The following is a 72,089-nucleotide window of genomic DNA, read 5'->3' as shown; positions in this document are numbered from 1 at the left end:
TTGACCTTGCAGCCATTCCCAAGTATGAAGGTGTTATGTGGCAGAGAATGAGAGCTCAGTGCAGTTCCTTCAATGCATGAATCATTCTCAAATGTAGATGGTCCAAGATGGATAAAGTTTTCTTTCAGTGAAAAATTTCTTTTGTACTTACAGAATTTGATGTTCAGCTTGCTTGTGGTTTGCTTTGATTCATGGTATTTGGGCTTGCTTTGATTTACTTGTTCAATTTGTTCAAAAGATAAATAGGCCTTTATAAGGTCATATTAATCCAATCTAAAGAAGAAATTGAGGGTGTGATTTGAGGAACACCTTGTTGTTCCATTGCTCATGGAGACCTACTTTTTAGATGTGGGGGGTTTAACAGCTTCACCATCACTGCTCACATCCTCTCTCCCTCCTGCTTTCCCTGTTCTGATATAAGGTTCACAGGCCATATGTCCTGGTTTCGCTTCCTGCACAAACACACAGACTCACACTTGACATGTACGACACACACACAATTCACTCACACACTCGCACGCATGCATACATATCACCCACAGGTCTCCAGAATACTTCACCAGATGGTGCTGAGGAACACGATGGATTTTCACTCCGCAGACTGCTCACTCACTCTGACTTCCATGTTTTCTAGCACATTTGTGAGCTATTTCATAATAGCAGATTCAAATGAAAGGGTGAAATGGAAGAGGGAAGATTAATAACAAAGAAAACATTATGGAAATATACTTAAAATATTTATCTAAAAGTAAAATGTAAGAAATTTGCACTCAAGTTCTACAATGGCAGATTAATGGTTACTTTGGACATACAATATTTTATATGTTGTACAAAAATGTATTGTGCATTTCTTTTACACAGTGACAATAGATATAATGTAATGGCTCAATCCCACGACAATTAAAATAGGCAATCTTTTCAAGACTAGGAAGAAAGGATGGTTGCCTGGTAATTACACAAAATTCTTTGGGAACCAAATATAAATGAGGTTGAATGTGAAGGAGATAAACATCACAATTAAATTTATAAATGAATGTGTTAACTGGAAAACACACATTACTTTGTTTAGATTGTTCATCTTGGAAATGTCATTTGCATCTGCAAAGAGCGAGAAAACACCAGGAAAGAAAATTTGCACACTACTCAGAAATAATGTCACAGCGGAGTGCAGCTGCTGTTGTGTTTGTCTAATTAAATAATTTAACAGATTAAAAGAAATTCTGAACTGTTTAGATCACATTATTTGGTTGAGTATCTTCAATTTTTAGACACTTTGCTGCTTTTTATGCTGTAAGAAAACCTGCACAAGCTCAAGAAAAATTGGACGATGCATTGGATTCATATGAGCCTGTTTATATTAAGCAAAAGGTCTAAAATATCTATATATCTTCAAGAAATACATTAAAGAAAGAAAGAAAGAAAGAAAGAAAGAAAGAAAGAAAGAAAGAAAGAAAGAAAGAAAGAAAGAAAGAAAGAAAGAAAGAAAGAAAGACTTGAATATTTGTGTGATGTAAGATGGAATTCAACAAAATCATTGTGGGAATCTGCTCTTTCGCTCACTCTGCTTCCATTTACTGCTCAGGATCCATTTTTAAGCTGCCCTCTGCATTTCCAGCAATGTGTACTGTATTACTTATATCACATGTTTGTATGCATGGACAACCTCTCTGGTGTTCCTGCTACTACAGATAAGAGGGTTTTTTTAAGCATTTGAGCTGGAAATCAAAATAAAAGTGGGGAAAAGAGTGGGTTTAGCATTTTTATGTTATGCTATGTATATGAAAACATTGTATTTATAAGAACTGTGTAAAAGTACAGTATATTCACAGTAGACTGAAATGTTATATTTCCATATAAATATAGAAAGGAAAAAAATAAATAAAAAGCATTGCAGTATTGCAACACTGCTCAACGGCACCATTGGTGTCAACAAACAAAAAACTGTGCTTTAATATGCATTGATGGGCACAGGAATGAATCAGCTATCTGTTTATCATGGCCTAACACTAATTAAGTTTTTATTTTTTTTATACTTATGTAAGTTTATTAAATGTTGCCAGCTTTTGAAAGTCCAGCCTCAAATTATGTTTATTGTGCCGGTTCCTATCAAAGGATCAAATGAAAACCTGAATGTCCTTTTGAGACATTAGCGGTTTTCCTTTTGCACCGAAGATATTTAGTCTGTATTCTGGTTGAACTGATGATGAACAACATCTATCATTCAAATTCATAGCTTGCTTGGCAATTTTTCAGCACTTCCACTGCTCAACATTCACACAGGCTCTGCCATCTGGGCACTCCGTGAGCTCTCTACAATTCAGCTTGAGGGAAGCTTTTCTCTCCTCTAACAAGAAGCAGCTTTTCACAATTTAACAAGAAGCAATCTTTATATAAGTTGTGTCTCAAAGCCACTGTGTATGCACAACACAAAACGCCAGTGTCGGTGGCTGGTGCCACTGTCCAAGAGAAGATAAACATGTGATAGAAAAGCCCCTGCAGACGCTCTGCATCTCTGAACACAGCATTGTTCATTTAAACTGTATACAAAGGAAACGTATTGTAGCACAGCCAGATGGGTACATGTAAATGATGGTACTGTACGTTGGACTACAATCGTGGTACACATTCAACATGATTCTTAGGAATATATTGTACTTACTGAAGTAAAATATCACTTGCACCCTGAAAACACTTTTTCTCTTTTTTTCTGTCCTGCACGCATGGAAGTGCAAGAATCCCGAGTCTGAGATTCAGATGTGTATGAACATACACAGATGGCCTGAGGTTAAATCCCTTTTTAATACTGAATGGTAATGAAAATATGCTGTGTGTTGTAAAAGAGCTCACTTTAGGCGAGAAACCCACAAAGAATTTTCATTAACTTTCATCTCATAGTTTGTTTTGGTTTTAAGCCATAGTCACTGCAGGGGTCAGTCTCTTCGCTCAGCTTCCAGCTGCAGCATACAGCTATGTTCAGCAAACAAGCTGATTAACCCCACTGCGTGCTCAGCACTGAGCCTCAGACATGAAAAACCTGGTGACAACCTAATGAACACAGCAAAAAAAATAGCCGCTGAAGAGCCACATTTTTTGGAAATCACAGAGTAAGAACAAAGCTCAAAGGAGATAAATACAGCTGGACACAAATACTATAGCTGACGAATGTCAATGTGCTTTGTGTCTGCTGTGTGTGTAAATAGGGTACCGTTTCCTTAAAACAAACCTATCCTGCTTTTCCTCATTCTCTGCCATATGGTGTTACAACGATGGATTCTTGTATTAAACCTTTCCTACATTTCAAATAATGAAGTCATCCAAGTAATCCCTGTTAGCCCAAAGTTCAGACTTCAGATTTCGCTAAACTTCTAGCTTGAACATTTTGTTTGCAAGAGGCAGCCAATTAGAAACCAGCTCAGAGGGAGAAGAGCTGAAATAATCTGTTTCAGTGAGTGGGTTTACTGCAAAGCTGCACTAAAGGCCAGTTTAGGATTTTTTTTTTTTTAAGTTATTTAAAGCCAGTTCCTCAAGTTTCAGTTTTGTTGTATTTTTTGTATTTATATGTTTGTTATATTTCAGGACTGCAAGTCTGTAATCTTGTTCAGTTTTTTTCTCAAATGATGTAAGATTTTCTAAACTGTAATGATTGCGATGTTGTTTATTCTTAGAGTTCAAAGTAGGCAGTATGCAGGCACAGATGTAAAGTTTTCTCACAGAGTAGGCAGCAGACTGTAGCAGTTATAGAGGAATGTAGCAGTTATAAAGATGAAAAAATATATATCTGTGTGTCTTAAATTGCAGAGGCAAAGCAAGAGACGAGCAGGAGAGACATAGTTGTAGTAGAATAGTGAATTCACTGCACACCAGGACGGTTGATTGTGAGAGCACAGCATCCTCAGCACGTTTACATTTGTTTTGCAATTTTTAATTTGCTCAAGCTAGCTTCACAAACTGAAATAAACTCTATTTAGTTTCAAAAAAACATGAAGGGCACGTCTCAAAGTCTGGCTTACGCAAGCCCAGCTGCACAGTATCACTGTGTTTAAAATTACTTTTATGACGAATGACACAGATTTAAATGCATGTGAATTGATATTTATTGATTATTACAATGCAAAAACTTCTCTTGTATAGTGTTAATTCTCTCTACTAGTTAGTAAATTTGTTTAATTTAGTGCAGCCATTTTGCAACAAATGCAATTAAGAAAATATAATAATAAAAAATAAGAAGAAGAAGGAATAGTGATTTTTTTTGTTATAAATTAATATGGCTAGTTTTCTTATTAGAAAGTGTTATGATAAGATCAAATTCAGCTCAGCATCACAGTCAGAAAAGAAAAACATCACTTTGGAGAGAAACTAAAGGAATGACAAATTTTCTTTTCTGAACAGAAACTTTTTGGGGTGTTACTTGGATGTAAAAAAAAAAATCTTCTCTTTGAATTAATGCTGGGTGTAGGTGGTTGTGGGCCCGTGTTGCACCAAAACAGAGTTAACAGTGAGTTTTCTGCTTCTTTCCCATTCATTATTTCCCCTGCACCGGCATTGGAGGAAGAAAGGCTATGCTCTCTTTTTGTGTTCATTTTCCTTAGGTCATCAACAATGTCAATTCACAAGCTTTTAAATCTGTGTCAATCATCATATCTGCATAGATATTATGCTGCATTTACATAAAGGGTCCATAATAGCAAGAGGAAAAAAGTTAATGTCTGACTGGATAGCATTCCTGCAAAACACTATTTCCAGCACCTGCTACAGCATAGAGCCCACTTTAGGCAATAATTGCATATTGGTTGTGAAGGGGAAGGAAGTGGCACGCTGTGAATCACCACCTTTAAAGAGGTTGACAGAGCAATCTTCCCTGAAATGCATTGGAGGATCGCTAGAGCACGCTCAGAAAGGGAGAGAAGAGGAATACAGAGACAGATAGAAAGAAAATAGGTGAACAGCTTGTGAATGTTGTAGATTATTTGTGTTTTTCTCAAGGCATTAGAACCCTGTTCATATTGCACTTTCAAGTTACAGTTGCTGCTAATAATTTTACTAGCACATGAAAAACAAAACAAAAAACATGATGCACACTGTATTTGTGAATTTTGGGGGAGGGTTGCTGCAAAAATGGGATATGGGATTTATCCAACTCCATCGCTCAGAATGTGAAGATGTCAGAGTTTCAAAAAGAAAGCGTGCTGTCTCCAACTGTACAAAGCAGAAAAGTTCACCTTTAGAGCAAACAGAGTTTGGAGTTTCCACAGACAGCTGATCAGAACAGAAAGCTTTAGTTTAAAGCATCACAGACTTGCTGACTTCAACATGAACTTTGAGTGCACAATGTTTTGCCAATAACTATTTTTGTTGTTTCTGGTCTGAATGAAAATGAAGATGGAACTCTCACTTTAAACCATTCAAGCAGTCATTTATGAAATTTTACCACTTGAGGATGAGATGAGCTTGCTGGACACCTTGTTTCCATGGGCCTCCCCTGAAGTCAGAGTCTATAAATTATCTTTCACTGACACTTTCTCACTTTATTAAATTGATTGGAGAAGGGCGATTTTACCAGAAACTGTATGCAAAACACAAATGTTGTCTGAAAACTGGAGCCAGTGTAGAAGTATCATGTTTAACAGCCATCAGGAGGAGACACCTCTGGCTGCAAAAAGAAGTAGATTGTATGATTGTCTATGAGATACTTCCCACTCACTAAGGTCTCGGTCAAATGTCATTTTCAAAGTAATTACTGCACCTTTAGCTTGCAGTGATGCCACTGGGAACATATGGAAATGCATTTTTTCAGGAAACAACAAATTCATTTGATGAAAAACCTTCTAAATTTGGACCACAATCTTAAACAAAGCAAATTGTTTAACAACCAGCCAGCAAGCCGTAGTCTCTTTGATTGAACACTTTTAAGTCAGTATATACTCTAAGTCCACAGACTCAGAGAAAGCTTCTTCAAAATATTCTGATACGATGCAGCATAACCTTCTAAGCAACAAAACAAATACTCAAGGTTCTTCTTCCTCATGTTATTGGTCTATTCCAGACATTACTGTTTTTTTATGACTACTGTATATTACTTTATTGCAGCAGTGATGCTCAAACAGCTGCCATATCACTGTGTGACAAAGTGGGTGAGAAGACCATTTGTCTATATTCTTAGTTAACATTCTTGTTTTGATTTAACCATATTTTATATGTAGTCTGCAATAGGCAAACATCTACTATCCCGGGTTTGTTTATGTTTTGCACTTTTACAGATTATATAATATAGCATCTTGGTTTAAATCAATCCCTACAAGTTTGTTAAGTTAACATGTTCTTTATTTCAACTGTTAATTTGTATTGTTTAGAACTTACCTTACCTACCTGTCTCCCAGAAACAAAAGGAGGAAATGTAGTTTTACTTCCTGCTTTATAGCTTCTGGGTTCATCTGAGGTCACAGGAAGAGACCAAGTGCAGAAGGAGAAGAACTCTTATAATTTAATAAAGTTGAGTTTAGAGGGTTTATGAAGAAATAGATTTATTGTTGTAATATGTATTGATTACACCACAGAGTTTATGTTGCCAGTAAAGAGGAGTAGTAGAGGTTTGAATATAATCATGTTCATCTTACCAACCTACTGAATGAAATAGTCCAGAGGAGAAATTGTTTGGTTAAGGGGACTATTTAAGCTGAAGAACTCAGGTGTTTGAGGAAAAAAAGAGGTTCCGGTCAGTGGAGCTGTGTGCAGTTTGACTTTAATTTCCGTTGATTTAAGTTGAGTTATGTTTATTTGAACTGAGTTAATTTGGAGTTGCGTTTCTTTATTTCTTTGTAAATATTGTTTGGGTCACAAAATGGTGAATAAATCGCTTGCTACACTGGACAGCATCAGTCTCCTGCACTTCTTTGACCGCTTAAGTCAAGTCCTACCACACACTGAATCTTTAAAAGCAGACGTTAGATTCTGTGGTTAGCAGGGGGTTTCAGGAAAGCTATTTTAATGAGATGTTCAGTTAATAATTTAATTTTTTACTCGATGACCTCCTGGCAACACTTTCAAAACTCCCACAGCTTGTGGGTGGGTCACGACTTGAAAGAAAAAATCCTTAGCATTAACTTCAGCTCTGCGGGAAATGAGATGGGACTAATCTCATGTCTCCAGTTTACCTTAAATTACCTCCATATGGAAAACGGTAAAAGAGATTTTGTTTTTGTTTGTCTAAATGTTTTTTTAATTTCCTAGCGTGACTTGCACTCTCTGAAAATAATTGTAGAAGGGTAATTGTACCTGTAAGGATTCAGGAACTAGTCCCTCAGGTAACCCTCTAACGTATTGTGATTGTACTGTTTAGGGAGTGAAACTTATTTGTGGTTTGTAAAAAACTTTAAGCTCTCTGGTGATAATTTTGTAATGGAAAAAAATCAATCATGTTTTTAAATGTGTAAAATGAGGTTTGCATTTGATTTATTTTGTATATTATAATCACTAGTCATTCATACGTCTCAAGGGGGACTGACATTTATATAGCATATTTATAGCCACACTGATGACTCAAAGCTTTAGCTGTTTAACATTGCCAGCAGTGCCTAACTTACCAGTTACTCTAAAATGCAAATCTTTGGACTGTTTGAAAGAGGCCCCACAAAGTTTTGACTTTTTTGCTGTGAGTTAAGCGTGCTAACTGAGTAAATCTCAAAAAAAATGGTGCTAACATGTTCCTCCTGCTGCTCGGAAACATCTTATTGTTCCTCAAGGATGTACACATAATTACTTTGAGGTTCACTCGTAAGTCCTATGCGCTACGTTCATTTGCACTGCTCTTGGAACTAAAACTGAGTTTATTGTATTGTGACTTTAAAGGTGGAATTAGCATAACAATGAACCGTTTATGATAAAGTGAGGTGTATTGCCAATAGAAAACACATTATTCACAAAAAACTGCAGGGCAACCAGGAATGATCAAAGTGTTGTGAGAAAAAGATCAGAAGAAATCGTGAAAGAGAGACAGGCCGGGGGGATTTTTTTAACAGCAACTGCATTTGTGATTGATTTTCATTTCACGTTCCATCTCACACTCTCTTCTTGCAGGACTTTTGAAAGAGATTTTGGTTTACCCACAGTTTGATGACAGTCGTCACTGTCCCTGACTGTCACAGAACCAAGACCAGCTTCCATATAAAGAAGTCCTCGTTTCACCCAAGCTTTCTTTTCTATTTTCTTTTTCAAGCGGTGAGCATTTATGATGCATTTTATGGCTTCTATACACTTATTCATTTATGAGAAGTTTTACTGCAGCACCACTTTTAGCTTTATGCAAGTCAACTCTTTCTGCAAGGCACTGGTCATTAAGTCACCAAATTAGTCCATGTGGAAGAGAGAGAAGAAAAGTTCAGAGCCTCTGCTCAGAGTGCAGTGACCTTTGAACCTTGGCCATTGCACACTTGAGTGAGTGTGACTGTGTGTGACAGCGCGGGGTTAACCAGAGAATGCATGAAGTCTGCTGGTACCTTGGATAATTGAGCCATTTGTTGCAAGGTCACTGCAGAGCATATGCCCCTCCCACCAAAAAAAACAACCATGTGTTATTTGTAGCCATGACCAAAGCAACCAAGCCAGGGTTTGATGGCATGTGTACAAAAATGATTTGTTTAAGTTATTTTTCATCTTTGACACAGAGTAAAAAAATGTTTGGAACAACACAGATGTTTTATATTTGTAGTGAAAGATTTATTGTCAACTTAGAATTATCATTTGGCCTAACATGCATACCTTTGACCGCAGGCCCAGGACCGTCTGGCTGTGAGACAACAGTGCTAACCACTGTGACACCACGAATGCTTGTCATTCAATTTTAATAAATGAGGAAACAGTAAAACCTCAAAATTCAGGAGTAAAATTCCTATTTTACCTTACTCTGTTTTGTATTTGATGACATATAGACTCTCCACTGTTTTCTGGAAGAAAACCCACTATAGCTAGATATATATTTATTATAAGAAATATATATAGGAAATGTTACTTTTACAAATACACTTACCTACAGTTTGTTGTAGAAATCAAATAATCCCTTTTAATCTTATCAAAATGGGCACATTTGTAGTCACACAACCTTAAAAATGTGTTTTGTTTTGTTTTTTAGTGTCCTGTCCTTACATTGCAGGACTGATCTCTAGGCCTCTGTGACCGACATCCTAGTCACAGTTTTCATATTCCTGTGTCACACCCCTCTCCACTTTAGATTCATCTATTTAAAGATGTGTTCTGCAGTTATGTAAAAGATCAGACAAACAGGAAAGTGTAAAGAGGAAAGCCTAGAGAAGCTTTGCTGTAATTGTCTTTATGGCGTCTGCAAACATAAACTGCATTTTGAACAACCACTGTTAGGGTCATAAAATCCCACAGCGCAGCTCCTCTCTAAATACAGAAGGAAACTCTGAGTGAAAGTCAACAAATCCAAGGCAAACTTTGTTTAATTTCTTTAATTTCACAAAATCCTTTTTAATTAAGCTTTTTTTCCCCCAATTGACAGTCACAAACAAACAAACTGCGCTGTCTGTTTGCATTTACTTACAAAGGAATACAGTTTGCGCACAGATTTGGGAGTAAAGTGCCCATTGCACAAACCTGGCTCGTGTATTTGTCCGACTCGCAACTGCTCTCCAAGACTGCACCTAATGGCATTGAAGAAAGCTGCAGGAAACACCCAACAACGCGATTTTCTGTTAAAACTGTTCAGTTTTGCTGCTGTAGAGCCTCTGTGCTTCATTAGGTTTCCCCTTTTTGTAAACATCCTCAATCGCTGGAGCGAGTATTTCTCCGATATCTGCAACGTGGAGTTCCCTCACCAGCCAATCCACAGTGCCCCGCCCGTCCCAGGACCTGTCCCGCCAATCACCATCAAGGAAGTGGAAACAGCCGTTAAAAATATGAAGAATGGCAAAGCGACCGGACCAGACGACATACCAGCCGAAGTCTGGAAGCTGCTCGGGCGCCAAGGCGCCTTAGTCCTCGCCAGCCTGTTCAATAGCATCATCAGAGACGGGACCGTCCCAGCAGCCTGGTCAACCAGCATAACGGTGCCCATCTGGAAAGGGAAAGGCGATGTGGCTGAATGCTCCAACTACCGCCCGATCCGACTCCTAAGCCATACCATGAAGGTTTTCGAACGGATCATCGACGCCAGGATGTGAGAAATCGTCAACTTAACGCCCAACCAATGTGGCTTCATCAGGGGGCGTGGCACGACGGACGCCATCCATGCTGCCCGCCTGCTTTTGGAGAAGCACCGAGAGAAGTCCAAGACCATCCACATGGCCTTCCTCGACTTGGAAAAGGCGTTTGACCGTGTCCCACACGACCTCATCTGGCACTCCCTGTGATCACATGGAGTTCCTGAAGCCTGCGTCAACTGGACAAAGCTCCTCTACCGACAAGTCACCAGCGTGGTCAGAAGCCCAGTGGGAACATCGCCGCCCTTTAACATCAATGTGGGCGTCCACCAAGGCTCGGCACTCTCCCCGCTGCTCTTCATCCTTTGCATGGACACTGCGACGGCGGATCTCCAGTCACCCCATCCCTGGACACTTCTCTACGCCGACGATGTCTTCCTGGCCGATGAATCGCGAATAGAATTGCAATACCAAACGCAGCAGTGGAAGACTCGCCTAGCTGACTTCGGCCTGAGGCTCAACACCAACAAGACCGAATACTTAGAGGCTGGCCCCCAGACCGACGGCACGATCAGCGTCGATGGAGAAGATCTGGCGAAAGTACCTCATTTCAAATACCTCGGATCGATGATCAGCAATGACGGCGATATCCTACTAGATGTACGAGCCAGGATCAACGCAGCGTGGATGAAATGGCGCCAAGTCACCGGCGTCCTGTGTGACCGAAGAATCCCCAATCGCCTCAAGTCAAAGATCTACAAGAGTGTAGTGCGCCCCGTCGCCCTCTATGGATCCGAGTGCTGGCCAGCCACCGCAAAGCACGAACAAGCCCTTCACACGATGGAAATGCGGATGCTGCGATGGTGCCTAGGCCTGACACGATGGGACCACGTCATGAACACCGACGTTAGAAAGAGGATGGGAATCGCGCCAATCACAGATTAGATGCAAGAAGCGAGGCTGCGGTGGTACGGACATGTGGTACGGAGCGATGGGAACTCAGTAGTGAGAACAGCACTGCGGCTCAGCCCCCAAGGACGTCGACCTAGAGGCAGACCAAAGCGGAGATGGATGGACCGAATCAAGGACGACGTGAAGAAGATCGAAGCCGATCTGACCGACGCCCTTGACCGACCCAAGTGGAGACGACTTTGCAGAAAAGCGGACCCTGCAACCGAGCGGGAAAAACGCTAGGAGGAAGAAAAAGTAAACATGATGGTATTCTAACCACCACTGAAATAAATATCAAATATCAAAAGTAAGCGTTTGAAATTAACATTTTACATTTCCACCATTTTTTTTTTTACGCAGCCTCTTAATTTGAAGTCTTCTTTTGTGTTTCCTGGCATGACTGCAAAAAGAGGAAACAAATAGGCATTTCATTACTCAGGGCTGCATTGGATTCAGCTACTTGTTAACATAAACACTACAGCAATGACACTTCTGAGACCACATTGCTCCGAGCTCTCCTTAAGGAATGGGTAGACACTATGGAGTTTAATTTGAATGCCTCCTGTTCCATCTGCAGGGAGAAAACTGCCATTCTAGAGGAATGCAATCTCAAGCAGCATGACTCCACTAAATATGCAGTGAAGAAACGATGGAATGACTTCAATGTCTTCAGTATATTTGAGTCATTTATTCTATTTTCTACTCATATTTTGTACATAAAAAAAACATTTATTATTAAATGAATCATTTAATAACCGTCTTTAGCTCACCGAGTGCTCGGCGGTCATATTTAGAGCTAACGCCTCAGAATTCAGAACTGAGGAGGGGAAAAAAAGGATGGCTGTTGCTGTGGTAGTGGTTATGTAACAGAAGCACAACCAGATGATATTTTTAAACCCAGTCCTGTGCAGAGGTAGAGAAACAAACATCACACAGCTCACCCACCTCTATTGTCTCCTTCATCATATTTGTCATTAATGATGCACAAACTGTATGAGCTGTTTTACAGTGTTCGCAAGTCGATTTCCATGTCCCAGATTTCAGGAAATAACATGTAGGTACGTATTCCTGTTGTTTTGGAATAAATTAAGAATGAGGAGTTATGAATTTACAATGAAACGGAAACTGCAGTAATATCATCACCTCAGAGCAGCCAAGGTCCTTTTGGCAGGTTGGTGAAGACGGCGGTTAAATTAATTTATTCATTTTGATTAGCACCCTCCTTCTTTATATAATTAAATTGATTGGCTTCGTCATTTAGTTGTTTTGTTTAATTATTTGTTAGCATCATCCCAAATAGTCACAATAAGGCATAACAAACACAACATTAGAGATGACTTTATAAGGAAGCATTGCATGGTGCTCTTAGCTGCTATTATGCTAGCATGCTAACATGCTTCCAGTGGCAATGTCAGATTTCTTGTCTATTGTGGGATTTTTCAGGGCCTTTAATTCTTACAAAGTGGATCTGGTAATCAGAGCCAAACTGCTTGTGTTTCTAGGTCAACTGTGAAGCATTGTTGAAGAAGCTATGTTCAGATAGCAGCCATCATTCTGGAGAATTTGATGAAAATTATATACTAATATGGAAATATCTAAAAAAAAAAAAAAAAAAAAAAGTAACAAAAGAAAAAACTTCCGAATGCATTTTGTTTTTCTTATTTAAAATAACCCCTAAACTACAAACACTAAAGGTTTTTTTTGAATGCCTGTGACAAAATGGTATAAGGACTGATTTATGTACCTGACAACCTTAATAACTGTGTGAATTTGAGGTAATGCTGACAGTGACAAAGAAGGAAACAGCCTGCAGGCAAAGGGAAAAAACAAGGAAAAACCTTTTCTTTTATGCAGGGTACACAGAGCTGGGAAGTTTATTGTGCCACTTCTAAACACACACACACACAGACCCACACAGACACACACACACCCTTAGATAGTCTCTGGAGACATAAATATTTCAGAGAGTTGTTGTTAGTTTCAGTCTGCTGGGCTGGACAAGCCCGTAGCAAAGGAGCATAAACCAGAGTAGATGCACACGAGTTCATGACCCATATAGATGAAATAAAGTCAATAAAAGCAATCTGGCTTAATGGTTTTATGTTTTCTTGCATCAAAGGGAAGTCTTTTGGTGTAATGTTAAAATTTAGAAAATAAACACGAAAGCTTAATATATCAGGACAGGTTGGTTTCTTTGCGTGCCAACTTTTCCTTTTGCTATCTTCTGTGCTGAAGGTAGATTTTTCTCAGCTCTGCTTCAGTTTGACCTTTGACTCCAATTAAATCAATTAGCTTCATTAGCTTGGTGAAGATGCCAGATGTTCAGTCACAACAGCTTCAGTAATTATTCAGCTCAGTCTGTCCTTTACTTAAATACATTTTGCAGTAATTATTTTATCTTGGGGTTTTTTTCTTATAAAAGCATATCCTTCTCATTGTTGTATGGTGTGAATATAAACTGAGGTTAAAAAACTTTCCACAAAATGTCAAAAATTTAATGCGAAGAACAAGAAAGATTTTAAGATGAGCTTAATAAATGTAAGATGGATGTTTCTGCAATGCAATCTGCAAGCCCTAAAGCATTACAACTGGAAAAGATTCAAAAGATGACATTTTAATTTTGATCTCCTCTTCTTAGCAGACATACCGCAATTTCCACCTCAAAAAAATACCTAAGTATGCTACCAAGCTACTGACATATTTATCACCATATCCCTCTGATCTGAGGAACGCCGTGCTGTGAAACATAACATAATTTTCCGCTTTCAAATGTCATGCAGCTCAGTAGCCTTGAAACTGCTATGTGTGCTCTCTCGTTTTCTGAGGGGTCACTCATCTGAATCATGCAGTTTGCCTGTCAGCTGTTTGTGTATAAGCCTGAGGACAGTGAGCATGGACGACTTGTCCAATCTGACAGAGAAAAAAGAAAAACTATATTCACCCCAAAAAGCTTTGGGCTCTTCTTTTTGTAATGTACCATCTTCACCATGTTTCCAGCAACCAAAGCAAGACACAAAGAACATGTTGGATTTACTTAATTCAATAGTGGACAGTGGTGCACACAATTGTTTTGCTTTGGCAGGAAATTAATCAACTGAGTAAAATCAACACAACTTATTCATATTCAATAAACCTGTGCATTTCAATAAAACATGATTGAAACATGTTTAGATGAAGTAAGCTGAGGTCTTGGAATATTTTAGTCCTACACGAATGTGTCACTTTAGTCCAACACTATTCAATAACTTTTACCCCAAAACTACTTGGTCACTCAAATACTACATGTTGTCTACATATTACATAATGTTCAACAAGTCTAGAGTCTGGTTAACATAAAAATTGAATGGATTTACAACAACTTCCATCCTCATATTTTTATCTGGCTCGCAGGGGGGTTGGGGCATAACCAAGAAGTGATAGGGTAAGAAGCACGGTACACCCTGGACAGCTCACCAGTCTATCACATAGAGACAAACAACCATTTACACTTATGGGTAATTTAGACTCACCAATTAACCTAACTTTAATAACTGCATGACTTTTAACTGTAGAAGGAAACCAGAGTACTCAGGGGAACCCACTGCAAACTAGCCAGATTGTGGATTTGAACCCAGGACTTTGTTGCTGTGTGTGTGTAGTTGTCTGCCTCTTATAACTCCAGTGATTTTCCTACAGTTTGAAATCTCGTCTGATCGTGGGAATTTCATGAGTCCAGGCAACTAACCACTCTTACTAGATCCTATTATGTCATCTCAACAAGAACAAATTAAGTTGTTGAATTTCATACAATGTAACAACCACCCAATTTCTTTTTTTCAGTGTGAATCCATTATTTGAAAGCAAGAACGTAGTCTGATAAAAAAAAAAAACTTTTTTTGGAGGCTAAAAGCAGCAAAACTAAAAGAAAAAAGAGTTATTACATCTTATGCATTTTCTGGAAACAACAAACATCAACAGTATCAGATTTGGTGCTAATGCATAAGCATATTTCCAGTCTGTGTTTGCTATATCACTCAAGCTGCTAATTATCAACATCATTCAGACCTTACAAACGGATATCCATGTTAAGCTCTTCTGTACTAACATTACCTGTCGGTGTCAGATTTCTTGTCTATTGTGAGATTATTCAGGGCCTTTCAGGGAAACTCACCTTTTGGATTTGTTTCTTGCAAAGTGGATGTAGCAGCACACCTGTGCTGGTGGTTACTATTAATGTAATAACATTACATTTTTCAGTACTGCAGTAATGTACTGTATTAAAGTCAGTTATTTCATTACAGTCACAGTTATGCTCTTAGTTCTTACAATGGTTCTTCAGTTATCTCGACACTGTGCACATAGCTGCTTGTTTTCACTTTGTGTGCCAGGAAGAGGAAAATTGTGGCTTTGTACATCACTTCTGACGAGTGGAGATATGAACATTATTGATGGTTTTTTGTGCACAGACACACAGGAAGCCTAAATATGTTTTCCGATTCTGTTCATAATTTTTATGGATAGAATTTCTGGGCGTAGCCAAGTGACGGAGTGGAAGAGTCTAAGTATCTCTGGGTCTTGTTCATGAGTGAGGGGAGATCAACAGATGGATTGTTGCTGCTGCTGCAGTGATGCCGGACGTTGTAACAGTCCGTTGTGGTGAAGAGAGAGCTGAGCGTAAAACCACAGTTGTCGATTCACTGGTCGATCTATGTCCCTACCCTGAGCTATTGTCATGAGTTTTCGGTAGTGAACGAAAGAACGAGATCGTACAAGCAAAAGAAATGAGCTTTCTCCGAAGGGTGGTTGGCCTTTCCCTTATAGATAAGGTGAGGAGTTGTTCCATCCAGGACCAGCTCAGAGTAGAGCTGCTACTGCTCCACATTGCCAGTTGATGAGCCAGTTGAGGTTGTTTGGGCATCTCACAAGGATGCCTGCACAGTGCCTATAGGTAAGGTGTCCGGGAATGTCTCACTCATGGACAATCTGGAGGAGGTGGCTGGGGAGAGGGAGGTCTGGGCTTAAGCTGCTGTCTCCACGACACAGCCCTAGATAAACGGAAGGAAAGGGATGGAACAATAACAATAATAATAATAATAATAATAATAATAATAATAATAATAATAATAATAATAACAACACCTCAATTGGCCAGGTGGATGAGTTAAACAAACATCACATTCAGAGTTGTTATGAAGAGGGAAACTGTCTATAGAGAACAACCATTTTGTCACAGGGTTTATATATACTTTTTAATTACGCAGACTTGGTATTTTAACCCTTTCATGCATGAATTATGACAACCTAAATCTGGGTTTTTTCTCAAGTGTTTTTATTCATCTTTAGCATGAAAAAAAAACATTTGAACTTTTAAAACATGTACTTTTCAAAGAGTTTTTTTTACATGTCCACTTAGGTGGACAGCTGGCTGACCAGTGGGTGGCAGGGTATGGAGTGACACATCAGTGTCCCGTGTAGTGGTTTATGTGCAACACTGACACAAATACAAGAAAACAGCTTTTGAATAGTGTGTGAAAGGGTTGACAAGGAGTCTACGTGGACTGATTCACTTTTGGAGCCAACCCAAGTGTACAATAGAGGAACTGCAGGTATTTTCACATACGTGTCAGCTTCATTTTCCAGCTTTGAAGGATGTTCCTTGTCTTTGACCTGCAGAGGGAAGATGGTAACAGACTGATATCAAATGCTGTTTGCTAGATGCTGCATCAGGTAATTCAAGTGACTGAAGTAAACCTCTCAACCCAATTGTGATGTTGGTACAGCATTTGTAATAACATTATTTGACAAATAACACAGGTTACTGTGCAGTTTTTTATTCTGAAAGCTGCATTTTGAAGAGTATCATTTGGGGGTTTTTTTAGCTTGGTGTAATATTTTGTATCTGTAGCATTTTGCTTGGCGCTAACTAGCAGGGACTGTCCCTGCTAGTTAGCGCTAGCGGTTTATCTGATAACTTTGGACTCCATCATCTTTTCCAAAGTTTGGTGTGTTTTGGATGAATTTTCAAGCAAATGAGTGATCTTCTCAAACTAAACAAGATATCAACAGGAATTGGCAAAACAATCCAGTGAACACATGTTGAAACAACTTTTGGATGTAACACAAACCAGATGTAACACAATGCTGGAGCTTTGTGAAAAACAGAATCCGACATGCAATAATTGCAAAATGCATTTAGAACACATTTCAGTGAATGTATGATGAATTTGTATTTCTCCTCCAAACAGCCTGCTGATCTGAGGTCAGTAAGGCAAGTCTATATTCAAAAACAATTCTAAAACCTTTTTGTACCCACAGTCTTACACTTAATAGCCCTGTTAGTGTGTATGTATCTTAACTTATTTATTTGTACAAATTAATCTTGTACTTCATATTAATTTAAGTCACATTTTTATGTTTTTATCTTTTAAGTTAAGCACATTCAGTTTACGTGAACTATAAAAATAAAATTGCCACTGAGGGCCGATATCAAAGACTGACAAAGGATTCTTTTTTTGTCAAAGTTGAGGCGAGCTGAGAATAATGCTGTTTCTTTTCTTCTTTTCACTCTTTATCGATAAGCCATTTTAGGGACTCGTATTACCAACAAAAATGGTTTAAGTTAGATTGATTTTTCCCACTGAATTTTCTTGTCTGGTGCTACACAAAGACGTATTGTATAAAAGGAAAGATGAACACTCTTTTATGAATCGAGTGTGTGCCACCACCAATCATTTAAATGAAATATTATTCTATAAATAAATGGACACACTAATTGGCTGCGAATGCTACCAAGGTACATGCCAGGTTTAATCTTTCCTCGTACAGCTTATTATCGCTCAAAGTAACAGAAATTGATCATGCATTCAAATTATTTCAGCAGTTTGTGACTCATGAGCACACACACACAAACGCACACACCCCGAATACTCTTGGAGTACCAGCGTTGCCCCATCCTGTGATTGCAAATTAGCGCTTACAGGCCTGTAGCTTCGGGTTCCATGATTGCCAATTATGTTTTACTCAGCCTCTATTCAGAGACTGAGTGGAGTGCTGTTGCATGAGTTATCACGGTCAGCATCCTCATTGTTCATTATTGCCACATTATCATTCTGGGTGGTGAAGTATTGATTTTGCTTGTCATTGTGTAGAAATCATGGCCATAAATATTACACAGTATTTGTTCTGCAGGGACGTGTACGGGCATTTTGAGAGGTGGTGGCTGAAATTTTAAAAAGGGCCCCCTGCCCCAGTAGTAATTTCTATTGTCCTCATTGCGGTGTCAGTTATAAGTCAGCAAACAAAATACCCTGCCAGGGCACACACATTTATCTCTCATATGTATGCACACACACATTCGCATTTTTCTGCTGTAGTACTGATGTATTTAAATATTTTACACTGCAGACATTTTGTAATTGTGATGCTTACATTTTCAGGCACATCTGGTGGAGTTTTTCTCTCTGTTTAACATTGTTTAATATTTAAAGAATCATTAAATAGCCTTTAACCTGCCTGTTCCCTAGTATAGAATCCAATTGTGTGTATTCAGGGCTAGTGAGTGGTTAAACCAAAGAGAGCATTGCTATTTCCATTAGTGAGAACCCATTTGAATTGGATAATCTCCTGTTGTGTACCGCATATGAGAAAGGACAGGTTCTGACAATATCTAGGCCAGATTCTCCTGACATCCTCCCCCTGACACCATTTCGGTCAAACATGCAAAACACCACAATAACCAGAATTTATAGATAAGTTGTTTCTCCAGAGAGGAAAAGACACAAAAACAGAAAATCAACGGACCACTCCAACTCAATTTTCTAAAGCAAACCTAACGCTCTCTAGCCAAGCCCCAATCACCAAACATGCGTCATCGTGTTCTTAATAACAAGGTGGAGAATAATCGTGAGTATACACAAAAGTGGGAACAATTATGGCAGCTCAAGTTGGTCTGGCCTCCTGAGGACTATGACTTGGACTGGTTGATATTTAGTTGACAGAAAGACAAAAAATAGCCGTAATTATCTGAATTTGGCAGATTGGGGAGTGTGGATAGGAGCACAGTGTGAAAAAAAAACTGAATAAACGGCATGCAGCTTTGCAGTTTTCCTAAGGGGAGGAGTGAGCTTGTAACTTGGCTCCTGCTGATCCTGGAATGGCAGGCAGATTGGAGAGTACTAGTGTTTTGCACTCTTAGAACTACACACATTATCCTGACACTCACTGTGCATAAGAAAATATGTCTAAGCTACTTCAGGGCTAAGGTTTACTTTGTAATATCTAAGGTGTGTAACAAATTCTAGTGCCAGGTGACAATATGCATTCCAAATTTTGACACAAACAAGTCTCTAGCTTTGAGGTACATCCTAAAGTTAGCATGCTAAAATATTCACAATGACAATGTCCTGTTGATATTTAGTGCATAATGTTAACCATTGTCACTATCTAACATGATGTTGTTGGCTTCATCATTCTGTCAAAGTATTAAAGGCGTAGATTGTGCACAATTGGCACCTATTGTACTTTTGTGTTTTTCTCAGGGCATCAAGTTGTTCATATACTTTATTCTTCCAAGCTGTGTTTTTTTTCTTTGTTTTTTCAGACTCGTAGAGGAGCCCCCTGTCCACTGTCACTCTCAAGCTGAGATGAATCAGATCTTTCAGTATGACATTACAGGAGTTGATGTGGAACACGTCCCAGTCAGCTTGGCTTTATTTGCAGCTTTATAATCTACAGGGTGTTTCACAATATCCAGTTCACCTGCTTTTGCTGTACAGTATTTTATACAAGAATCCATTTAATATATAAGTGACCTTAAAGAATATGACAAATGTTTGGTGCTTCAGTATACATAAATATAAGATATATCTTTAACCTACTTTAGTGTGTGTAATTAAACTTTTTATAATCATGCTAAACTGCTGATTATTGTCATGCAAGAGTTTTGCATGTACATTATAATGCAACCACATGCAGAGTTATTAAAACCAAAGCAGAGATTTACTGAGTGCTGAATTTCAATTCCAATGAATTTCAGGTTGAAAAAATAATTAATTGTTTCATTTTTCTTTTGAAAAAAAGTGAAAACGGGTCTCACAGACCCGAACACCATACAAGGGTTAAATGATTTTTCCTTGGAATTAACAACTTAAAAGAAGCGGTGAACAAAAAGACTTAAAAGAAAAAGATAAATGGGCCGGAGTTCAGAAAAAATACAGCTTTTCTGTTATGCAACAACAAAAAAGGTTTTTACTATGGATTATAGCCGTTGTGCTGAACAATTCTGATGAAATATTTATTTAATTACTGTGTTTGAAGTGACTACCTTTGAATTTTGGACAGTGATGAACAATTTTTTTTTTTTAAAAAGTTGTTTATAGATTAATGGAAAGCATCATTAGTTTCAGCCCTATAATCGCCCAAAGTAAGATGTAAAATGGAAAACCTGAGTCATTTATCTGCCTCCTGTCTTCTTCTTGTTTATTTGCTGAGGGGCAGCATTAGCAGACTGAGTATCATGTAAGGTAGATGAGTGTTTGTGATTACTCTGGAGGGGAGTTCAATATATGGATTTGCTTATCTCCTCTCTGCATCCAAAGGGGGCACGTCCATGTTTCCTGCTCTGGGTAGTAACACCAACAACAGGCTATCTGAAAGAACAAAAAACTGAAGCAGCTGGTAGATGTAGAGAAAGTGTTTTGTTTCTCTAAAGATGGGATATTTCCTATACTTGTTAAGTATTTTTTTCCAAAACTGCCTTTATCTGGATGGAATAATCATTTTGTGTAAGAGATAAAGCTATGACAAAGATCATTTTCCAACAATATTCCAGTGGATGCAGCTAATGTATTTGTGGAACTTTGTGCTTTGTAGTTTTAGAGAACCTTTTCAGAGTTAAGCCTATTAATGTTTTTAGTTATTCTTTAATAGTATACCTTCTAAGATGCTATCCATATGGCATCATGAGCTCATCACTCTGTTTGTGTGCAATGTAGTCTGTTCAGATTAATCATTAATTCATCTGATTAATTAATTATTAGTTAATCATTCACTTTTTTGGTTTTTGTTGGGAGAAAGCAATTGTTAAGACATTAAAGCCTTGAACCTGCAAAGCCCAAGCGGTGTCACTGTGAGAATAGCACAGGTATACTCAGTGGATTCACAATGTCATGCCTCCTGCATTCACTAGTGAGTACAGTATTTCCAGTAGTGACAACAGAATTATTACCTATTTTGCGCATCATTTGAAAACTGTCAAGTGTGAACAATGTCCTGACTTGATTGCCCCAACATCGTTTGGAGTTTCCCATCATACTGAGTCTACAGTTTTGACATCATCGCACGAATCATCAGTCCTCTTCTGCTTATCTGGTTCAGGGTTGCAAGGGTGCTGGAGCCTATGTTAGCTGCCACTGGGCAGCGCATAGCTTAGACAGGTCGCCCTAATTCACTAGAAGTCAGCCAAAATGCACGTCTTTGGACTGCAGGAGGAAACCAGCATTTCCGGAGAGAAACTGCACAGGAAGAACATGCTAACTCCACACAGGCAGATGGACTTAAACCCAGGAACTTCTGGGTTACACTGGGTTACCTAGAACCAGGTAACACTGGTGACCACCAAACCACTGTGCTGCTGTGCCACCCACATCATCACACTTTGCTTAATTTAATTATATAAGGTTTGGGACAGTTTAGAGGTTACACCTTTCAAACTTTTTCTATTATTGCGTATCCTCAGACTTTTTTTTAATTTTTACTTGTTTTGTGTCTGAATCTATATCATGTCTTGTTTTGCTTTATTTTAACCACCAATCCTAGCTCCTGTCTTTTTCTTCCTGTCTGTCTTGAACCCAGCCTTGAGCCTATCCCCAAGCAATCATTTCTGTAATACCTTACCATGAAGAAAAAGGCTGTTATGCGAGTATAGAAAATTTGATCTGAAGTGGAACTTCACTTTAGCACAAGACTGAATTATCTTCATTTGAGCACAGTCAGCTTCAGCCGGCAACACACTGTCAGCTATTACAACCTACTGCAGCTACACCTCACAGTAAAAGTCCCTGAAGTTATTCTTCAGGGAGTGATAAATAAGTTGTGAGATCAGCAGCCTCCAGTTAGATGAAAAAGTATCAGCGTGAAAGCCCCGTGTGCATCCCTGCTGGAAGGAAGAAAAAAAACTTTTGGGAAACTCATTTCTGCTGCATCTTGATCGCTTACGGATTTCATTTCTAAAGTGGCTTATGTAACAAACAGAATTTCTTTGTGCAGCTTTGGTCGAAACACACACAAATCAGCTGGTGTTGCTCATCAGTGAATTTCTCATGAATTATAAAACACATGCAGCCATTTAGTTGGTTTGTTCACAAATCAAAAACAATCACTCAGAGACTAAAATGGGGAAGGTCTGCACACAGGTGAACTACAATTTAATCATCGGAGAATTCAGTCATTAAATTGTTTATTGTGTAGCCCTTTTCCATTTTGTCACATGCAGTGACTGAATATTTTGTCTTTGGTGTGAGCACACTCAGTCTTTTTTCCTGTCATTACTCTGGTGCTGCCAAATTTAGATGCCTCATCAGAGTCAAAAGGAAGACCTAATTCTAAAGCACGCACCTGCCTTCTGCTCTCTAACAATGACAGCATCTGGTGTGTCAGCCATGAAGCAGGAAGTACATCACAGTTAATAGCTTTCTAATGAAAGGAAAAACCTGAGATTGATTATATATAGACGGTATAATGTAATTATAAAGACATTCTCATATACTCCCCAGATAAAGACCTTGGAGCCATAATTCAGCCAGGTATAAGGCATCGTTGATTTACTGTGAGTTCACAGCTAATCTTCTGCTCAACATCAGTGGCTGCACTTCATTCATAAAAAGTATGCAAATGTTGCAGTGTCCTTAATTAAAAAGCCTCAGGCAGAATCAAAGCAGGGCCATTTTTCTCATGTTCAAGTAATGAAATATTTTCAGACATCATCATGTGCATGTACAACTTTGCTGCTATCGGTTGCAATGGCGATAGTGTGAGTGAAAAGCAAACTATAAATCTTAGTCAATGTTATGTCATTCATGATTGACAGTTCCTCCATCCCATGCATCTATCTATCTATCTATCTATCTATCTATCTATCTATCTATCTATCTATCTATCTATCTATCTATCTATCTATCTATCTATCTATCTATCTATCTATGTACAAACAAAATTCAGTTATTCATTTTTTTCAAGTAAGGTGCATATTTTATCTCTTTATAATTAAAACAACTTGGTGATCAACACAGTTAAATAAAAGTACCACAGGCACTCGGTGAGGGCCTTATACAATGTGAGAGATTTTTTTTATATTTAAAACAATGATTAAAAACAAATAAAAGTAAACACTAAAGTTAGTTAAAAACAGTAAATGTAAGATTGACATTGTGTAAGAGAAGAGATAAGTGGAGATTGAATGAACAAATAAGATATAAACTATAAATCAAAGAAAAACATTGGGATCTTAACCTGACAGGTGTGCTCACCTGTCATAAAATGAAAGTGTTCATACCTGTCTAGTATAATTAGCATCTCCACAACAGGAAGTACATTATATTGAAAAACTGGATTGGATATGAGCAGAACCAGTCTTTGTAATGACATTATTGTACCGGTTTGTACCGTTCGTTTTGGCCCCCGGGCCACATGTTTGACACCCTGGCTTTAAAGCGAAATAACTGTTCCATGAGAAAATAATTCATCTGCAGTTGTTATTCCGCTTTTATATTGAACCACCTGTTTGTACACAATGAAGAGCGACCAAAGGTTGAAAACTACAAATCCCAAAAAGCTTTGCGCCACTCATTAGCGTGTGTTCTGCATGCAGTGGGGAGAAATGTAGAGTGTTAGGAGGCGGAGAGTCAGTCTGCTCACTGTGGAGCTGTGTAGGGGCAGCAGGAGGAGCCGACACCGACAGAAAGGAGCGATTCAAAGAAAGACGTGAACGTTGCTCAAATGCACAAAATTGGGCTTTGAATTACGCCGGGAGCAACGGTCGTGTGGTTTATTCGGAGCCTTTGGTTTGGACAGAAAGGGTGTAGACTACGGACACGGCAATCCCCTTTACCCCCCCTAAAACAGCGAGAGGAATCGGAAAGAGGTGAGAGGAAAACCGTTTGGGACTGTGAGACATTTAAAACTAGCGAAGACAGAGAAACGCTCCACAATTGGCTCAATTGAAGTTGAAGGAACAGTTCTGGTGGGCTGTAGGAACATGACCGTCTTCAGTTAGCCTTTATATGATTTTTTCCTTCTTAATAAATGCAGTTGTTCGCCGGTCTAGTCATTTTTTAAAAGCCCCCATAGGTGTAAATTGTATCCCATTAGAAATGGGTGAGGTTTGTCTGCTATACAAAAGACTTGCGCTTCCTTTCCAGTCAGCTGAAGTGAATTTATGTCGTTTTCTCTGATGGATGTATTTTTTTGTTTGTTTTTTTGGTCGCCTTCCGTCTTAAGACAGCTAAGGTTTGATTTATTGAACACTTATTTGGAAGGCTTTGTGTTGACGGCGGGGAGCGCCTTAGAAAAACAGAAATGTGGAAATGCATAGCAGCCCGTGTAAACCCTTGTTATTTGGCAGTGTTACAAAGTAACCAGCAAGACTACGTGTGTGCGTGTAAGCCTCTGGGTGTGTGTAAGCGTGTGATTTCTTGGCTGGGGAGACTGGGGAATATTTGCATTTGGTCCAGTATAGAAACAACAGCGATGATGAACAACTAAATAGGAAGATGGTTAAAGTGCAGCTGACCACCAAAGTGCCAGAATCTTCTCGGTGAGAGCTTCAATGGGCCTTTTTGCCCTCTAAAGTTTAATCATTGCTGCAAAACCTTAGAAAAAAGCGGTTATGTTACATTTACGCCCATGTTAACGACCTTTGTACGTGCAGGAAAGGGGGTCCTGTTACTTGGACTTTATTCCCCCTCACAGTTCAGGACGGATGTGGACTGTTTGGGATTTAAAGCCACATAGGAAGGAAGAGGGGATCAGTGGATAGACTAGAGAAACTGGACGAACCCCTGCCAAGAATTTAGTTGCAGGGCAGGCAGGCAGTGATGTGGGATGTGGAGGATGAAAGCACCGAAAAACCAGCTTGCCCACCTCTTGTAGCTCACTAAATAGAGTTCACTCTTCTTTGTAGGCTGGAAAATATCTGTAAAAGTACTGTGCATGATGATAAATGGTGTCAAACTGCTTCAGCTTATATGGAGACTCTTTAGGGCAGTAGATGTGTAAATAAATTACGCACTTGTGTTTTCCACTGCCTGCTTCTAGGAGAGTAAACTATGTCTCATCAACTGCTTACTTGACCAATTAGGACATATTGATGATTTTTTTTAAATTTGTGTCTTCTCATTTTGTTTCTGTTTTCCAGGGAAGGAGGCAGGCTTAGTGTGTTATTGGAGAAAGCCATTCAGCACTGGCAGTCTATTCCATGTTAATGTAATGGAAACACCCTTTTGGTCGGTGGCATCTGAAATGCATCAGTGGAAATATATCAGTAACTTCCATGGCTAATTCTATCAAGCAGCGGTGGCTTGAGTTTGCCAGTGGATGCACTCAAGAGCCGAGTGCCCTGCCATGCCCAGCGCCATGCTAAGGCAACACATTCATAATAACAAGGAGCACTTAGTTCAACCAGTGGGGAAGCTATGGAAAAAGTTGGTGGAAAATCTATGGTTTAAACCTCAATTTTAAACTTCCTTTTTTCAGTTTGACCTACATTTTCTCTAACGCTTCATAGCTCAGTTGCTTTTCCTGCCATCCACAGCGACTCTGCTTTTTTCTCTACTTTTCACCCAGCTTGCCTTCACTCTCGCTGCTTCTTAAAACCAAGGACATCTAAAGTGCATCCTTCTTTTGCACCTGACAAAATGGATGTTCGAATTTAAAGCCAGCCTTTGTTGGAGATGAAAATGTGAAGGGGCGTAATGAAGGGAACCTGAAGAGGAGGAATAGGTGGAACAGCAGCACTAGATCAAAATGGCCCAAACCAGTTTGCTGAAAGGGAAGCGCTTTTACTGCCGGGAGTGGGTATTCCATAAGATCCAGCATTGCCTCCAGGAGAAAACCAACAACCTCAGTGGAGTAATCAGCACTCCCAGTAAACAGCCCCCGTTGGCACCTGGTGGTAGTGCGTCCAACCCTGGCACCCTCACAGCAGGATCTGCAAAGTCGGGTAGCTCCTGGGGTGTGTTGCTGGTGGGAGGGCCAGGGAGTGGGAAAACTGCACTGTGTACAGAGCTGTTATGGCCCACATCAGCCCAGGGAACCCACCGCGGTCTACACCAGCAAAGCCTGGCTTTCCACTTCTGCCGGGCAGATGACTCGGACACGCTGTGCGTCGGCGGTTTCATCCGAGGTCTGGTGGCTCAGATTTGCCGCAGTGGGCTACTGCCAGGATATGAGGAAAAGGTGCGCGATCCGGCTGTGCAGAACACTTTGCAGCCTGGAGAGTGCGAGAGGAACCCCACAGAGGCTTTCAAGAGGTAAAGACACGCACACTCACACAGTTAAAGTATGACTGCAAGCAGATGATTTCACAGATTAGCACCTCTTTATAGTGAGACGGATAACTAATCCATGTCGACAGGACCTCATTCTTTGCTTAATCAATTAGTCAACATTGATAATAAAAGCAAATTTTGCAGCTTGCCCAATGTGACTATTATCTGTTTTTGTCAGCTTTTATCTCATTGTTAAATACTGGATGATTAGACATGTACACCACCATCCTGTTTTTCAGTCTCTATCAGTTTTTTCCTGTTGATTCATTAAAAAAAATAAACTGATGCAGTTATATATCTTACTGAAACAGCTACCTATTGCAGCACTGCACAAAATTACCTGAATTATGATTCCTTTTTGGAAAATATAAATCTGCCTATTAAGTGTTTCTTCATATCTTCTTGCAACTTTAAGTTTAAAAAAAAAAGAAATGGTTAAAAAAACGGTGTTTCAGGTAGTAACGGAAATCTAGGAATTTGGTTTGACTAGAAATGTAAAGTGCAGTCAGCCCATCCCCCCCAAACCTACCCTCTCCACCTCCTGACCCTGATGCACCTCCCCCCGTTTATTTTTTTTTTCCCTGCACACACTCATGACATAGCTCCGCCCCAGTAGCCTCTCCAGTTATTTCTTGTCATGGTTTTGTCTGTCCCCCCCGTGCGACATGCTGGGTGGGACTGTCCCTGCTTGGCTTCGGATTCAGGAAAGGTCAGATATTTTTAAGTTGTAGCTTAGCTCACGAGGTGAGAGACTCATGAGAAAGAAGCTTTGAAGTAGCACTGACTCACTGACCTGGGTGAACTGAACTGTGATTGTTAGGTTCACCTGGGTCAGTCCAACACTGTGCAAGATGATGAAGTGCACATGTAAGGCTGAAGTACAGTAGGCTTGTGGGATTCGAGCACCCTGCCCGGACATGTAATACGATCAAGATGGACTGTTATTGCAGACGGGGGCTTTAAACGGAGCTGCGTGTGTGCGTTACTTGCACGACTTGTCTACACAGTATAGGTCAGGCCGTCTATGCAACACAGGCTGGAATGCAGCACTGTACACACACGCTCACGTTTCTCATCTGGCCATCTGGTGATGCTTATTGTACCATCTCAGCATCACACACAGGAAGAAAAGTAGGTCAAATGTTCAGTAAGGTAAATCATTTTTCAATTACTCACCAGAGTCAACCTAACCCACTTTTTTTTTTTTTTTTTTTTTAAACCCACTCATTCCTAAGGGAATGCTTGTCTTGTCATCGTCTTGTAATCACAAGGCTTCCACCAATGATTCAGACTTCAGTTTGCCCCTCTGAGGTAAAACACAGGTTATCATAGAAACATTGAAAAATAGACTGAACCCAACAGGGACAGATTTTTCACTTCAGCTCTGCTCTGTGTCACTCTGAATGTTGAGGGCCTTTTGCGGACACTTCACTGAACCCAGCCTCGTTAAGCAAATATTCTGTAACACTCGAGACCTCAGGCTTTAAATCTGCAGACAACAAAGGCACAAGGCTTATTATCTCTGACTGTTGTGTTCGTCAGCCACATAAACAGTTGAGTAAATGCCTTATCGCCATCTCAGGTGTAAAAGCATCCCAGGCGCTGTTGTACACAAAAATCTGAACAGATCCCCTGCTGATCGAGATGCTATCTGGATTCAGGAAGTCAAGATTGCATCTGGCAGTGGCATTTAGAAAAGTACAAAACAAAGAAGGACGTGGAACAGTGTTATTCTATGAGTAGTAATTTACATCAGGACTAACGTTTACACAGGGATTCACATCTTGTTTTGATTCAACTACCTTTGGGTTCACATTTATTGCAATAAAAGTCACACAAGTTTCATTTAGTTAAGGGTCTTGTTTAACACGTTTTTTTTTTTTTTTTTTTTTTTTTTTTTTGAGGAGCTGTTGACCCCCTCCTCCTCCTCCCCTGCCTTCCAGCTGTGATTTTAAACATTACCTAGTGAGTGAGTGCAAGAGGCCCTGCAAAATTCTTTGGCCTAGTCAAAGACAAACAAGTCAGTTTTGGTAGTAATCACCAGCACTGTGTTAATACAATGGGTTTACATGGGTTTACGTCCACTTACTTCCACTCCGATACCACAACTAACCAAAATTTGGACATTTTAATAAATCCCTGCACATTTTTATGTTGTAATCCTTAATTTCAGTGTTTTATTGCTGACAGGTTACAAACAGATGTAGCATGAGCAGTGACTTTAATAATAAGAAGCAAATGTACTATTTAAATGAAGAATATCTTCAAAGTAGAGTTAATTTTTAAGTATCACTAGAACAATCTTGCATTTTAAGATGGGTCCTGTGGACATGATGATTAAATTAACAATAAATGGCAATCAAGTGAATAAACAGAATTAAAGCAAGTTCTTAAAATTTACCTGATTATCTACTCATTGATTCATTGATTGGATACTTATCTGTCGGTCCAGTATCTCTGTTAAAGGACAGATCAGTTCAGTTTTGATGTTAGTTCATGTTTACTAGATCAGATGTCAGCAGTGCATCCGTAAACCTGCGTGTGGAGCACGGAGAGTGCTAATGACGAAAGGTCAGGACTTTGGAGGCATTTCACGCTGGCACACAACAAGTTTTGTTCATTTCTTTGCAGTTGTTTGTAACTTTACCGATTCAACAGCAAACGGTGATTCGACGATGACGGAAAAGAGCAGTCGATGGAGGTTTTCCTTGTTTCCCCCGCTCTTAAGTCCAATTTGCTCAATCGGATGAATTTCCATCTTAACTCATTCACTGCCATTGACGTCTATAGACGTCAATTACGTTTTTCAATGGGAGGGGCTAGAATACGTATGTACATTTTATTTTTTCATATATTTGTAAATAAATTGTTTTGATAAAACATAACCTTTCTCAGTGTTATTTCTGTTTTATAGAAGTGAAAAACTATTTTATATGTTAGAGGTGTCACAAAGCAAGAAATATTAGTGTCAAAGGCACTTTTCTGCTTGAAATGTATTTTTCACAAAAAGCACGTTTTCTCCCTTTTTTTGGTCAAAACAGGCATTTTTGGTGGAACCCACCTCTCTTCTACAGCTGATTACTAAAGAATGGAAAATGGTAGAAACAAGCTTTTTTTTTTGGATGAAAGAAGAGAGTCTGTTCTTCATTTTGGTAGGTTCAGCGTTTATATGATCATAACACACAGTTTTCTGTGGCTCTTCAAAAATGAGTAAAAATGCTCAAAAACCCTGGCAGTGGGGAGTTACCTGATTTGAAAATGGCTGGCAGTGAATGAGTTAACCTGTCTGTCAACTGCTCTGTAAAGTTTGCAAAGGAGCAAGTGGTGAAACAGAAAGCAGTGGAGGCAATACAGGAAAGAGGCACAGAAAAGCAATAATTCAGAAATCTACATGGGAATTTATGCTTTCAAGTTTCTCAAATCCTGTTTTTTTTATTTTTAATTTTTTGTATGTTGGATAGACAAAAACATCTGAAATGCTTTTTTGGCCTAAAATAATAGAAAGGAAATAATCAGAAGGTCAGTAAAAAAAAGAAAAATCTGTGGCCTTAATCGTAACATTAACAAAAAAATCCTTTAATAGATTATTATCATGACTTTAGTTCTTTTAGCCAGACTTTCTATAAAGTCTTTTTTAATTCATGCCTGCATCAAAAGGCAGTTTCACCTTTTAATTTGCCCTTTGTGTGCTTCAAGTCTGCCAGTGCCAGCGTGTGTCTTGTTCAGACAATAAACTTCATAAAATAAACTTTGGTACATTCACTGCTTGCCGTCAGAGCTATCTAAAGGCTTTGACACTTGAGTTGCAGTGTATCATCAAAGATTCGACTTCCAGACAAAGCCAAAGCACATTCCTCTGTCTTTATCGCTTCTTCTGTAGTCTGTGTCTTAGCGCTATCAAAGGCCACTGCCATGTTTTGACTGGAGTCCTCCCGTTTGAATCAGTTTGTGATTTTTAAACAACCAGTCAGCCTCCTGTCATCCAACATGCGTCACTTTCTCCCTTCAGGACAAAAGAGCTGGCTTCGAATAGGTGGAATTAACTCAGTCGCGTTGGTCAAATGACAGGCAACAGTTGCTTTTTTTTTTTTTTTTTTTTTTCCCTGATGGGACAAAGCAGGCTTTTAGTGTAGGTGTGACTTATATGTGGATCTGTTGTAAGGCTATTATCCAGTAAGCAGGAGTTAAGTTTGAATTGCAGCTGGATGAGTTTCTATTTTTATAGAAAGGGCACAGACTTCAGAAATGATGAATGACTGTGGCTTTAACTGGTGAAAAAGATTTGAACTTTCTTGGCAATGTTTTATTCCCTGAAGAATTGTCTGTGGAAGAAATTGATGATGCAGTTTTGAGATTTTCCTAAAAGATGGTTAGAAATGTTGATTTTCTGGCAGCTTCATCAGACGGTTCTTTGTAAAAGATTTTGCTTGTTGCTTTGTTCCAAACAACTGTTGATACTCTGGAAAAATAGTCACATCAGTCAAAGCTAAAGAAAAATTAGATCAGCTGTTCTTGCCTCCGGTGAGATCATGAATATTGTTAAACCTTTTTTTTCCCTAGTCATTTTTTTAGACAGTATTGCAACAATGGGATTTCCTTTTTAAGCATCTTGACATGTGACCGATTATGCCAGAGAGATAAATGTAGTGACGTTTGCGAAGGCCTCTGATCTGATTGTTACCTAAACAAGAGAAAGCTTTAAATAATATAAAATTAACGTAAAACTGTGACCTCACCCATATTGGCTGCCCGAGTCTGAAGTAAAACTAACCAAGCGGGAGCTCTGCGGTGTTTTTTTCTCTTTGTGTTGACTTTTTGACTGTTACACGTCGGGCGGCCGTGCTTATTGGGGTTAAGGGACCTTAAATGAAAGCAGCTCGCTGGCTTTCATGTGGTGCACGGCTGTGGAAAACTCGCTGCAGATTAGGCCCACATTTTAGAAACCAAAAAAAGACTCCCAGTGTGACGCATCAGCTCCAGTAGAGCAGATGAGGAGAAATGGCAGCACTGGTGTGGCTGCACCGATGACTCAGCAATCTAATGCCAACGTCTGTCTCCACACCACCGGCTATGTGTGTACTTTTTGTTAGAGCTTATTTGTTTGTGGATATGTCTGCCTACATGCTGCATGTGGATATACAAAACTGATTCATGTAATTGTTACCCTCACACACTCACAGTCAGCATTGCTGCAAGTTTATACTCATTCATGAAGTGGAGCTCCTTTCTGATTGTTCATTTAGTCTACAGAATATTGGATAATTGTGGAAAATGTAAATCATGTTTGTAGAACCCAAGATTAAATCTCCATATGATCTCACAGTCTAAATAAAAGTCTCTAATTTATTAGGGCTTGGAACAGAGGAAAACAGCAAATCCTAGCTTTTTTCAAAGCTAGACTTGCTGAATGTTTGCCTGACATATTACTTAAATGGTTAAAGCCCCTGAAAACTTGATGAAAACTTGATGAGTCAGTTACAATTTGAAACTTTCAAATTAAATACAAGCAAACTTCTAAGACTTTCTAGTGTTTGAATGGTTTAAAGAAAAGGGTTAAAAACAAACTGGACAAGTCTTCTGTGGCTCATCCGGATTGTGTGGGTGTGTTTTAAACCCGTTTGATTGATAATGGTCTGGAAACCTAAGCAAACAATCCCACAACTGTCATCGCATTTTGCTGCAGAACCCTGATTGGTAGAGATGAATATGAGATCACCTTTTTCCACCAGAGTTCCACCCACTTGAATTCTAAGGAGCTTGGAAGAAAAGTGTCTGGACTTCTTTAAGTCTCCTTGAAGATGTTTCACCTCTCATCCGAGAAGCTTCTTCAGTTCTAAGAGCAGTTGGTGGAGAGTCCCAGTTTTTAAGCCCTACCACATGTGGGACCACCACATGTCCCAGTGGATACTGGACTACCTCACAGAACGTCCACAGTATGTGAGGACACAGGGCTGTGTCTCTGACATGCTGGTCTGCAGTACTGTGCTGGCACCGTTCCTCTTCACCCTCTACACTGCACACTTCTCCATCAACTCCCCACGCTGCCACCTACAGAAGTTCTCTGACGACTCTGCCATAGTCTGCCTCATCACAGGTGAGGACGACTCAGAGTACAGACAGTGGACTCTGGACTTTGTTGACTGGTATCAGCAGAACCACCTGCTGATCAACGCCGGGAAAACCAAGGAGTTGGTGGTGGACCTCTGGAGACGCAGACCCACCACACTGACACTGGTGAACATACAGGGAGTGGACATTGAGATAGTGGACTCTTATAGGTACCTGGGTGTTCACCTGAATAATAAACTGGACTGGAGCCACAACACTGATGCTCTTTACAGGAAGGGTCAGAGCAGACTCCACATGCTGAGGCAGCTCAGGTCATTTGGAGTACAGGGAGCGCTTTTAAAGACCTTCTATGACTCTGTGGTGGCATCTGTCATTTTTTTACAGTGTTGTATGTTGGAGCAGCGGTTTATCGGCAGCTGAGAGGAAGAGGTTGGATAAACTCATCAGGAAGGCCAGCTCTGTTCTGGGATGCACCCTGGACCCAGTGCAGGTGGTGGGAGACAGATGGACTCTGGCCAAAATAACATCTCTGATGGACAGAGTCTCCCACCCCATGCATGTAAATGTTGCTGAACTGCAGAGCTGCTTCAGTGACAGACTGCTGCATCCTCGATGCATGAAGGAGTGTTTCCGCAGGTCCTTCCTCCCTGCAGCTGTCAGACTGTACAATCAGAACTGCTCCCAACAAACATAGATGTTTACATCTGTGCTGAAACTGCAATAAGTTAATTAACCGATTCGGACTACAACCTGGTTTACCTCTTATCTGTAGTTATCTTTATTTAATTTAATAACTGTACAGTACTCTCTGTATATAGTAACCATTGTCCTTAATGTAAATATGTAAGAAAAATTGTGTATCTTTCTGTTCTGTGTCCTGTGTACTGTTTGTTTGTATATGTGTCTTTTTGGCTGCTGTTACAACCAAATTTCCCCTTGTGGGACAATTAAAGGATTATTCTATTCTATTGAAGTGTATTCGAGAAACTTAAAGAAGTCCAGATGCTTGTCTTTCCAAGCTCCTTAGCTTACGATGACCTTGACGGACACCCACTTTCAACCCATCGAAACAACTAAGGACCAAAAACAAAGACAAATTTTGCTCATTGGAGCACTTCTCGGGGGCTTTAATCGAATATTGAGATTATTTTTAGAAAGCAGAAAGCTTCAGCATCACTCTGCTGCCCTTTGTTACCAGAAATCTGTGAATCCAGGTAAAACCTCTGCTTGAAGGTTTACCTGTCAGTGCTGAAATCCTTCCCATTGTGTGTATTTGTGTGCTTAAGCTGCATGGACCCAGCTGTGGGTCTGTGTACATCTGTGTGTGAAGAGAGCAGGAGCACAGCAGAGTACTGGATGAGGACAAGAGGGAGGGGAGGGGGGCCCAAAAAGGATAAAATTTCAGATTCCTTTGACGGTATTGGATAGCTGGCCAGGAATGCACACCTCGTCTGGGTTGGGAAGAGCTCGGGGGGATTTGGAATAGTTATGGTATGAGGAGGTATGCATGGTGGCAATGAAAGAAGTGTGTTTACACTTTGTCAAATCATTAAAGAGCATCATTATATAGATGCATAACGTTGAATGAGGAGATCCCGTTTTATTATAATTTACCAAGAAATTGGTCCATTTTGAACAACTACAATTGGAATTACTTTGGGTAATAAGTTGACTATAATACTCTCACACAGTGAACAGTGTAGTCATTGTGTGTGATCAGTCTCGTGAGATGCTTTCAAATAAAAAAATAAAAGTCATGAGACTCACATTTTAGTTAATCTAATCTTTATCACTTTAGCAATGGTCTATTAAGAAGATTCTTTTCGGACTTGCCTTTGAAAGCTGTAGCTGTTTTTGCATGAAAGCAACTTGGATCTCTTTTCATATGCTTCTCACTTCCCCCTGACCAAGCAGTCTCCAACACACCATTTCTCGGTCAAGCAGGAGGCATTTGTCTGCTGAGGGATTCAGCGCAGAATTGATCGTGCAAATCCATTAAGAAGAGATCAGATTCTTGCATTGTCCAGCAGGTTTAAAGAACTGCTGAAGAGAACACTTTTCAAATACTTACAGGGCTTTTCTAAAATGATTTTTGTTTTGTTACTTTTGTGTTATGTCAGATAATCTGCCTTCAAGGTTTATACACCTGTTTTGATGCCACAGGCTAAAGCGTGGCCTGAAGTGGAGCATGGCTGAGATGTCGGAGCCCTTTTCCCAAATCCTCGGATACTTAAGACGTCAATATAGTAATTCATTTTTCTACCAATGGCACAAGTAGGTGCAGCTTTTCATGCTGTATGCCCACATTATAGCCTGACATAAACCCCCACCTATTGCAAATGTGGTGAACACTATACAATGTTCAAAAAATAATGCTGTCTCAAATTACTCTAAATAAAAGAAGAAATACACCAGATCAGCTACGGTCTTAGAGTTGTCATTAAGCTGTCAAAAATGATACTCACATATTTTGTCATACTTTTTCTGTTATTGTTTTATGGTTGTCCATAAACTGCCTTTAAAAAATCTTTTTTTTATAGGGAATCTTTTAAAAAATATATAATTCAATTGAAAAATTAATAAATTAAGATGTAAAGGGTGGTGGTGGACACAAGTTCATCAAGAAGAGGAGTTGGGCCCTAACTAGGCTTTGTTTTGACTCTAAAGTCTGCCTCGCAAGGGCAGCCGCCGGTCATTGGCAGTCTGCTTCCACCTGGGAATGTCTGCGGGGGCAGATGAGGCGAAGAGAGAGCCCCAGGAGGCAGTGGACTCAGATGCCTGCTTGAGACATGCTCAGCAGCCAGTGGGTGAATATTAGAGAGCTGGTGCAGACATCTGAAAGTTGGATTGGGTAAGAGACCCTGAACAGTTTGGAGACACTAAGGAACCAATAACCCACCTACAGCTTTAACTGTGAAACTTTGACAGATTTACGTCCTGTAGATGCGTCTTGTTGACCGAAGGCTTTCCGTCATCCTGGCTGAAGCTGCTCTAAGCAGCAAGTGAGTTTAGTGTGGGTTTGAATTTCTCTGCTGTAAAGGAAAGGTGTGCGCTTGATTTGCTGCAAGTGCTTCATAGCAAAATTTAATGCAAGACAGTAATAATTTTCGCATTATTCCCACTTCCATAATCATTCAAAGCAGAACTGATACTTAAATTATTTGGTCACCCAGCCCCAGGTCTACCTGCAGTTCTGGCAGTAGTCATATGTCTGTCTGGTTGTGGATGGAAATATTTGTCAGAAGTTGATCCCTTTTAGTTGTGATGGTTGGAGCCTTTGTGGATTGGGGTTTTCAGTTAAGATGCTAGTTACCCTTAGATTTAGACAAGGTCACACTTCCACAGTTAGCTCATTCCTCCACCTGACAAAAATAATGTCTCTCTTCTGAAAGGCTGTTGAACTCTCACCTTTTTCCTTCTGAAAGTAACACTGGAAATTGAATGCTCACTAAGAATTTGTTGGGATGAGTGAATTCACATGAATGCCAAGGTTTTCTAGCTGAATACTGGATTGTGAGGCGATAAGGTTGTTTGCTTTTCTTGACAGTGGTTTATTTGCTGTGGCTGATGAGTGTAAAATTTCAGTTTCTGTTATTTGATGTGGTATTTTTTTCTATTTTAGATAAATTAGTCCTGAACACATTGATATTTTGTAAGAAATCTGTTTAATATATTTACAGGATGTAAACACAATCTTAGAGGCTTTACAGTTGGGTATCTCTATTTAGATTACACGTTTACTGTTTTTTCTAAGAGACAACTCGAATGTCTTTTTGCTGATTAGGCAGCACTAAATGTACCATACTGGTGCACTTAGTGCAACATACTGGTGGCTTTGTCAGGCTAGACATGAACAGAGTGGTGCGTTTTAAGCAAAATGTTTGTGTGGGTGTGCTAATGTGGTTCACGATGACATTATTTGAAAAGTCAAAGGATCACCGAAGTTAATAGCAGCCATCTTAGTTGGCTTTTTACTCCAAACGGGAAATGTCAACCTCAAAGTGGTGTTGGAATAAAAGTGAAGGGATCACCGAAGTCAACAGACTGTGTCCTTTGGGGACCTGGAATGGCAATCCATCAAGAAGTAATTTAAATACCCAAGTCAGGAGTAAAGTGGTGGGATAAATAATAAATTGTCATAATTTTTTTTTTTTTAAATCGAAATTATAAATCTATTATAATTCAGCCCTGTCCATGAAACAACATACAGTCCTGCAGAGTCTTGTGAAAACTAAATATATCCTTACTCTCTTAATTCCTATAGAATCAGTAAGTAGTAGCCATGTGCTGATAATCAAATGGACTTGATTACTTGATCATCAGCGTGTGTGATATTGTGCCATTTACAGGTCAGGAGAGTTCAGATGTGTCTTAACACAATTCCACAATCTTCCCAAGAGGGGATGTCCCCAACAGATTTATCTAAAGGTTGGACTATGCAGTCCAAACTTTAGGTAAACCCCAAAAGCATCGGGTCTCACAGACTACAGGCCTCAATTGGCATATTAAAAGTTGATCACGGCACAATTAAAAATTGAGTCAACAAGGATGGCTTGCTTGTAAAGGTTGTCAAGCGAAGGCCTCTTTTCTCAAAAAACAGCATAGCAGCACATTTTAAGGCTTGCCAACCTGGATCTGAATAAACTAATAGACCGCTGTGTCCTTTGGAGAGATGAGACCAAAGTGGAGATGTCTGAATTTAAGGCAAAGCACCACTTTGGCAAAAACCAAATGCTTACTGTCATCTCGGTTGTTGGCAACTGCAACTGACAAAGGCTACCTCATGTCATCATTATTGGCTTAAACTTCTCATACCACCTGTCAAGCAAGGTGGCCGAGGGGCAGCGAAATTGGTGATGGGCTTTTTTGCGGAGTTGATCATGAACTGTCTCGTAGCTAAAAAGAACTATGATTAAATGCCTGTGAACCTCAACGGACAGAAGTAATGTTGAAATGAAGAGAATTCATCCACCACGACATAAGAGACTGATAAGTCATTCAGAAAATGAGGAGAATAAGTTATTGATGCGAAATGAGGTTCTGCAAGCTATTGAATCATGGGCCGTACTTGCTTCTTACAAGCTCACATAGAGAACGAGAAGTGTGTGCAGAGTAGCTTTATGTCAGGGGGGATGTTAATAAAATGGTGCCGTTAATCAGAAAAATGTCATGACATGTTTTAAGCTCATATTCCACTCCAACAAAATACAGTTGTTTGAGTTTAATAGGGATTTTTTTTTAACATCACCTAATTCTCCGCTCAGTCATTTTGAACAAATGATTATCATGCCCATTTCAGTATTTTTGAAAAGCAACTAGTTTTCTGCTGCAAGGTTGACATCCTCAGAGGATTATCTGTCTAATAACTCAACTCAAATTAATGTAAATATGCCAGTCCAAAGCTTACATAAGTGCTGTTCTGCTCCTGTGTAACCACTCTGGATCAGACCACATTTTTTTGTTTTTGTTAAAGCTTAAAAGTCCAGCTTTTTTCAGTGCATAAATGTTTTCCCCAAGTCTGTAATAAACCCATAGAATTGCAATTTATGTCCAATCAGATGAAACTGGAGTTGGATGATAACAGATTGAGCAGGAAACAAGACCATATGGTCGATCCCAACATAATGGGAAGAATACAGTTAAAGTGTGTGAGCCTCTTTGTTCAGAACATTTTGCCCACAGCACCAGTCACTCTTATTGTTCTTGTCAGTGTGATTACTTTCGACGGGATGATTGCAGTAATATAATTCATAATGTACGAATCGCAAAGGAAACTGTGAGCAAACGATCTGCAAGATAGTCGTCCCTTTCAGTTTGGATGAGCCGGTGTATGAGTCAGCTGATGTCATTGAGCTCTGTGGTATTAAATTGTCTTGACTTTGCAAAGATGCTAAGCAGGCTTCCTCCAAATTGACTCAATACTAAATGAAGAGAGAGAGGGGTTTTTTTTTTGCTTTGTTTTTTAAAAGCAAAGGCCTCGCTTCAACTTTTGTCTTTTTAAGCCATTATGGAGGAAAGCTTTGTCGGTATCTCTCCGTGTTGTGATCTGTCTGAAGCTAAGAGCTAAACTCCACTGCTGGTTATTCTTCAATTAACAGAGCAGTGTCAAGGCCATGCATGGATCTTATTTTCTAATCATAGTTTTGGTGTGCATACAGTGTGTGGGTATGGGCTAGCTCTCTAAAATGAGCTGCGTAAATTTACAAGGCACTGGCTCGGTGCCCAGCGCTGCCTTGTCGCCCCAGACATCTTCACTGGAAGCTTCGCTTTGACCATTGTGGTGGGAGTGACGGCTGCTGCAGTCGCGAATACAACATGACAGATGGTGACTGTGTTAGGTGCATTTCACATCCCCCTCTTCTACTTTTTCTTTTCCTTTTTGCTCTAGACTTAAATGGCAATTGGCATTGGGTTGGGCATATGTTAAGGATTTGAACAAGAACTAAAAGGTTGGTAAAAAAGTCAGAGACCACCATGTGAAGCTTAAATACTTTTGGTTTTCTGGTCCAGGTATGCTGCAGGTTTGTCTGGCAAACTAAATCAGCTTTTCCTGAGCTCATTTTCTCTCCATGTCCCACATCCCGCTAAGTTTCCTTTGTCTGCAGTCCTTGTCTTTTGACTCTTTGACAGCCCGAAAGTAGCTGAATAGTGAGAGAAGAATGGCTCTTTGTTTCGACCGCTTGCTGTCGCTGTGGATTTGATTGTCTCAGTAGGCAACATGGCCTCAAACATGACTATTCACACACTGACACACACAGTCACCCCTGTGGATGGACATTCCTTTTGGCAGGGCTCCCAGATGGCACTGCAGGTTCTGTGCGGGCTGCGACCATAAGAAGGAGTGATTGACTGTGTTTCTCAAAGGCTGAGCAGCATCACACTGGAGTGTGAAGGTTATAAAACCATAACTCTGTTTTGTTTTGTTTTTTTGTTTTTTTTGTCGTTTTTTTGTTTTTTTGCTGTTGAGAGTTCAGATTTCTCTGTAAAGTCTTCAACAAATGTTGAAGATTCACAGAAACATGTATAACTATTGATTGTTGACTTTGGACAGATTTCATCTGGTACTGAAATGACCAATTAAAAGAGAACAAACTTTTAATTCCAGCTTTTTAATTATGATTGATTGCTACTTTTCCAATTATAACATCAGTAATTTGGAGGTTATGTCTGTTTAGAAAAAAGAACATATTTTGAAGAGATTGCCTTGGGCTATCGAAACAACAATAGAATAGAATAGACATTGGATTTGCTTTTAATTTCCTGAATACTAGAAGTTAGGGTGTTATACGAGTCCCATATTGTCAGATTTCTGTATAACATAAAAGTACCGTAATTGTCGGGCTATAAGCCGCTACTTTTTGCACAAGCTTTGAACCCTGCGGCTTTTAGTCAGGTGCGGCTTTTCTATGGATTTTCCATGATTTTTGTGATATCGTAAGACGATTTGTTTTGTTTGTTCCGCTGTTGTACGGCACTACGTTGCCTGGCGGAAGGATCGGGGTTCAAGAGTGGTATGTTAGTCACATGTCCGTCCGCCAGGCAACGTAGTGCCGTACGAAGTAGCACGAAAAACAAACTTCAAAGTAGCGCTACGCATTCAGCGGGAGGCGTGGATGACGAGCGGCGATAAACTTGCGAAAAGCAAGTTATGCCCAACTCCACCGGTGGATTCTGACAGTGTGGAAAAGTGCGAAAACATCCACGATCACCAACGGATTTTGAAGGGCTGGACTGCTGCATGATGGAGAGGAGGACACCGCCACGGCCCTTCTGAGGGTGTTCGACTCCGACACTGACAACGAGGATTTCTTTGGTTTTGAAAGTGACAACGAAGGAGAGAAGCGGAGAGTGGATGACGAAGCCATCCTGAGCCAGTTCGTTTCCGACATTGGAGAAGAGGACTTTGGTGGTTTTAGAGCGCAGGAAGAAGAGAAAGATGGTGAATGACTGACTTTTCTTCTTGTTAAAGCCGTGTCACTGCACCTGAGCCTAAAAGGTAGTCCGAATCTATTTTTCTGGTGTGCTGTAGGTTACTGTTATGTACTACATGTGCAAATATGTACCCATAACTTGTTTTTCAAAATATTAATAAAAGGGGTGTGTCTCCAAACAGCCATCTCTTTCCTGACAATTCCCTTTGTGCATATTCTCTTACATATGATAAGTCAACATTGAAACACCTGCGGCTTTTAGTCAGGTGCGGCTAATGTATGTACAAAACAGGATTTTCCCCTGATTTTAGCTTGTGCGGCTAATATTCAGGTGCGCTTTGTAGTCCGGGAAATACGGTATTTATTTTATTCTATCAGAGTTTTGGGGATTTTTTTTTTTTAGTCGAAGTTCTTTTAGTATTCAAGAAGAATTAATTGTAGAAGTGGCGTCTTTTGTATTTTAGACTGAAATTGCATCCCAAATAACATGGCTTTTCCTGCACTCATGTTCATTATGGACAATAAATTGAAGTAAAATTTAGGTCTTGAATGGTAGAACCTCAAAAAGGGAATGTCTTTGCAGCCGCAGGGTTAGTAACAGGCTGTTGAACATCCAAAAAAACATCTTGTTAAAACTGCGTCTTGGTGTTTTATGACAACGCTTACAAGCAATGTCAGTTCCATTAAAGAAGAGTGGTAGTTAAAGAGACCATCCCATCATCCGGAAGGTGACTGATTTTTATGTTGAGTAATCAATTTGTTCAACCTCCTTTAAATGTTTAATTAACCTAGACCCAGAGTAAAATGTCACTAATATGAAATCCTCAGATCCTTTATCACAGCCAGCTGAGCTGGAAGCAATTTTGTGAGTATTAGGAGATGACATTTTCCCCAGGCAGACATCTTATGGGGGATTCAAACTAGTTGCAGTCACAGTGGAACAGAAGTCCTGCGAACAAAAATTAGTTCAGTGTACATTTACGTGTGATCTGCATATTAGCCTTGAAGCAGAATCATGCCTCACTTACATTTGGACTTTCATAAACGGTTAATGTGGCATATGCTTAAAATACACATTTGCTTTCTTACTGAATGCTACAGTTTTTTTTTTTTTTTTTTTTAATGGATGTTAATGTTCAGGCATCAATTTTAATGTTATTGGGAGAGCAGTTGAGATTCGACTTGAAGAAAATATCCATGTTTAGTTGTGGTTAAAGTTGCAAAACACTTTTCTCCTTCCGCATCTTTGGCATAATCTCAAAGCTGAAAATCTAGTTGTCGGGCAACGTTTTTTCACTGGGGGGGTGGTAGGCGGACGAATTATAGTGATTGTATCATCTGTAAATCTCTCTTTGAGCGCAGATCATCGATAGCAGGCCTGTTAATGGATCCAATTTGAGCTGGATGGAGATGTACTTAAACACCTTTGCTCTCCCTATTTAAACAGTTTAACTGAAATTGGTTGTGTTGTGACTCTTGTGTCCTTGTAAAGCCACTGTTTCACTGTATTAGACCAACTGTTTGTATTCATCTTGAAGCGAAGCACTTGCTGTGCAGAGAATGTCAATAGTATGTTTATTACTATTACTAACAGTTTTTATTTCATAAGCATGAATATCTGAGCTCATTAGAAGGGGAAATAAAAACATGCATCACTTTCTGGGTAAATAAGAGTGAATATAGAATTTAGCTAGCTAAACCAACATAAAAAAATAAAAGTGACAATGCACTGACCTATCAAGGTTTAGGTAGTTTTTTTTTTTTTTTTTGGGTTTTTTTTTACTCTTTATGTCAAGATAGGTTGACAGATGATGTCAGGACAGAGTCTACATGGATTAGGATGTTTGTAGATGACCCTGATCTGCAGTCAGAGTAGGGAGCCAGGTGGAAGATGGTCTGGAGTGTTGGAGGTATGCTCTAGTGAGAAGTGGAATGAAAGCCGGTGGAGGCAAGACAGAATATGTGTGTGTGAATGAGAGGGAGACAGTTGTAACAGGGAAGATGCAAAGAGTGGAGGTACATGACTTTAAATACATGCTACAAAAAGACAGGAGGCCGAACTGGAGGTGGCAGAACTGAAGATTTTAAGACTTTTACTGGGAGTGGCCAACAACATTACATTAGTGTACATTGGAGGGACACCACAGGTGGAGCTGGTAAAGACGCAAGCTTAACATGGTTTGGACATATGTAGAGTACCAAGGCTGTTTGATATGAAGCTGCTAGGCAGGAGAAGAAGCAGAAAATTAGAAGATTCATGGAAGTAGTGAAAGGGAACATGCAGATGAGTATGCTAGAGACCAGAATCTGCAGTGGCAACCCCTGAAAGAAGATGATTTATGTCATCAATTGAACAAAATCAAAAAGATGAAAACATTGTAACAGATTTTTTTTTTCTTTCTCCTTCCATGTCTCATCCTTTTTCATCAGGTGTGTACTCCTGCCTCTCTTGAGTGTGAAGCCTCCTCAGCAGGCACTCTTCCTGCTTGTGGACTCCATTGATGAAGGCAGTCAGCTGGGTGAGGGGGAACAGAGGTCCTCCCCAGGTTCTCCCAGGACCATTGCAGAGCTCCTGGCCAGTCACCATGAGTTTCTGCCTCCTTGGCTGCTGCTCATCTGCTCCGCACGACGACAGAACAAAGCCATTACCAAACTGTTCACAGGTAAATGGTTCAACTTTTCTCGTTGCTCAGTTAAGATAACTGTTCTCCAAGTGTAGAGGCAATTTTCCAAAAGCTTTAGGGTGTTACATGTAGTTTTTTAAAAATCAATACATCATTGTCAAAATCACTATGATACCATTATTACAACTGAGCTGAGCTGCTGAAAAGAGACAGTTTGATGTATGAGAAAGTACTTGCAATTGTCAGTACTGCTGTATGCTTGTTCCGCTTGATGGCAACCATTTTTCAGATTTAATAATACACATTTTGACAAAAAAAATACAGCAGTTACAAACAAAGCCTGCAGCATCATTCTTTTTTTTTTTTTTTTTTCTTTTTTTTGTCACTGCTTCGAATGCTTTCTAACATTATGACATGCCTGAAGGGATTAGTCACCACTGCAGACTTCTGTAAGAGATGCAGCTTTTCCTTGTCTTGTGACACTGTACCATACCCACTGCTATTATCTCCTTGTCAGGCCAGCAGCCTACTCTGTGGCGATGAGCTGGCATAACATTAATCAAAAACCTAACTGTGTGGGAGGAAGTTGCCTCTGCAGACTCACATTGCTGCGTGTCCCCCGTCTACCTTTCCAAAGCCATTGAATGTGGGAGCTTCTAGTGCCCTCACTTTACCTTTTTTACTGTTACACAACATCCCAGCAGTCTGAATAGTTGTGCTGCTCCCTCCTCAGGAGGTGCTTGCGGTCAGATTTGGGGATGAACAAGCTACATGCGTTCTTCCTTTTGTTCCTGCATAAATTATGAAATGCCTATGTTTGTATGATCAAATTCTCCAAAAGCAGTTCTATTTGTAGTGCTGATATTTCTATTGATTTTATATTGGATCGGGTATGATCGCGATTAGGTCTCTGTGCATAGTATGTACAGAAATGCATGGTAACAATATAATGTGCGCCTAAAATCCTATAAAATTAATAGGACAGGTAACAAGCATCCTTCTTTAATATCTAGTCCCAGCAGCAAATTAATTTGCTTGGCAGTCTGTTCATGTTCTGGCTTGTCTTCAGTGGATTATGTTGCTTGCCTCTTATCATTTTAGATAATACAAATAGTATTCCTGTATATATTCCAAATTAAATGCAACAGTGTAATTAGAATTAAGAGGTCACGCTCAAAGTTGTTTTCAGGACTCTTAAAATATGCTTTTCATATATACAGCAGGTAAAGTAAATCATGAACGCGTCACCAGTTTTCTTAGTAACTATATTTCTAAAGGTGCTATTGACATGAAATTTTCACCAGATGTTGGTAACCCCTCAATCCAATTCACACATGCAAAGTAATCAAACTATAACTGTCCATATTTTAAGTTGTTTGCAATAATGAGACATGACACAGGGAAAAGCTGTTGAACACATGAAGAAATGGAGGTGCAAAAAGACCTAGAAAGTCATGACAGCAGCTGAAATCTATCAGTAATTGGAAAGCAATCCTGCCACTTAATGCTAATGAATAACAGCTGGTTCAGTCCCTATAAAAAGGTATCTCATTACCAAAGATATACAACCCATGATGGGTAAAACCAGTGAGCTCTTGCAAGACCTTGCAACCTTATTTTTGCAACAGATACTGATGGCATTGGTTGCAGAAGAATTTCAAAACCACTTGAAGATTCCAGTGAGCGCTGCTGGAGCCATAATCCAGGAGTGGAAAGAATATCATTTCACCATAAACTGGCCACGACCAGGTTCTCCCAGCATGATTTCAGACAGAGGAGTGAAAAGAATTATCAGATGAGCTTTCCAGGAGCCAAGGACCACTTGTGGAGAGCTACACAAAGAGTTGGAATCAGCAGGAACAATTGTTTTAAAGAAAACAATAAGAAATGCAGTCAACCACCATGGCCTGTATGCACGCTCGCTACACAAGACTGTTGCTAAAGAAAAAGCATGTTGGAGCAAGTTTAAAGTTTGCTGAGAAGCTCAAAAGGCACTGCATAACATCCCAAAAGTAAATAAGTTTGGAGGTGGGACCATCATGGTGTGGGGCTGTTTTCCAGCATACGACAATGGCACGCGTCATATAATTAAAGGAAGGATAAATAGAAAACATATACAGAGACATTCCTAATAGGAAACTGCTGTCGTCAGGAGGGTGAAGACTAAACGAGGATGGATGTTTCACCAAAACAATGATCCCAAACACAGCTGAGGAAACTGTGTTGGTTTCAGAGAAAGACAATAAAGCTGCTAGAATGGCCGAGTCAAACACCTGCTCTCAATCCAATTGAAAATCTATGGAAAGAACAAAAGTTCATAGAAGGGGTCAAGGAAACCTTCAGGTATGTGTGTAAGAATGGGCCAAAATCACCCCTGAGCAATGCATGAGAAGAATTTCTCTATACAGGAGGCATCACCAAAGGCTTCTGTACAAAGTATTAAATACATTTCAGTAAGTGTGTTCAATACTGTGTCATTTCTCATTATTACACTTAATTTTATGGACATCTATGGTTTGATTTCTTTGCTTGTGGGGCTTGGATGGGACATCTGGTGAGAATTTCATCTCAATAGCACATTTTGTATTAACTTAGAAAACTGGTAACACATTTAGTACTTATTTAACCCGCTGTAGGTCTCCTGCAAGAAAATGAATTGTCAGCTATTTTGATCATTATTTCCGTGCAAAAGTTCCAACCACTCCATGGGTCTAGTTTCTCCATTGTGAGTTTGTTTCTTAGTCATTGTTTGTATAAGAGTGGAAACAGGAATTCAGGACACTAGAGTCTCACTTTGAGTCGTTCGTGGGCATCGTGCATGTAATTCAACAAACCAACCGTGATGCAGGCTGCCCACTTCATAATTTCAAAGACACGCCCACCCACGCTTTCCTCTAACTTAAAAGGTTCTGTGTAGGAACCCGTGTGGATTGGTATCAGTTTAGTTTAAAGCGTTTTCCAAAACTTTGTGTCCACAGACAACACAGATGGAAGAAGTTTTATATTTGATTTTCTTTCGGCAGCAGTTTGTGTCTGGCCCAAATCATTAATTTCAATAGTGAGATTTTATCTGGTGTGCACTTCATGTTCAGAGCGGACTCAGCAGGGGAACATAGACTTAAAAAACATTTTCGTCTTTGGTATATGTTTTTTTTTTTGTTTTGTTTTTGTTTTGTTTTTTACTTGTTAGTTCTATTTCTGCTTGTTGCACCTCTTTTGTTTGTACTTGTCTGTTGTTTTTGGTTTTTGGTTTTGTTTTGTTTTTTAATATATGGTTTGAGGTGAGTTTCATCGTGGAACAATCTGATAAGTGGCAGTTATCTTCTTTTTCTCCATTTTTGAAGCTCATTCTCTCTTTACTGCCTCTTTGATGATGGCCAAGCTTTTGTTGAGCTCTTACTCCAATTGCCAAGCAATTGGTTCAAAAAGATTAATCTACTTTTGAAAAGAGTGCCAACCTCACATATGAGATGTGATGTCCCTGCTTGAAGGGAGTGAAGGACATATTTGGTTTTGTTTTTCCTTTCCGTTTAGACTTGCTGATGTCTTTTTATTTCTATGAACATATTCCACAGTTAAAGAACTGAAATAAAAGGTATTATCTAGTCTATGCACTGAAATCCTCCTGCAGAACTACAGTAAGCCTTGATCTAATGCTTTTAGCAGTGTCTTTGTTTTGTCTGGATCCAGTCTTCCGCTTTTAGTCCAGTGCTGGAAATTCTTCTACAAGACTGACTTTTTCTTTTTTTCCCATCACACTTAGACGGATGTGGACTTGCACACACACACTCACTCACAGTGTATTCTATTGCCTTTTGTACCTTATTATTAATATGGCACTATGAATGCTCCTTATTCATGCAGCAGTGGACTGAAAATAGACCAAAGAACTTTAGAGTATCAGACTGAGGCCAAGTGTCCCCTAAAAATATCTTGCATATTGTTTACAATTTAGAGATGGCAGTGACCTGCCAAAAGCGTCCACTTTCATGCTTGCTGCAAAGCAAACTACTATTTTATATGAGCGTCCGTTTTAGTCGCAGTGGAGGTTGTCAGTTTCCCAGTATACTCTGGTTTGTGGTAATGCGAACTTTGTGGTTTTGTAAATACAGTGCTGATAAAGTTTGAGGAATGACCTTTAACCACAAGGTTTTGAAGGGAGCTCACTGGACCTGAATTTTGGTCCTGTATTTCTAAAATGACTAAAAGAATTCAGACTCCTTTTATGTGAGTAACTCAAAGCTTTCTGTTACCTTTGATTTTTGCAAAATTTGCTTCAGTCTGACTCACAGCAAGTGCATTCAGCTGGAATTTCTCATTTAATTTTTTTTAAGGAGATGACTTTATTCCCCAGGAGCAAAACTCAGAGTTCCTTGTCTCTTGCTCAACTGTTATTCCTTGTGTCTATCTCTGAGTGGAATGTGCTTTGGGAAGTTTTCAGCACCTCAGAGACCGAACAGGAAGGAGGCATACTGACTTCTGCTGCAGAATGCCTCACTCACATCCGCTTGGCTAATGCCTCACAAACAAAGAGTGGTCAGTTTGTGAGGAGTACAAGAATTTTGCACAGTATCCCTCTGGCAGACCCGTGTTATGTGATCATTCCGATTCGAATAAGCGTCGGACTTGTTACCTTTGACTTGGACTAAAATTTCACTCTTGAGATGCAAATTGTAGCGAAAAAAAATCCTGCTTTTTCTGACTTTACCTTCTCTTTGAGCTGTGCTACTGTAAGGGCATTGTAGCGGTAGTGCAGTGGAAACACTTAGGCAGCGATTTTGGTTGGGAGCCGGGTAGAATCTGTGCCAATTTATCAAGGCCATCCAGCAGAAGGTGGAGCAGGGACAGAGAAAAGAGGGCTGTATGAAGGTGCAAGGTGGGGGTTGGCTGTTTAAATACCCCCCCCCCCCCGTTGTGTGTGCGTGTGTGTGTGTGTATTTATTTTTTTCAGCTCAAACCTCAATCTCTTGCCATCTTTTTTTCTTCCTACTTTGCTATTGGTCTCATCGAAATACTTACAGCCCATTTTTAAATCATAGTTCCAACTAGAGCTGGGCGATATGAGATTTTTTCATATCACGATATGTTTTTTTCATTTCAGGCGATAACGATATCTATCACGATATAAGCCAAATAACTATATTTGTAAGATTTAAATGTGCCGTTGCTCACAAGTAAAATGTGAAATAATCAGCAGCTTGTTTTTATTTAAATATTTATTTCCCATAATAAGTTCAACAGGGTAGATGTACTTAAGGAACATGAGACTTTTTCAGATAGATAAAGGCAAATATTGCAAACTACACAAAAGGCAGCCGCTAAAGCGTCTAAGTTTCAAAATAGAACAAACGAAACAGACTAAATTGTCAATTCCACTTAGAAACAAAATATTAATTCTAAAAATAAATCTTAGTTTGTTTTACAGAAGAACAGACAAAACTGACTAACTTTTGTCAATATCCAATAAACTGAGAACTAAAAGGAAATTCTCAATCTCTCCTTGTTGTATAGCTGAGCTTTTCAAACAGTTTTAACAGTTACTTTAGTCTGACAAAAGCCGAATGACGAATTAGCGCTTCCAGTCAGAGACTGAGGCTACGTCCACACGTACACGGGTATTTTTGAAAACGGAGATTTTCCGTTTTCGTTTTAAAAAATAATCCCGTCCACACATAAAGGGAGAAATGAAAGAAAACGCTGCTATGAACATGCCAAAGCAGCAGGTGGCGCTAGATTCCTAACCGTGCAGAAATGTTGGCCAATCAGAAGTCTAGAAGCCTCGGTGGGAAAAAGTAAACAAAGCTGGGGCATAGAAGCAGAACCGAGTCGTATGTGTGGAGGGACAGTAACTGTGTGTATATGTAAGCATTTAAACACTGCAGAGAGTAGAATTAACAGTAACAGTATTGTAGAAATTCATTTCACCGAAACAATAACGTGGCGCACAGTGTGACGCATGCACCAGTTTATTGTATTTCCAGACTTGCTTTCGGCACAATTTACAGTGCACGCTACTCTGTTTTTTGTCAGACTTGAAATAGCCGAAATACCTTCACACTACAGAACTTCTTTGGCTCTTCCGTTCGACAATCTCTCCGGCGTTGGAACCATCATCTGTTTTCTCTTCGGTCACGCTCGGTTGATTTTTCTAGTCGGCACACTCATTTCCTCCATTAGGCGCTGGCTCCATTACCCGCTGGCTGCTTCCCAAACAAACACACGTGCGGCTTGGCACTTGTGCTGTACGTAACAAGTCACGCGACGTGACGCTGCGGCTGTGATTGGTTCGGCTCTGCGCTACTTAATTTGGATTGGCTGACCTTTTGTCCTCTTAAAAAAAAAAAAAAAAAAAGAGCGGCGAGGTCTATCGCGATAGCTTAATTTCTCTATCGAGTAAAAGTTATATCGCGATACATATCGTTATCGTTCTATCGCCCAGCTCTAGTTCCAACATAGCATTTGAATCAGACTCATGTGATTTTTTTTTTTTTTTTTTTTTTTTTTTTTTTTCCCCCCCGTCTGTCACATGAAAGCATCACTGGACTGTAAGGGCTCCTATCCGAACAATACTGTTTGATTCATACTTGTTAAAGTCACTGTTTCTCAACAGGCATGTATGTGTGGGGGCTCGAGAGAGTACTGCACGGATTACATGAAGGTGTCTGATCAGCTGATGAATATTTTTTTTTTTTTTTTTTTTTTATTAGGGAATGGCTCATATTGACATTTACTTCTGGAAAAGCAAGGCTTCATTTTTCATTTCTTTAAGTAAAAATCCCTTCTTCTTCCCAGTCAGAAAGTGTGACATCCAGCCAACAAGTCATTTAAGGTCACAGTTGTAGCACGGTGACGACATTCCTGACAGTGACACAAAAATGCAGACAGGGTTGACTCATCAGATCAAAGTGTAAATCCAGTCTGGTGCTATAAATAGAAAAAATATATACAACTGGACTAAGGTAATAATCACTGCCATCTCTTACTTGTAAACGATATGGGGGGGTATTTTTAGCAGACACTTTGCCTCAGTCTGATAATCTAAAGTCTTGGTTTGTTCTCTAGGTACAAAGTGCTTAAAATTATGTTTTATAATTTATCAGAAATGAACTGCATCATTAACTTTTTGCTAATAACTTTAAAAAATTTAGATAAAACATTTTTGGTTAAGAACCAAACAAAAATTTTTAAGATTAACAGGCCACAGCGTCTCAGATACATGTGTATCTGGGTCCTGTATACTGTCACTTCAATTCACTCTGTTTACCTTTCTTTTGCCAACCTTGGCACAAACATATATGGGCAGTACTTGTGGATGGAAGTCTTGCTGTCCTGCAAGACTCCCACTGGAACAGTGAGGCAAACCTCTCCACCAATTAGCATCCAGAAAGGGCTGTGCAATGTTCGAGCTGTACGCTGAATATTTCATTTGCTGATGATTACTGCTGAAGCTTCTGCACTCAAAAATCATAACTCCTACCTAATGTCCATATTTTAGCTTATTTTTTTTATTTAATTCAAGTATTACCGGCTAACAGCCAACCTTATGGAGAGCTCAAGGCATGTGTTTTTAAGATCTGAGATAATCAGAGTGAGGAGAGAATTGCTACCGAAATCTTTTCTTCTGTCTGCAAGCATCTTCTGAATAATCCTCGAGTACAGAAGGAGGAAGGTAACTGTGATAGAGCCTGTTTTAAAGGAAACGCAAAACAAAACCTCGTGCAAGCTGTATTTAGGATTTTGAGTGAAAAGCCAACATGAGCGAGGGATGAGGAAGGATGGAGAAGGCATGGAGTGCCAGTAGTTATAATAATATAGTATCAGTGTGCTCCTGAAGCTGTGAAACATAATGACTCCCCTTAAACAAGCACATTCCTGCTCAGGAGTGTTACAGCAACTTCAATTAGATTGATTTCCACTGTAATAAAATACATAATTATTTTAACTCCTTTCCCGATTTTACTTCTTCAAGTGGGTGAAAAGGAGCAACGTTGCCAGCGTTAAGGGGGGCCTACCAGTCAAAACTTGGAAAGTAGCCACCACAAAACCTCACATAAAAGCTTGTCTTGGTTATGAATCACAGCTTTAATTAATACGGTTATACCCCAGCTTAGTCTTAGGAATGTTACAGGAGTGTGTGGCTGCTTTAAAAAGACACTCATCCTTTGAGACATTTTGATGGTGGGTTTACTCATTTCCTTCCCAACGTGACACATTTGCTCATGCTCGTGAGGATTTTTGTTTTAAAAAAACCAAGAGTAATTTGCAGGACTGCTTGCATATAGATAAGTCATTAGATTTCACAGCTATTGTGTAGTAAAAGCTACACTTTCAGGAAATTGTGCTACTCTGGGGTGGGACTGTGTTTCTGTTTCCTGTATTTGTGTCTTTTTCGGGTGAGGGTAGACCACCCTAGCAAGGGCTTGAACCACATCTTCCACCTTCGTTCTGTCCACCATGAATGGAGCTTTCTTAACCCAACATGCCAAGAAGCTGAACTAATTTACCACTAGTGACCACAAAAGAAAAGAGCAGCTCTGTTTTAAAGTGCATGCACTTCTTCAAGAAGCCCTTTGTCTGGAGGCCTATGGTTGAATCCCTTCACAGAAAGGTCAGCAAAACTCTTAACATCGCACTAGATGTGTTTTTTTTGGTAAGGTTTCTTTTTGGTCAAATGTAAGACCTCTCTGGAGGGACCGCAAGATCTTACTGGCCAACTGACAAGACAAACACAGTCATAAAGCAGCGAGGACAGTTTATTTCTTTTCTGCTGTGGAATGCTCCCCGAAGAGAGGCAAAAACGGCTTTGCTTACTGACTCCACAGTAAAATGCCATTTTGTGGCACAGTTTGGACAACTGGATATATGGTTGCACAAACAACAGATGAATTTGGAGCTTAACAATGCCAAGACTTTTCAGCAGTGAAAGAAGAAGCACTTCCACAGTTAATAGTCAAAAGAATTTAATAATTGATTCCAACATATTATGGTCATGCTGCGGCCTTCACCAGAGACTAAATTGCTCAACACTAAACCAAAATCACGTTCAGCAAATGCCTCCTACTATTAAAACACAAAGTTCACTCTGTTCTCTTTTTAGTTTTCGTTATAGATTCTCTGTCACCATGGCTAACAAAAGCAAGCAAGATGCTATTAATAAGCTTACCCCTCTTTTTTTTTTTTTTTTCTTCTTCTTTAGTTGGCTTACACGGACAAACTGATTTATGTCCGTATTCATGTATAAGTTGTCGTCTGTGAGGCTGCATGTTGAGCCTCACTTTGGATGAGCTGGAGACCATAATCCCTGTTGAATACTGTAATTTTACCACCATGCCGTCTGTCAGCCGGGCAAATTACAGGTCTACCATGTCTGTATCTATAACACCTTGGGTGCTGCAGTGCAGTCACATGACTGTGAGCACGGCGAACAAAACTGGCTGGCCTCTTCCTACCTGAGGTGATGCCCTTTGGTATGTGGCATGCCTCTGCCAGATTTTAATGAACCTGTGATTTTTATTTCATTTTTTCACATTTCTTTTGGTGGCACAGAGCAAGACTTGTTGGTTTTTGATTTAATTGAAGGGTTTTTACATTAAGCCTTAATTAAAATACCCTTCAAGAATTCCTGGGATGGTTTTCAGTGTGTTGCTGCAACTAAAGACATATTTTATCTTTTAAATATACCACACTGTCTCTTCACTTGTGTGCCAAGAATGACTTTGCAAGTGCCTGATTCCGCAGCAAGCCGTCAAAGCTTTCCTCATGCTGAATCTGTAATCTGTACATGCGAAGTCTTCCCAAAATGCTTCCAGGCCTACCTGGCAACACTTGTTGATCTTAGATAATGGATTATTTGACTTGATTGCTGTCAAGCTAGTCTGAGCAGTTTTTATGCAGGTGAATGGAAACATGTGGCGGTAGAGCCAAATGAGGTTACTCATAGGTCAACCCGTGTAATGATGAACAAAAACATGGTCAGAAGGTCAGTTGCAGAAGCTTACCATTATTGCAAAGCTACAACGTTGCATCTTCAGAAAGAATCAGTTCTATTTGATGATTCAGTGACAGTTAGTCTGGAACAGATTCCATGGGAATTCCATATCCACTTCCAAACAGCCCTTATTTAGGTTGGGGGCCAAGGTATATTCATAACCGCCAATGTATACTTGGCAACTTATTTTAAAATTTTTAAATATTTGAGAGAATTGTATGACATCCAAAACTAGTAAAGAATTCCCACAGTTAGTTTACACCTCGCTCATATTGTCTGATGTGCTCCGATCATCACCCTATTCCCTAAAACTCGAAAACACTAGCATTTGACTCACAGTGGACACTGTGACAGTCTGAACGTTTAATGGAGTAATGGATAAATGTGCACTTGGAACAAATGTCATGCTACTTTTTATGATTTATGTCTGTTGTTTGGGGTTTCTGTTAGAATCTTTGGCATGAATGAAATTTGCAGCCATCTGTGCAGCTGCAAGAAGCTAGCTGTAATAGCAGTGACAAGTCTCTTAGAGTAGATATCTCATATGGGGTAGACAGGTGCTCTGCTTTGAGTCAGCCTCTTGTCACCATCTTAATGAGCTTCTGCCATTCAAAATAATAACTAAGCTCTTTGTGGGTTAGTGGAAAAAAACCTAGTATTTCTACTGTGTTTTGCATAGATTTTTATATGATTGATGTAGTATTCTTTGCACAGGTGGCCTTGTTGTGAATATGTTCCTGTTAACCCAACCCCCAACACATCAGCCCTCTTCAGCTGCCCTACAACAGGTTTGACTGGAACTCTTTCACATCCCGTTTGAAAGTCAGCAGAGGCATGTTCGGGCGGGAGTGTTTTCATGTGCCTCGCCTCAAGCAAACCTAAATTAATTGTTAAGTGTAATCATTTCTGCGTCTCGCCTGGTGGTCGCGTAGCATGGCAACTGTTTGCATCTTTGCGCTGTTAAATCAGCTCCAGATTTGAGCCGAAACCTCTCAGATCTCAGCTCCTCAGTCTGTTCTCACTTGTGAATAAGCCACATTTATCCAAAATAAAACAGAAAGAGTTGTTGCCTTTTGACTGTTAAACTCCAAATTGGAGTCTGTAAACAATCAAACAAAGAATTCAGCAGTATTTTTCAAAGATTGAAGAGTAGCACACTTGCATAGGACTCGAGTTTGCAGACCATTGGAGCTCACTCTCTTCCACATACTTGTGTTTAGGAGGTTGGCTCTCTCGTGTTTTTTGGAGCTGGGAACGCTGCAGCTGTTGAACAGACGTTTGGTTGAGCGCGGGTTTACTGGAGAGCCTGAGGAGAGGGCAGTGAGGCTTGGATTTCTGTTTTCTTTATGGATCCAGTGACTTAAGATGGGGTCTCGCGAAAGATCGTGCTGAATCTGAGAAGCTGCCGTTCCACAGTCCCAGTTGATGAGCTTAGACCTCAAGTTTTTTTGACAGACATGCGCGCACACACGCTGGCTCATTCGTCATTTGAAAAATTAATCTAGAAAGCAAACAGTCACTCTTTTGTACGCGAGACCCTGTCTCTTGTGGCTGGTATCCAGCTCTGTAACGAGCAGCAGCTGGCTCAGAGGCCTGCACTCAGGAGCTGCATCCCTCACCCTGATGAATGTGTCATTTGTTGCTTGTTTAGCAGTCGCTTTTGTTCTGGGTCTGAACCATCCACACACACACACACACACACACACACACACACACACACACACACACACACACACACACACAGTGAACACACACACACACACAGTGAACACACACACAATGCTCAGCTACAGTTTGTGTAACCTACTTAAAATGGTGCAAAATCTAGGCCTTCATGACTGCTGGGTTTTGGAAAGAAAGAAAATGGTTCTTGGAAGGCGTCTGGGTATTTGTAGCCAATGAGAGTTCATGCATTCTTGTGTAGTACTTAATAGTAGTTCCTGTTACACCGCAGTCATCAAATGCAGGTTGGATGACATTCCCCCTGCGGTTGTTTTATTGCTTTATCGGCAGGAGTAGGGCAATAATATTGCCATGACTTCACAGTTGAAGTGATGTCTGCTGATGACTTAAGTAGAAGCTGTAGGCTATCTTTCAGTATGTGACTGAAGGGAGATGTAATTTTGGTGAGCAAAGGCACTTAAGTAGGTCTATTGTTTTATTTCTTGTTGTAGGTTTTTTTGTCTTATCTGAGCAAGTGCTTTATTTCATGGTGGCTGCAGTCAAATTTCGATCTCTTCCCTCCTCCAGCTTTCCTATTCACTGTATCTTCATAATTGGTGTGTCAGCGACCGTGGAATGTAGAAGAAACAGTTTATCATAAACTACGGCACAGAAGCATTTTTCTTCTGTTCCCCAGAGAAAATATTCATGATAGAGCAGCATCTCCAGAATTGGGCTGTAATGCATACTGAATGTTTTTCTTAGTCCCACTGTGAATAGAAGAAATCATCACGGGGAGGAGATAGATAGATAGATAGATAGATAGATAGATAGATAATAGATATAGAGATATATCTCTATATCTATTATCTATAGATATAGAGATATATCGATGGATATAAAAAAAACAAATGCATTTTGAGGTCTCTTAAAGCATGAAGCATTTTTTGTCTTATTTTTCCCTTTCATGGCCTCTTTCCCCCTTCCAAGCTAGTGGGTTTCCTGTTCCAGCTGGAGCAAACCCAGAATGCCCAAAGAAGGATTTGGTCCAGAAGAAGTAGGAGGACCCATCACTGACATCCGAGCATCAGAAAGTCGCAAGACATAAGCTCTCTGTCGTTAGCGAGAGAGACTGTAAATGTAAATTTGAAACTGTGTGCTTGTGTCAAGTGGAGCACTTGTGATTGTGCACTGGCCTGCAAAGCAGAACAGTAGAAGAGAAAGGAAGCATGTACACCAGTTAGATTAGCTTTCAAGCTGAGGGAAAAAGAAAACAAACCCCCCACACACTGGACACCTGACATGAAACAAGAGGCTAGACAAAATGAGATATAAGGATGAGTGAGAGATCCTCTGATGATAACATGATGGGCTGAAATTTGATCTTTTTTACTGCTTGAAGTTTCAGCCAGGGGAGTTGTGAGCACACAGAGAGACCAGGAATGCGAATTAGGATCGTGTGGTGCCTTCAGTCAAGTCTGTATCTTTTTGATATAAACCCTGAAGTAACCCCAGAGTCATGATAACAAAGGCCTTTTTAAATGAGTACTTAGCCAAGGTTTGTAAACAAAGAATGAAATAAAGACATCACAACTGCTCTAAGTACTCAGAAACAGAAGTGATTTTTACATGGCTACATCACATGCTTGCCATGAATTTGGCTCTTGTAATGTCAGTGACTCCTCCAGGACTGAAGTAGTGGGAGTTGATACGGGAGGTCATGGAGCTGGAGAGAAGAGGCTGAAGGGAGTGTGGAAAATGTGCACAGTTACTGAAAACAGTGGCATACTAGAAGTGGGTTAGGGCCTTTCAGTGGCTGTAATGATGGGGAATATTACTTTAAAGCTTGTTAAAGTGTAAAGAATTCCCATAACCGCCCCATACATAAACCTGTGTTTACATGTTCATATTTAATATTTTCATAATATTTATTATTTTTTTATATGGGAGTTTGGTTTTTTCCTTACTCAGGTTTTCATTCTGTCCCAGATTGTAGACTTAATACTACATAATGCTGTATGCAGACAGATGTGGGGAGTGTGTGATTGGCTGTTGAGTCTCTTAGATGTATATATATATTTTTTTGTTGTAGTTAAGAAGCATTCTTAGTCTCCTCTTTTTCATTTAGATCTACCACAGGCCACCACATCACTAAAGAAATAAAACGATACAGACAAATGTAAAGAACAATGGAACGTGATTTTTTTTTTTGTATAATAGATCTCTGGGTGAAATCTTACATGAATCCTATTTCATCCTGTCCTGTCTTAATCCCAGTAACTGTTCACTCCTTAGCATCTCAGTCATAAGATGTTTCATGACACTTAAGTAGTGCCTTTTAAAAAGTAAATACAAAGTAAATATTTGTCTTGTATCACAGATTAAATTCTTTCATTCAGTTTTATTTATACAGTACTGATTAAAACACTCTTCTCAGTGGGCTTTAGGTTGTACAGTAAAGACCTTACAATAAAGTGTAACCATTATCCGAAGTGTGAGTGTTTTAATTTCACCAAGTAACCAGTTTTTCACAGGCTGAAATGTGACGAAGGGCCTCAAGGACAGAGTAAAAGGGAATTATTGTGAGATACTGTTTGAAGGAACCTGCTTATCTTAAACCAACACAGAAGCCAGCGATAAAGGGAACCTGTTGCTCCTTCTGTTTACCAGGATCTGTTCAAACTATCAGTGCCTGCTTGGGAATTCTTGTTAAAGTCATTAGGTTTGCTATTTGGCCTGGAAGTGTGTGGTTACCGTTGGGCCTATGTGGAATAAGATTTCACTGTCTTTTCTACCCACACAATAGCAGTCGGATGAAGAGAGGACTGCCCCAGGCCTGGTGACAGAATCTGATTCATACTGAGGAGAGATGTTATATAACCAAAGCAATCACATTTCACTATGGAGAATAAAAGTTTTGAACTTGTTAGTAAACCTTTCTAAATGCTCTCTTCTTTTAAGCTGTTTTATCTGAAGATAAAATATCTTTATTTTAATGAATTGATGCTCAGGCTGGCAAAGAAGCACATCAGTTTAGGGAGCGAAAGTGCCAGATAGTTGTTCCCATAGTAGGAGGCTTGTTAGATGTTGGGGAAAAAACAGTATGTCAGCAACACTGAGACAGACCCTGGTGACTTTCTTTCCTGTCCTAGTAACCCTGAGAAGCATGGGAACTGTAAATAAAAGTATGCAAAAATGCTCCTACTGCCCTCAAGGCTGCAGACTACACAGACCATGAACAGATTGTTTAAGCATGAAGGAAAGTTCACTTTATGCCCATTAGCAGAGGCCATTATGGAGCCATTTTTCCACATCTCAGAGAGGATTTCCCATTAAAGATCATTCATTAAGTGATTGTGATTATTTTTCCCCCCAGTAGGATTTCTAAAGGTCAATGTGGGAGCATGTTGCATGATAAGTAAGGCATTGGAGAAATGTTTTACAGACCATTGATGTGTTACAGTCATGCAAATAACGTGTCCCTTGCTCTCTTCCATTTTACAGCAGATATGCTTTAGCTGATTAGTCTCTGCAATTAATGAATGGGCTGAATCACCAATGTAGTGGATTCCAGTGTTGAAATAAATTATGTTTTCTCTCAGGATGTGAGATTTGTTTCTTAAATGGTTATCTGCATTGTTACTTCAAGGCTTTCTAGCTTGTTTTTATTATTATTATTATTATTACGCTGTATTCATTGTTTCAGCCATGTTTATACTTAAATTATTATACATTTTTCCCTAATGCTGGCACTCTCTATCTAAGCTGAAATAGCTGTTTTAGCCAATACACTAAAGCCACTAATTGACATGATTTTGTTTTTGTTGGTATTTCATGGGCTAAGCTGAGAGTGGACACTCACTGATTGTCTCCGTTTCCAGCAGTTAGAGGGGTTATGCTCTCAATTCCTCTGAAAGGATTTTCTTTAACAACCTGGCTTTACTATTAATTATCTTAAGAACCTTGGGAAATAAGATTGACTTAACCTAATTATCCAAAGGTACATGATCAGTGACTAAGTACAGGGCAGGATCTCAAGGTCAGACATGACCAGTGTGGGGAGAATAACTCTACTCATCATTAGCAAATAATGCAGCAAAGGTCATTCTTGAATTAATCTTTTGGATCTTTTAATATACTGAGTAAGTTATTAGCTCAATTTGCCATCAGTCTCATCTTATGTCCTTCCCTTCTGTTTCAGGATTCCGCAAAATCAGCCTTGATGATCTGCGTAAGGCCTACATCGTCAAGGACGTGCAACAGTACATCCTTCACAGGCTGGATCAGGAGGAGGCCCTGAGGCAGCATCTAACCAAGGAGACAGCTGAGATGCTTAACCAACTTCACATCAAGAGCAGTGGTTGTTTCCTTTACCTGGAACGTGTCCTGGATGGTGTGGTGGAAAACTTTATCATGCTTCGTGAGATCCGCGACATCCCGGGCACTCTTAATGGCCTCTACCTGTGGCTCTGCCAGAGACTGTTTGTCAGAAAACAGTTTGCCAAAGTACAACCAATTCTTAATGTAATCCTTGCAACTTGTAGGCCACTCACAGTCAAAGAACTGTACCATGCAGTCTGGACCAAAAACATGACACTGACCATGGAAGAGTTTCAGAAAAAGATGGACATTCTCTCCAAATTATTGGTCGATGGCCTTGGGAGCACTAAAATCCTCTTTCACTACAGTTTTGCAGAGTGGCTACTAGATGTTAAGCACTGCACCCAAAAGTACTTGTGCAATGCAGCAGAGGGACATAGGATGTTGGCAATGAGTTATACTTGCCGGGCAAAGCAGCTCAAGCCGCTTGAGGTGCAGGAATTTGCATTGCATCTTGTGAACTCCAATCTACAGATTGAAGCATTTAATCTGGCTCTTTGGATGGTTTGGAATGGAACTCCTGCTAAAGACTCTTTGAGCACCTCCATACCAAAGGAACAGGAGGTTCTGCAGCTACTGGTCAAAGCTGGTGCACACGTAAACAATGAGGATGATCATGCTTCATGTATTGTACAACAGGCCCTAGAAAGAGAGGATTCGATAAGGACACTACTTGACAATGGGGCATCTGTAAACCAGTGTGACTCCGGTGGAAAAACTCTGCTGAGTAATGCTGCATACAGCGGAAACCTTGATGTTGTCAACTTGCTTATATCTAGAGGGGCAAACATGGAGCTAGAAGATAACAATGGACAGACGGCACTTACCCTTGCTGCAAGGCAGGGCCATACTAAAGTGGTCAACTGCCTTATTGGCTGTGAGGCCAACATAAACCATACAGATCACGATGGGTGGACTGCTCTCCGCTCAGCAGCATGGGGTGGACATTCAGAAGTTGTGTCTGCTCTGCTTTATGCTGGTGCCAAAGTGGACTGTGCTGATGCCGATGGCAGAACTGCTTTAAGAGCTGCTGCTTGGGGAGGTCATGAAGACATTGTGTTGAACCTTCTTCAACATGGCGCTGAGGTCAACAAAGCAGACAATGAAGGAAGAACAGCTCTTATTGCTGCAGCCTATATGGGACACAGAGAAATTGTTGAGCACCTGTTGGACCATGGAGCCGAAGTTAATCATGAAGACGTTGATGGAAGGACTGCCCTTTCAGTCGCTGCTCTCTGTGTTCCTGCAAGTAAAGGCCATGCATCTGTTGTGAGCCTTTTGATCGACAGGGGTGCAGAGGTCGACCACTGTGACAAAGACTGCATGACTCCTCTCCTCGTGGCTGGCTATGAAGGACATGTAGATGTAGTTGACTTGCTTTTAGAAGGCGGGGCTGATGTGGATCATACAGACAACAATGGCCGCACCCCTCTTCTGGCTGCTGCATCAATGGGCCATGCATCTGTAGTCAACACACTACTTTTTTGGGGGGCTGCTGTTGATAGTATTGACAGTGAGGGAAGGACTGTGCTGAGCATTGCATCTGCTCAGGGTAATGTGGAGGTGGTCAGAACTCTGCTGGACAGAGGTCTTGATGAGAATCACAGGGATGATGCAGGCTGGACCCCGCTTCACATGGCTTCATTTGAGGGCCACCGGCAAGTTTGCGATGCCCTTATTGAACAAGGTGCTCGTTGCACAGAGGTAGATAATGATGGTCGAATACCGCTGATATTAGCTGCACAAGAGGGACATTATGACTGTGTGCAAATTCTTCTGGAACACAAGTCATGCAGTGACCAGAGGGGATATGATGGGAGGAATGCTCTCAGGGTAGCTGCATTAGAAGGTCACAGGGAGATTGTTGAACTGCTGCTGAGCCACGGTGCTGATATAGATTACAAAGATGCAGACGGACGCCCGACGCTTTACATACTAGCACTTGAAAATCAGCTGGCCATGACAGAATATTTCCTTGAAAATGGCGCAAATGTGGAAGCTTGTGACACTGAGGGCAGAACGGCCCTGCATGTATCCTGCTGGCAAGGGCATATTGAAATGGTGAGGCTGCTGATTAACTACCATGCTGATGTGAATGCCTGTGACAATGAAAAAAGATCTGCCCTCCAGTCTGCTGCATGGCAAGGCCATACAAAAGTCGTGCAGTTTTTGATAGAGAATGGCACACATGTAGATCACACATGCAATCAGGGAGCAACGGCACTAGGCATAGCTGCCCAGGAGGGTCACATCGATGTTGTACAAATACTTCTTGAAAACGGTGCTGACCCCAACCACGCTGATCAGTTTGGAAGAACGGCAATGAGAGTAGCAGCAAAAGGTGGCCATTCAATGATTATAAAACTTCTAGAAAAATATGGAGCTACAACTCTAAATGGCTGCAACCCCTCCCCAGTGCATACCATGGAAGAAAAAACACCATTGGCAGTGACTGGTAAAATGCAGTCCCTCACCATCAAATCAAGTAGTTCTGGCAGCACTGGGGCAGGAGATGTGCAGTCATCTGGACGAGGTCTACAGAACGGGCCTGTTCATGCCTTCAGTTCACCGTCAGAGTCTCCTGATTCCACTGTAGATAGACAGAAATCCTCCCTGTCAAATAATTCTCTCAAGAGTTCAAAAAACTCCTCTTTGAGAACCACATCATCTACAGCCACAGCACAGACAGTGCCCATTGACAGTTTTCACGGACTGACATTTACAGAACAGATTCAGCAGCACTCACTGCCCCGCAGCCGGAGCAGACAGTCTATTGTATCTCCGTCCTCTACGACAAAGTCCATTAGTCAGCAGCCATCATCCCCATCCAGTGACTTTGACTGGTCTCAGCTGAAATCCGGTCTTAAATCAACAAAGGGAACTAAAACTGGAAATAGCACAGCAAACAGCAAAACAACACTGGGAGACAAGAAGAAAATCAAGAACAGTGGCTCAACCCAAGGTCAGGTTCTGGAGTATGAGATGACCCAGTTTGACAAGAGAATTGCCATTAATAAATCGGTAGCTAACATCGCAGTGAAAGATCCTCATTGTAAGATCATGATTGGTGGTTCAGTTCAGCAGGAAAGGGGACAGTGCCAGGATCAGTTTTTCATACAGCAGCAAAGCTGTTCTGAGAAGAAGAGGAATGGGATAATGACAAACCCCAACTATCATCTACAGGGTAATCAGGTTTTCTTGGGTAGGGTATCAGTTCCACGGACTGTTCAAAACAGGGGCCACCAGGATGTTCTAGAGAACTATCCCATAGGGGAAACGGAGCTAAGCCTTAAACAAGCCCTGAAACTGCAGATTGAAGGATCAGACCATGGGTTTAACTACAAAAAGGAGACTCCATTATAGCTGGTAAGAGAGAGTTTGTTTTTGTTTTGTTTTTTTTAATATTCCAGCATGTGATTTTAATGTAATACAGCAACCATGTGTTTATATGTTGAAATCAAGAAAAGGTGAGGGCACATAGCAAACAACACATGCTTTTGGCTTGTCTAAGGACTAATAAAGGAGCAAAAAATGGGCACATAGATGATACCGGAATGCACTGAATAGAACCACCATTAGTTTTATTTAATCAGACTTGCGTGAAGAAAGCCTCCCAAGCAAAACATTAACCCAAATCATTCCTGTGCCATTTCAGATGTCTTGAATGCCATTCGTCATGCAGACGGCGGAGGGAATGTGCCAAAGCAACTGTTTTCATCTGCATTTAAAAAAAAAAAAAAAAAAAAAAAACACTTTTTTTTTTTTAAACTTTTCATCAGTGGGAGACCTCAAAATGTTACCTAGGGAAGATTGTTTTCTGCCTAAGGCTTATGTGAACTGATACTTCAATGTGCCTACATCTGTTACAGCCTTCTCCATGTATCCATGCAAACTATCATCTTAATTTAATGTAATGCTATTTAATAAACAGTGTATGCACTTTTAAGAGTAAAATGACAGACATGCATTTGTTCTAGTCACTCGTATCCCATCCATGTTTTATCTAAGTAACTGTTTGAGAAAACGTACCAATGCTTTTTCCTGTTATTTTATATTAATGTTTGTTCTACTTTTTAAACACTGACAACAATGTACTGCGAGTACAATGTAACAAACCAGAGGACATAACAGTAACTGATGCCATGGTATGAAGTAAGCGCATTGATAGTCTGCCTTTCTAGAGACCCCAAATAATCTGTGTTAACTTTGAGCAGCGTGTTAAACTTACTTTGTGTGTGATGTGTCAATAGCTATTTTCATCACAAGTATATAAAAGTGTATTTATTTTTGGGGGAAAAAAAGCCACTTTTTGGTTTTGCATTACATTCTATCATGGTGCTGTGTTTTCAGACGTTGCCTGCAGTCATTTTGAACTCCCAATTTGTTGGCTATGTAAGTTTGTGCATTATTAAAATATCTAAGAAAGAGGGAGGTTCATCGAAAATGTAAACAAAAATAATAATTTTGTCCCTATGGGATTTTTTTTTTTTTTTTTTTGGTTGTTGTTGTTGTGAGTCCTGTTTTGTGTGCATTAAAAAAAATATTTAAATAATCCATTTTGGTGCTAAAAGCAGCAATGTCAAGTGATTAAAAATACATTTGTCAGCACAGTTACATGTATAACCTACTGCATCGCAAGAAACAAAATCCAAGCTTTGTTTCCGTATCGTCATGTGGTTCATTTTCAGTTAATTCCTGGCTGGATTTTTCAGGGGCATGACACAGACTCAGAAAGGCTTCAGCCATTAAGACAACTACTAGCTGTTAGTGACATTGTCTGTAATGCAAAGTTGTAAAGCCAAAGTTGAATGGGTATATTCTAACCCGCCTCCTCCCTGTGAGACACTGAGGATCAGTTGGACACGACTTACCCCTGTGGGAGACTGAGGGGAGGAGGTGCTCAGCTGTGACACTGAGGGAACTGAAACATCTGTTTCTTATGAATTCTATAGAGCTGCGTTAGTGTTTACAGGCTGTGTCATATTTTTTTGCAGGCTTTTCATAATGTTAACGGTGAGATATATTGCCAAGAACTGGGATCGAGGAGTAGAAGCCTATCGCATGCACGAACACTTATAAGCCCTAGTGAAAGCTCTCAGCTCTTCAGTACTACAGTAGCTCAAATGTATGCCATGAAGGGACGGTAGAAGGATTCTAAGCAGGACCGGGTTTAGAAACAGTGTTGGAAAAACATACTGTATAGTCTTATTAAGCAGTTATCTTGTTTGTCTTGACTGTGTTTTGTCTGCCATCTTTGATTTGACTGTCAGTGATTGGATTGTAAATAGCTTCCAATGTACATTCAACTTTCATTTAAAAAGAATTCCTGTATTCTATGAAGTGGAATTTTCTGATGTATATTAAAGTGCTTAATAAACATATTTGCTTTACTGCTGAAACGGACATTTTTGCTTATTTCATTTCGCATCCTTTTATAGTAACAGTGCCAGATAGTTGAGGCCAGTATGCTGACAGAAATGATTGTGTTGGCCGTTAATGGTCCAAAACAAGATGGATAATAAAAAAGCCACCAAAGGAAAGAGATTTGATTTATGGGGATGTACCAAAACCTGAAAAATCTGCACCATGCGTATATTTTTGTACTTGTATTCTTTTGACAGCTTTTTCCTCTCTCCCTTTCTCTCTCTCTCTTGTATTGGAGCTGTGAAACTACAGCATGTGCTGTTAATACCTACTTCACTGTTGGTCATTTGATATAGAGGGCCAAACCAGGACACTGCAGGCATCGCAACACATGGATCACGCTGAAGTGGAGCAGACAAGTGTGCCAAGTGCTATCGCGGCCTCCCCCTCTCCTGCATTTCACTCTGTTCATTTGAGTTAAAAGCAAACTGAAAGAGAGCTCTAACAGAAGTAGCTGAAAGATTTGATTTAATAGCATTTTTATTTAATCTTACGCAGTTTCACAATAAAGAAACTGGGTGCTTTTACTGGATTTTGGCTGTGATTGTGAATTATCTCCTATTCAAATTCCAAATCGATGCAAAGTATACAGTGAAAACATTCAGCTGTGTTTCAAAAAGACTTAACTTTGAACCAAAGAGTTAAATCTGAACAAAGTGGTTCTATTGAATAATTAGGTTTAACTGCCACCACCCAAAATGTCATGAAAAAATGCACCAAATAGCCGTTCAAGTGCCATTTAGACTTTTGGACCTTCAGCACAGGCTTCTCTGTATGTTTTGAGAGGGTGGGTGTTAATGAATGAACCATCTGGTACTGATGTCATGCAGTGTGCACTGTCCAAGCTTGGAGGATCTCCTCATGAACCGTCTGCCAGTGGCCACATCTGGTTGCTCTCCACCCATGCCCTTGTTTTGGATACAGCGCTAACAAGTTCCCTCACAATATACACAACATGGAGACAGTTGTGGCTGGCTTGTTCCAGAGGTATTTTAAACCCAATGGCCTTCAACTAGTGCATGCCTTTGAGAGCCACGTGTGTGCTGAATTCACATTTAAGTAAATGTGATCTCTGTTTAGCACTTTAGCTACAAGCTTTCTTGTTTGGCTTCACAGAAACCTGCGTGTACTTCGATCTAAGCTGGCTCAAGGTGACTGTCGAATCACAAAATGCTGTTAATTCTCGTGTCCTTGTGGGGAACATATTTCCCAGCTTGTCTTGAGATCAGCAATCCTCACAAGAATGCAAACACTGAAAAGATTTCTTTTTGGCAGGTGTGTGTGTGTGTGTGTGTGTGTGTGTGTGTGTGTGTGTGTGTGTGTGTGTGTGTGTGTGTGCGCGCGGCTGGTGTCTTACTTCCAAGTTTCTTTGTGATCACATATGTTGAGCTTTAATCTGTGTATTTTCCAACTTCTGCATACAATTTTCAAAAATATACACTTTGAAGAGGGTTTTCAAGATAAAGCCTTTTCAGTTGATCGAAGCTTAGTGAGACAAAACAAATAAAGGCTGCATTTTCAGATGTATTCTCGATTATGAGACTTTAGCCAGAGCAAAGCTTTGTTGGAAAAGAAAATACTGTATGCATTCAACAAATCCTCTTTTTGTGCAGAGATGAATGAGTATGTGCCAGATTTTGCTTCGTGGATTACATTACTAATTACATGCTAAATTACAATTTGTAAACATCACCAAACAGTCATTCTTACTAATCAATTAACTTGAGTAAACACATCGAAGAATTTGCGTTGACTCTTGGACAGAATGTGTAAGTTCAAATCTATAGCTGAACAATTTAAATCAGACTTCAAGCACGACTCTACATCATGTCAGACCAGTTTTATTCTCCAAATGTTAACTGTTGTTCTGGGAAACTGGCATCTGTACAAGTATAAATAGTCAGCATCTTGGGATGAGTACCAGAAATGATTTGGTGAAGAAGCAGCCAAGTGGCAGACTTGTGGAGAAATTTTACAATGGGGTATTTAAATATGTCCCTCCAGTTTTATAATGACACGAGTGCAGCCATGCAGAGCCATTCATCTCAGTGGCGTTCAAATTAGATTGACTGGAACTACTAGCCTGCGAGCTTTGTTAAAACTGTGACCTGAAATAAAGGTGAATTTCTCCAAACTCACAGCGAAGAGGAAATGGCTGCAATTTGGTTGGAGAGAGAGACTTTAAATCCATTAACTGCTACATTTATGTGTTATGTTGTTCTGAAGAAGTTTGTGTAGATCTTGTTTTTTACATATAGTATGTTTAATTTTTAGATTATCTGGGAAATATTTTTATTAATTATTAATTAATAATTAACTGATTAATAATAATAATAATTATTATTATTTATTTTTACAAAATCCTGCTTTAAAGCGATTTTTTGTTTGTTTGTTTAAAAAACAATTTGCCCTGAAAGTGACACTATACAAAGAAAAAATGTGTTATAATTGACTCATCAATAAAATCTTACACTCAGTGTTCTATTGTAAACTAATTTTTTTTTTAAGCTGCATACACACAGGAAGTAATTTGCTCTATGAATTGCTTTGAAGTTGACCTCTGATCGCTAGTCTAGATAACCCCTAATAGATTAACTTTCCTGTCATATGTTAGTCACCGGTATCACTCGTTATCCTGCGCTCTCATTGGTTATCGCTTGCCTCAAAAGTGAGTTCATCTCAGGACCTGCCCACTTCCTGTCACCAACTATTTTATTGCAGGTTTTGTGCCAAAAAGTGATTGCAGATGTTTCTATGTGAATTTTGTTTTAATACTATGTGTAATATTCTTACTTATATTGGCAAACAGGCTGCAATCAACAGGATTTGCTAATAAAATAAACAAATGACCAATTTTGCAAGAAACGTCATGACTGCATTATTGTACCTACATTATAATCATGTGACATAGCAACAGTGCATGAAATTTAATTTACAAAAAAAAGTTTCCTTTCGGTCAGTTGCAGACCAAAGAATAGCAACACACAGATGGGCAGTAGATAATGAAACCCTTGTGCAAACATGAGCGTTAGTTTAAATGTGTCATTTCAGTCACAAAGGAAGCTGAGTTAGATCAAATGGGTATCTTTTTTTTTTTTTGGCAGGGAAACATTAGCTCTAATCCCACAATTTATCACATGAACAAACCTACATGTTATTGCCAGCAGTGGCTATGGAAACAAATATAGAGAATGATAAATAGACCATAACTTTGGAAAGCAGATTCTTCTTGATTTAATATTTGAACTCAAACAAGCTTAATACTTCTTTGTGGGTCAGAGCCAGTCTGCAGAGGTGAAATTATCCCAATTCTCAACTTGTATACATTGCATATTATAAAAATGCCATATTACTACTGTGCTACAAACACCTAAAACACATCCGAACCCATCCTTTAATGTCTAGTTGCTGGCAGCCATGTATGCAATGGAAACTCAACAACAGGCTGTGTAAGCCCATTTCACACTCCTCTTTCCTACAAACATCACGTGATCAGCCATAATTCATAGAAGCACACTTAAATTTGCAAGATTTTTAGCTCCAACAACCCCACAAGTGGGTTTGAAAGACAGACATCTCTAAACCCCGGAAAGTAGTATTTGAGCCAGAGATATGGATCTAAAATCCCATCATCCTCCTGCACGTACATTATGATCATACTGTGCACTACTATGTTAGTATAATATCTCACTCATACTCCCACAAAGCTAACAAACAGTAATCGCAAAGCCGGTTTCGGACGCTGTTGTGACAAGGAAGCCTGCTGAATTTCATACTGTTTACTGGCAACAGTTCATTCATGAAGAGTTTCAGTTAAAAAAAAGACCATTCCAGTTTGGATTTGTGTCAGCACAGTCCAGCAGCAGGTGGGCAACGAATACATTCATCAAGCTTTCACAACTGAGGCATTTAAAACATGCATACAGTATACTGCTCTCAGATCCAGCAAAGCACTAAATGCATTTTTTATGAATGCACGTCTTATACAAGGTACAATTTCAAAATGGGTTTATTTGAAAAAAATAAGTGTGCTCCTTTATGTGTCACAGCGCAGTATCAACCGAAAAGTCGAATTCATATTTTAGATAAAAGCCTGTGCTTAAAAACAGGCAGCTTTCAAAGCAGCCTCCGCTCAACAACAATGCACCAACTCATGGCCAGCAAAGCTGCAGAATGAGAGATTACTGACATACTGTATTCCTCTTTGTTGCCTGTTTACATAATCCCCACAGTCTCTCATCAAGGATCGTGGATGAAAAGCTTTCATCAACTCTCGCCGGAAAACCTGTTTTCTTCTTTGAAACTCAACCCACTGGTCCAGCGTGAACACAGGTGTTCCACTTTCACTAAACTCTGAACAGGATAAGTAACACACCTGATGGTACAATCTAAAGTTGAAATGTCTGGCTGTGAGGACAAAAAAACCCTAAAGAACCTGTCTTTTGAGCTTGGGTGAGTTTACAATAGTGCACCACCATACTAAGCATCATTAATCATTATGGTTGAAGCCAAGGACAATAAATGGACCCAAGCTCTACATAATAAAAAGACTATAGCTTCACAGACTGAGATACTCAGGTATGAGACAAAAGCAGATGTCTGTTAAGCAGAGAACTCAGGATTTCACAGCTCTGTGGTCTCTTTCCATCATAGTCACTTTCAGATGCAAACCGTGTATCTCCAAAATGTCAGCTTTTGAGGAAGTAGGAAAAATGACATTGTTTACATCATGAAGACGAGACATTTTTGAGAACAGTTGGTGCTTTTGTGAGGGTTTCATAAACCCAGGAGGTCGGTGAACTTTCCCAGGCCACGCGGGGCATGTAATGTTACAATTCATCCCTATTGGAGTTAAGAGGTTTGCATCAGGCAGTGGTGATATGTGGGAACGTGGAATCTGTAAGAAACAGCTGGGAATTGTAAGACCAAAATATCTACCCTGTGACACAGTGAAACAATATATGAAACAATATTTAGTAAAACAAGGCGTCGTTATGAGAGCTACAAAAAAATTTACAAAGTAAATAGTGAATACAGTATAAATGTTAAACAATCAAAAGGAAAAGTTGAAACTAAAGTAGGGATTTAAACATGTATTCAGCCACATTTAGCTTGTGGCTGTGTTTCATTAGTCAAAGACAAACTGTGAGAAACCAAGTTTGCCAAGTTCAACAGGTTGCAGATTGTTATTTCATTTCTAAGAGACAAAGTAACTAAAGGCTTATTTTCTGAGTGCAGAGTGTGCAGTGCTAAGCAGAATCACATTTGATTTTTAGAACAAAGTACAGTAAATAGGTTTTTCTTAGGAATATTTATAAAGATTGCAGCAAGAAATATGATTTTTTTTTTTTACATATGTTAACAGCAAGATTTTCTATAAAAGGCAGTGCCAATGAGCTGATGCATCTTCGTTGTCTACAATTGTTTCAAATTTTCCACAGTTTATAGTACCCATTTGATGAACCCTAACAACTCTGGTGATCCTCTTACTTTTTTTCCCTATTTCTTTAGGAAATGAACATTTCTGCTGTTACGTTAGTTACACTAGAGAAAACAGGGTTTGGAGGCTGCAGCATGAACAAAACTTTTTGCAACCCTCTTCTTGTTGTGTCTGTCAGTTGCTGTCTTCAATGCAACTTTGGTATTTCAAGATGCAATAAAATGGGATTCAGTCTGCTACCAGTTTGCATTTGAATGGGGTCAAGTTGATATTTACATGCAATCTGATTATAATGTGATGATGGTAATCAGGGCTGGACTATTAATCTGGCATACTGGGCATTTCCCAGGTGGGCTGACACACTTTTGGGCTGATGGGTCAATAGAAGGGCCGCTGTGCACGGCCCATTTTCATTACATCTACTATTGCCCAATCAAATCTCTTTAACACAACAGGTCTTCCCCTATGTTTGCTGTGCACTCATGCACCTCGTAGAACAGAGTTTAGTGTGGAAGAAGTGGTGAAAAGGTGAAGCTGCAAAGCTGAGACAGAAAAAGAAATAAATGCAGCAGATGTGTCAAATTAACTGACATGTTAGCTGTTGGGACTGCTGCTGCACCGTCACCTGCAGTATCAGCAACAACTAGTAACAAGCCCTCTGAGTCACAGGAGGCTGCTGGTAGCGCCAGCCGTGGAGAAGCGCAGGAGGAAGGACCGCAGTCCCAACAAGAGAGCGAGGAAGAGACACCGGAAGGTGAAATTACCATGGTAAGAAAAAACAGGGACAAAATTAGGAAGCGAGAGAGTCAATGATTAAAGTAAAATAAATGACTGCTTTGATCACGGGTCACTCCTAACAGCTAAAGTGTAATTTGTTACACGCTGTAGTGCAGTGCAACTAAGAACTAACCTTACAACAACTGTACCAACCTGATTAAAAAGAAAAACTGTTTCAATATCAATAATTAAACAAAATGAAACATATACATAATGCATGTATGCATGATATTGGCCAGGGTTGTTTTGTTGTCCCAGTCCAGTCCTGATGGTGATGACTACTTGCATTCACTCCAGAACCTCATACATTAGAAAATAAATTCTCTCCAAATAATGAGGTAGATGCTACAGGATAGAAATGTATCTGTAAAAATGTAACCAGAGTACAAGCCTTTGGCGACTAATTGACTTGAGTCCGCTATTGCAAAGAGAAGAACAGAGCTCATCAGCGCAGACTGACTCGGATCGAATGTGTCAACAATCTGTCTGCTTATAAATTTATATAAAGTTTATAAATTAGATGAGAATTCTTTGTAGACCTTTTACGATATATCTGAAAGTATTTGCAGTCATTCCCAGTCAGACTGTGATTGTTTGGAGATATGATGCCTCCCACCAGAAGTTGAGAGCATTGCGCACTGTGCAACCACGTAGTCTCTACAACCACTGACTCCAAATAAATTCAGCGCAGTCACCAAGCAAACTCGGATTTTCCCCAGTTACAAGCAGGATCCGGTTCTACTTTTACTCTAAGCCTCTACTGAGCCTGCAGCTGTTGGACGAATTGTTCAGAAAAAACTTGATGTCTTGATAACTTTTTATCTCCTGCCACCAGTAAGTCAAAATTTCTATTTCCATTAAGCATGAACTAGATGCAGTGTCACAATACTGTGCACATACATCAGTGCTTTCCAATCAGTTCACTGCTGTCTTAATGTTACTGGTGATTGTCTGCCTCATTTAGGCTAACCACAAAGTAAAACTATTTATAGATTTAATGTCTCAACAATTATGGGAAAACACTGAAAATTAGTACACGTTCATGCTGATCTCAAAAATGATTACTATCATTTCATCGGACTCCATCATTAGCTAATAGCTATGGTTTGTTTCCCAATTATGTTAGCTTGCTAGCATGCTAAACTAACATGGAAAACTATTATACTTG

General features: G+C 39.8%; 1 protein-coding gene across 1 annotated transcript; it reads left to right on the top strand.

Moving 5' to 3' along the window:
* The first annotated feature begins 23,972 nt into the window (after positions 1-23,972).
* Positions 23,973-64,683, top strand: ankrd50 (ankyrin repeat domain 50). Its single transcript, XM_085469816.1, has 5 exons — positions 23,973-24,222; positions 25,495-26,608; positions 43,057-43,289; positions 59,102-62,646; positions 62,936-64,683. Exons 2-4 carry the CDS (start codon positions 26,103-26,105, stop codon positions 62,641-62,643), a joined length of 4,281 nt encoding a protein of 1,426 aa, XP_085325942.1. The 5' UTR covers positions 23,973-24,222; positions 25,495-26,102; the 3' UTR covers positions 62,644-62,646; positions 62,936-64,683.
* The last annotated feature ends 7,406 nt before the right edge of the window (positions 64,684-72,089 follow it).

This window comes from Copadichromis virginalis, linkage group LG2 (assembly GCF_057382275.1).
Source record: "Copadichromis virginalis isolate Kocher_CV1m ecotype Utaka linkage group LG2, C_Virginalis_male_GT1.1, whole genome shotgun sequence".
NCBI classification, from domain to species: Eukaryota; Metazoa; Chordata; class Actinopteri; order Cichliformes; family Cichlidae; genus Copadichromis; species Copadichromis virginalis.
Note: the sequence above shows the minus strand (reverse complement) of the source record. Positions and strands in the feature narration are given on the sequence as shown.

Coding starts and splice junctions, on each gene's coding strand:
- ankrd50 (XM_085469816.1), top strand. CDS start 26,103: ATGGCCCAAACCAGTTTGCTGAAAGGGAAGCGCTTTTACTGCCGGGAG. Junction 26,609..43,056: donor CCCACAGAGGCTTTCAAGAG/GTAAAGACACGC, acceptor CTTTTTCATCAG/GTGTGTACTCCTGCCTCTCT. Junction 43,290..59,101: donor CATTACCAAACTGTTCACAG/GTAAATGGTTCA, acceptor CTTCTGTTTCAG/GATTCCGCAAAATCAGCCTT.